At 31.6% G+C, this 72089-nt stretch overlaps 3 protein-coding genes across 4 annotated transcripts; 1 reads left to right on the top strand and 2 right to left on the bottom strand.

Annotated features, from left to right (window-relative positions):
• Positions 1-33662: 33662 nt before the first annotated feature.
• LOC108327948 (cyclin-dependent kinase inhibitor 4) lies at positions 33663-36783 on the top strand. Its single transcript, XM_017561686.2, has 3 exons — positions 33663-34256; positions 36070-36261; positions 36374-36783. The coding sequence occupies exons 1-3, from the start codon at positions 33880-33882 to the stop codon at positions 36441-36443; spliced, it is 639 nt and encodes a 212-aa protein (XP_017417175.1). The 5' UTR covers positions 33663-33879; the 3' UTR covers positions 36444-36783.
• A 6791-nt stretch (positions 36784-43574) lies between these two features.
• Positions 43575-46973, bottom strand: LOC108327950 (uncharacterized). Of its 2 annotated transcripts, XM_017561689.2 has the most exons (3): positions 46818-46962; positions 44937-44986; positions 43575-44312 (listed from the first exon to the last, which is right to left on the bottom strand). In XM_017561689.2, the coding sequence occupies exon 3, from the start codon at positions 44267-44269 to the stop codon at positions 43874-43876; it is 396 nt and encodes a 131-aa protein (XP_017417178.1). In that variant the 5' UTR covers positions 44270-44312; positions 44937-44986; positions 46818-46962; the 3' UTR covers positions 43575-43873. The 2 variants fall into 2 exon arrangements, with proteins under 2 accessions (XP_017417178.1, XP_017417177.1); XM_017561688.2 differs by lacking the exon at positions 44937-44986 and having other exon boundaries at positions 46818-46973.
• Positions 46974-65786: 18813 nt separating this feature from the next.
• On the bottom strand, positions 65787-67830 carry LOC108328486 (cytochrome b5). Its single transcript, XM_017562358.1, has 3 exons — positions 67577-67830; positions 66450-66516; positions 65787-66350 (listed from the first exon to the last, which is right to left on the bottom strand). The coding sequence occupies exons 1-3, from the start codon at positions 67661-67663 to the stop codon at positions 66094-66096; spliced, it is 411 nt and encodes a 136-aa protein (XP_017417847.1). The 5' UTR covers positions 67664-67830; the 3' UTR covers positions 65787-66093.
• Between the last annotated feature and the right edge of the window lie 4259 nt (positions 67831-72089).

The following is a 72089-nucleotide window of genomic DNA, read 5'->3' as shown; positions in this document are numbered from 1 at the left end:
CTGTCCCCAAGCCCAGTTTCCACACTGGCCCCAAAGCCCAGTTTCCACACTGGCCCCCAAAGCCCAGTTTTTACACTAGCCCCCAAGCCCAGTTTCCACACTGGCCCCCAAAGCCCAGTTTTCACACTGGCCCCCAAGCCCAGTTTCACACTGGCCCACAAAGCCCAGTTTCTACACTGGCCCCCAAAGCTCAGTTCCCATACTGGCCCCCAAGCCCAGTTTCGCCTGGCACCCTAAACTCAAGTTTTTTCTTTTTCTTACGGCCCTCTGCTTGGCAATGGGCGAATTTAAGTTTTCTTCTGCGATATTGGCCCTCTACAAGGCAATGGTCAAATCCAGGTTGTTCTTCTGCAATATTGGCCCTCTACAAGGCAATGGTCAAATCCAGGTTGTTGTTCTGCGATATTGGCCCTCTGCAAGGCAATGGTCAAGTCCATATTTTAGTTTTTCTAACGACCCTCTGCTCGGCAATGGTCGAATTCAGCTTGTTATTCTATGTGTTGACCCTCTGCTAGGCCATGGTCAAATCCAAATTTTCGTTTTATAATGTTGACCCTCTGCTCGGCAATGGTCGAATTCAGCTTGTTATTCTGTGTTGGTCCCCTGTTAAGCAATGGTCAATTCCAATTTGTTGTTCTACGATATCGACCCTCTGCTAGGCAATGGTCGAATCCAAATTTTAGTTTTGTGTTGTTGACCCTCTGCTAGGCAATGGTCGAACCCAGTTTTCTTCTATGTTTTGACCCTCTGCTAGGCAATGGTCGAATCCAGTTTTCGTTTTTCGTTACTAACCCTCTGCTCGGCAATGGTCAAATTCAGCTTGCTGTTCTGTGCAACCGACCCTCTGCTAGGCATTGGTCGAATCCAGTTTTCGCTGTTGTATTATCAGCCCTCTGCTAAGCAATGGTCGAGTCTAGATTTTCGTTTTGTGCTACCGGTCCTCTGCTAGGCAATGACCAAATTTCAGTTTGTTGTTCTGCGATATCGGCCCTCTGCTAGACAATGGTCGAATCCAGGTTTTCGTTTTATGTTGTTGGCCCTCTGCTCGACAATGGTCAAATCCAGGTTCCTTTTGGTAAATCGACCCTCTACTACGCAATGGTCGAACCCTCTGTGTTGCATCAAGACACTTTTCTTTGAATTCAATTATCGTATCTGCTTGGATAAGTTTTTTTATTCTTCCATCTTTCTCTTTTGGAAATCCAGACGAAATTAGTGTTTCTTTCTTTACTTAGCTTCTACTCCGATAATACGAAAATATCAACTTTTCATATTATCCAGTAATATCCAATTCCCTTCACCACATTATCCATCACCATCCTTTTCCATCCCATTCTCAAATAAGCCAAACCAAAATTTTGTTTTTGAAGCCATATCACCATTGAGATGGTATCTGGAATGGTATTTGTTTCGTTGCATTTGGCTGTGTTCTGTAACTTCGTATGGATGCTCTCCCTCGCCACTCATTCATCCCCAACTCCAACACCATAAACATGCCTTTGATGTATCCCTTCACCTGAAAAGCGGAGAATCAACATCCACATTCACACTCATACGCACACAAACACGTTCCAATCCTATACAATGAAGTTGTGAAAATCCATTCTCGGTTTCTCCTCTTCGAAGACATGGAGCAGCGCGAGCCTTCTGATTTTCCATAGCCTTCAACGTTTGACACCACCATTCGTCGGAGCGGGGAGAAGATCATCAACCGAGTAGAAGGTGGTGGCGCGGGGTCGGTTTGAAGAAGTTGTGGTGCACGTGCAGCGGAGGCAGAACCCTCCTCGGGGTTGCCCCTCTCGAACGCGGAGAAGAGGGAAAGGGATTGCCCCCTTTGCAAACGAAGAAGAGAAGGAGGGAGGTAGAGGAGCGAGGGCTTGGCGCGGAAACTGGCAGGATCTGTGGCGGCCATCGGCGCACTGGCGGCGGCCGGTCTTGGCAGAGGTAGTGGCGCATGTGTAGAGGAAGCAAACCCCTCCCTGGGTCATCGTCTCCGAAGCGAGAAGAGAGGGAGGGCGAAGGCGTTGCGGCCAACAATGGCAACGGTGGGGCGAGGTCTCGCCGACGGCGTCGAGACGAGGTGTCGCCAGTGTCGCGGTGGTCGGTTCCGGCTGAAGAGGTGGTGAGCCTGCGGAGAGAGTAAGAGACCTTGGGTCTCTGGAGAGTGTGTGAGCTGAGGGAGTGAGCTTACGGGAGAGTGTTGGATCTGATTTGGTGAGGAATGAAAGGGGAATGTTGAACCCCTAGGGGATTCTAGGTCAGAAAAGCCACCCCGGGCCAGTGCTGGGTCAAGCCCAAGAAGAAAAACTCCTTTCTCCTTCGCGCAGCCCCCGTTTTTCACCCGCACACCCCCATACGTTCTCTTGGCCTGGGCTCAGGCCCATCCTGTTCTTAAAAAATACTGATAAAAAAATAAAATTCCTTTTCTTGCCTGTACCCTCTATTCTCACTTCCTCACCCCCTATTCTCATTTCCTCACCCCCTTTTTCTCACTTCCTCACCCCCTTTCAGTTTGTGTTTAGGCCCAATCTGTTTATAAAGGGAAAAATAATTTAGACACCCCATTTTCTCATTTGGGCACCCCTACTATTTGTTTTATTTTTATTACTTATTTATTTATTTTCTTTTCTTTATTTATTTTATTTTGTTCCCTTATTTACAAAAATATTTTAAAGGTTTAGGCACATGTGTGATCGCACGCATCGTCCTTGTGCTAAAACCTTTTCTTCTTCTTTTCTAAAAAAATAAAAATAAAATATAATAAAATATTTTAAAGGTTTAGGCACATGTGTGATCGCACGCATCGTCCTTGTGCTAAAACCTTTTCTTCTTCTCTTCTAAAAAAATAATAAAAATGTTTTTAAGGTTTAAGCACATGTGTGATCGCACGCATCGTCCTTGTGTTAAAAACCTTTTATCTTTCTTTTATAAAAAAAAATACCAAAAAATATTTTAAAGGTTAAGCACATGTGTGATCGCTCGCATCGTCCTTGTGCTAAAAACCTTTTCGCTTTCTTTTATAAAAATATACCAAAAATAAAAACCTTCAAAAACTAAAAACGTCCATTTTGAATAAACAATCTTTCAGCCATAAAAACATCTACATTTTCAAACAACAAAGAATTTCTCTTCCAGAACTACGTGATTCTTGATTCTCCATCAAGAGTGGAGATACGTAGGAGCAAGGCTAGTCTTTGTCAGGTTCACTTCCCAAAAATCCAAAATCATTTCAAAACAAATTTTCAAACAATTTCCAAACAAACTTTCTCAAACAGCTCCAAAAGAACTACGTAACCCTGATTTCTCATTCTGAATGAGAATACGTAGGAGCAAGGTCCATCCTTGTCGGGCCCAAAAAATTAAAAAATATATTTTGTTTATTTAGAGTTTTATTTTAGGGGATAGTTAAACATTTTGAAAACCACATCATATTCGCGTATTTAGTTAAAGGTACTGCCTTCGGGCAGGCGTTGTAGGGTGCTAATACCTTCCCTGCACGTAACCGACTCCCGAACCCAGAATCTGGTTTTCGTGGGCCGTGTCTTATTATTTTATGGTTTTTCCGTAGTTTTCCATAATAAACTATGGTGGCGACTCCAAATCTCTTTTTCAAACCCGTTTCTTTTTTTGGATTATCGTCCCGTCGCGATTTCCGGTTGCGACACACATGTTAGGCACAACTTTGGTAAATCAAACTTCTTTATGTACAAAACACAATCATTAGGACAAACATGTATCTTTTGGTAGTCTAGATCCATTGAACATAAAATTTCTTCACCTCAAAATTACGGATAGCTAGAGTGTTATTTTCTAGAAGCATCTCCTTCAGCAACTCCAACAACTCTATGAAACTTTTATCAGTCCATCCATTCCTTGCTTTTAAACTAAACAATTTTAAAGTTGTAGACATATGTGTAAAATTGGAGCATCTTGGATACAACTCTTGCTCTGAATCATTCTTAAGAGAATCATACAAATTAGTTCTTCCAAAATTTTATTCACCAACATCACGTATCATGTCCTCTAAATGATCACTCAATCATTCTTCCATGTAATTTGTTCCTCGTAACGTGGTAGACTTGTTTAGTACTTCTCCATGTTAAGTCCAAACTATATAAGTTCTCATTATACCAAACATGAATAAATGGTCACACATATTGTCTAAGTCTTGAAGTATTTGATTAAGACAGTGAACACAAGAGAGAAAGAAGATACAGTTTGAACTTGGCGATTGGGTGTGGGTTCACTTTAAGAAGGAAATGTTTTCTTCCAAAAGGAAATCCAAACTCCTACATAGAGGAGATGGTCCATTTAAAGTTCTTATGAAAATTAATGATAAGGTCGTTACTTTACCTAAAGATTATAGTGTGAGTTCTGGTTTCACTATCAATGACATGCCTTCAATTGATGAAGGCACGAATTTAAAGACAAATTTGCTACAAGAAAGAGGATACGACAGAGAACTATCCTTGGAACCAATACAAGAAGAATTTGAAGAGGAACTATTGTAGTTCAAAAGACCTATGACAAGATCAAGGAGCAAAAGCTTGGAAGAACAAATCTCTTCAACACTCATGATGTTTTTTATGCGGCTGAAAACTTAAAGGAGATGAAGATTGTGACTTATAATTCACTTCTATAACATTTTTAAGCAATTTAAAGGCATTTATATTTTTTGTTAAATTTTGCAAGGTTGTTAGGAAAATGTTTCATTATGAGTTATCACATTTGGCAACTATCGTTGAGCGAGTTAACTCGTTGTGTGACGAGTTGTTGGGCGAGCTCCACTCGTTGGGTGATGAGTTCAAATCTCTTTTTCTATTTTTGAATTTGAAGTTATTTTATAGCCCGATGTATTTGGTCTTTTCTTTAGAGCTCTTAGATTGTTTTAGTTTATTTGTACTTTTCCCAAAGACAGATTTGTAAACACTTTGGTTGGTCATTATATGAAATTAGTTTTCATTTAACAGAGAATTCTCTTGATTCTTGTTATAAAACATTGGTTCTTATTAAAGATTGACTTCTTTGTGATGAATCTTCCTTGACTTATCAATCTGCTAGATTATGGCGTCATTCATATCTATCTTATTTCGCATTCTTCTTATATAACTTTTTGGTATTCTTTGTGTTGAGATTGTTGATAGGGGGAGCACTGGTTTAGCTGAACCTACAATCTCAGAGTTTCTGGTTTTTTATGATGACAACACATAATTAATAACACATGTGTTTATGTGTTACATGTTCATTAGTTTCATGATTATGAATATATGAGAACATGTTTGTGTTGTGTTGATCTTTGCAATTCACTATGTTATATGTGAGATCTTATCTGTGAATGCACGACATATGTTTTAGAAAAGGAAAACCACAAGCATTTTTGTTGAACTTATAATATGTGGAAAAACAGTAGTTTTAAGTCGACTTCATAATGAAGTAAGTCGATTAAAACTCGTGGCTTGGCACAAACTTTTTCAAAGTGTGCTGTAAGAATTTTTGAAGAGAATGTTTTTCAAAACTTTGTTTAACTGTGTTGTATAGTTGATTACATGCAACCTGCATTCGACTAAGTTTGTTACGGTTTTGAAATTCTGTTAATGTTTTAATTAAATGTTACAACGGCTATATTTTTAAATTTGTTGACCAAGCATTTATTGTGATTCGACTGCATTAATGTACATTCAATTAACTGCATTGATTGTTGGTAACTGCTTTGACTGAAGTGTTGTATTCGATTGCATTAGTAGCTAAGTCGACTTGAGAGCGTCAGAATTGTGAAAAACTATAAATAGACACGAAATTGAGTTCTGTAAGAACGGGTGTGAATTCTAAAATTTTCATATTCATTACAGATTAGTGCTATCTTACAGAACATGGAAAAGCTCCAAGAATCAAAGAAGAAGACCGTGGTGATCATCTCTTGTGATTTCTTGAAGAGCAAGATTGTTGTGCTTTGAAATAGCCGATCAAATCTCCACAAAGAGGTGTCTACTAAAAGATCAGAGTTGACAATCTACTTAAGATTGGGTTATTTCCCTGCTGCGATTACAGGAAGAAGAGCGTGTGGCGTTCTTGACTTGGAGGAGTTTCTCAAAGGGTGTAGACAGCAGAAGAGGGGATTCTTGCTGCTGGTCTTTTTGTGGTATGCCTATATTTTGATTTAGATGGTTAGAGAGGTGTTTAATATTTTTGACGTAGAGGTCTCTATAAAATCCTTGTGTATAGTGCATTTGCTTCCTGTGGTAGAAGGACACTAGATGTAGGCTTGGCCAAACCAGTATAGAAACTCAGCGTTTGATCTTGCTATCCCTACTCTGTTACATTCAGTCGACTTTATTTTTCACGAATTCGATTATATTCCGCTGCACTACAAAGTCCTTTTCCTTGCGTTTCAAGAAAGCTTTTAAAGGCATCTACTTTGCGAAAAAGATTTAAAGAAAACATTATTTTTGTGTTTCACCAATTCACCCCCCCCCCCCCCCCCCCCTCTTGGTGTTGAAAACTAAGCCATTTTATTTTAACACTTTGATTTATTTTATCTATTTTATAGAAGCAATCCAAATCCATAAATAATCACAATCTTTCATGGATAAGGTCATATCACTTCTTGCTCCAACAAATCCAATACTCACAACTAGCAACATCTTTATTACACAACCAACATTGAACCTTCATGCATTCACCGAAAAACATTAAAACATGATGATTGCAACGAAAACCTAAATCGCGCACCATGCAAGCCTAGATGCACTAGCTATACCATACGAACATCGAAGCATATCTCCAAATTATAGAGAACAATATTATGTGAAAATTTGCATAATACATAGAAAACTCTCCCATGTCATTTAACCTTAAGTACATTTGCACTCTCCAAAGCAAGAATTTAACCTAAATCTCACAACAATCTAATATAAAAGTATAAAAAGTCAAATAAAAAGTTGAGTCCATCATATAGTGATTACACTAGTGCAGTCAAGGGAAACGACAGCGGTTATTTTCGCTCATAGCAGCGGTTTCGCAACCGAGGTATATACTGGCGAGGTAAAAAGTCTACCCCTTTTTGCCTCGGTTCTGAACCGAGTAAAAAAGGTGTATGCTTTTGCTTCGATTGAAATACAACCGAGGTAGTAGAGGGGTCTTATGTCTCGGTTTGTAGTTGAACCGACGTAGTAGAAGGGTTTATTTTTTTTTCCTCAACCTTTCTACAACAGAGGCTGCAATAGAGGCGGTTTAATTTTTTTTTCCTCAATCAACAGAAATTTAGGCAAAGCTCCAAAGCATTGAAAACAAAAATTGTAAACAAGAGATGATGAGCTACTTTTGAAGTATACCAATTTCATTCACAAAATATACAAGTGTGAAGTGATGTGAATATCATCATCAAACAGAATGATGACGCTGAGAGCATCACCTATTGAGGAGTCTGAGCAGTGCATCTGCTTTTCTTCTAGCTCTCAAAGATCCATCAGAAGCCAAGCTTTCAAGAGAAGGAATACTTCTTGGATTTTCCTAGAGTCTTCTTGCTACCACTTCTCCCTCTTCTTTACACAATCCAAGCAAAAGGGTTATTGAATTTTCCTTCCCTTTCACTGAACCAAATCTCAAAAGATCAATAAGAAGTGGCACCAATGCTCTACTATTTCTTATCTCTTCCAATCCCTCAGAGCACCAATGCATCCACTGTTATGCCAGCCTTGTCATCCATCAGCAATTATACCAGTACAACAACTACATCAGCCTTAATCACACTAACTTTGTTAGGATTGTAAACTGCAAAGACTTATGTAACATAGAATCAAAGTACCTTTTTAGTTTGGTGTCATAAGTAGCTCCAGGCTTCCAATTAGAAGGGATAGGGATTTTTGGTGTAATCCAATTAACGCCAACTTGAAACCTCAGTAGGATTGAACCTCTCGGTGGATTGGCAAAGTCAAACACTGCACCATACACTCCTTCCCTTCATGAGCATTCCATCGAACAGGTTCTGTGCGGGGGTGCCCATCCCACTGGGGGAGAACAGGATGAGTAGAAAGGGCAGCAGAGGGCGGTAGAGGAGGCTGTCGCGGAAGTGGGTGGCGTCATCGGTGCCGCCGGGGGCCTTGACGCAGACGTCCCAGAAGATCTTCTTGTGATCGGAGACTACCTGGAGGAATAGAGAGGGGTAGCCGTAGCGGCAGCGGTAGGGGTTGACGTTAGGGTTGCTGTTAGGGGTGGAGCGGAGGTGGGTGTCAATGGCGCCGCACATGTTGGGGAGGGATGTGAGTTCCTCGAAGACCTGGGTGGTGAAGAAAAGGAGGGGGCCGATGGAGGAGGAGTGGAGGAGGGACGAGGGGTTGGCAATGATTGATGAGAGTGAGTCGAAGAGGAGGGAGGTGGTTGGGTCGAGGGAGTTGTGGAGGTGAAAAGCTAATATCATATTCACCCTCTCTCATCTCCTCTACTGCCTCGGTTGGTCAAATAATCGAGGTAGAAGCTCTATATCAGAAATGTTGTCAGGTGAAAAGTCCTTTTTGCAAGTGGAAGCAGAGTTTTCTCAGTTTAGTATCCGCTTTTAAAAATGCCTTATTACATCCTCATGTTGTATAATTTGCATCAATCAAATTCCTTCCGTTAAATTGGCATAAACGGAGTTAACTCCGTGGTGACGTGGCTATGAAATCTGATTTTTTTTTCTCTCTCCTCTGCTCTTCTCCCTGTAACGATCAACTTGACATGACATGGGATCCATTTTTGACTTCCTCCTTGACATTGGCCTCTACTCCCGATTTTATCATCACCGTTTACTTTCTCTTCTTGTTCTTCATTCTTTACTTTTATCCCCAAATTTCCTTCGTTCCCTCCTCTCAATGGTAACCTTAATTTCTTATCCTCGAAGTTCCTCTCCTTGCTTAGCTCCCTTTCTTTGCGCTTGTGAGATTGCGAGGAGTGTCCCAGCTCCACCAAATCTTCCCTCTCCTCATCACGTTTCACCTTCGACCTACTCTCTCTTTCTTGAACACTATTCCTATCCCTATCTCTGTCCTTGCTTCCTTCTCTTTCATAAGCCCTATCCTTATCTCTATCCCTGGATTTAGGGTCACGCTTGTGATGCTTGTCTGATCGATGATGGCGGTGGTCGTCAGAGTCGCGAGGGCGGTGGTCATCGGAGTCGCGATGGCGTTCGGAGTGACGATCTCTACTTCTCTTTTCAGATTTGTCTTTGTCGTCCATTTCAGGGTTTGGATTGGAAGATGCTTCTTCTCTACTATTGTAAATGGGACTCCCATAAATTATCCAAAACCCTTCTTCCCAAATACTTCAAGCATAGCAATTTCTCCAGCTTTGTTCGCCAGCTCAACACCTATGTCAATTTTTCTGCATTCTCACCTTTTCTTTTGTGTCTCCTTAATTTTCTCTCACCTTACCCTTCTATTGTACCTCTCTGGCCTCTTCTTTCTCAAAACTACTGCTCACACTATGATACATCAAAATTCTTTTTTTTTTAATAATGTTATGAATTAGGATCAAATATTCAAATCTATAAAATAACCTTTGATTTATATCAACTAACACCATTTATTCTTCCTAATTAATCTATGGAATGAAAGATTTGTAATTTGTATAAATTGAATATTTGATTAATAAATTATGATTTCATAATTTTACTATAACCATGTTGATAAATTTCTTCCACATTTAATAATAGTTTAGCTTTTAGTCTGATTGCATATAAGGTTTTGTGTGAAGTAATTGGATTCATCTATTTTTATATATAATATCATTATTGTGATGTAAACGAGGATTTATGGTGTAACGGATTCAAGCTTCAAGAAGGTTGATTTAGACCATTGGAAGTTTGCAAGGAGGGAAGAGGCATTTGCTAAAGAACATAAGGAGGAGGGGTAAGTATAACAGACTGCATCAGGGAGATTTCAATATGATGAAGCCAGGCGTGGAGGCTGGAGTGGAGAAACTAAAGAAGGACCAGAACATTTTGAAGGTGGAAATTCTGAAACTGAGGCAGCAGCAAGAGAATTCGCATGTTCAGCTCACTAATGCTCGGTAGAGAGTTCGGTGTGCAGAGATTGGTAAATTTAAAACCCTTAAAACGAGACATTGATAGAAGAGAGAGAAGAAGCTGGTCGTTATAGGAAGAGCATAGGAGAGAGAAAAAAAAAGACGATATTTCATAGCCACGTCACAACGGAGTTAACTCCGTTTATGTCAATTTAACATAGGGGACTTGATTGGTGCAAATTATACAATATGAGGACGCAATAAAGACATTTTTAAAAGCGGGTACTAAACTAATAAAACCCTTTAAATGTAGGGACCAATTAAGCAATTAAGCATATATATTATTTCTATCTAACTCAACACTTCCCGTAAAAAAGTTAATAAATTAGCATGAAATATTTATCCAAAAGAAATTTGTATTTAATTAGGATTTATTTTCTCACAAATTTTTAATCAATCCCCCACTCTATCTATATATTTTTATTCTCTATATATTTTTATTTGTGAAGAATGTCTAAAGAATATGTGAAAGAATAATCCAAACTGATTTGAAAATTTCTTGTACCTCGTTGACCTTTTATGTCGGTTTATAATCAACAAACAAATTGTATACTTTTTAATTGTCTTATACAACGTTGATTCTAAATTTGATGTCATATACTTTCTAAAACTGACCTTGTTGGATATGTTTATGTAAATATATTTTTTTATTAAGAAATTAATGATAATATCCATGCATTTGTGATTTTGGGAACTACCACCTTTTTTGGGTTGAATGAGCTGTTTGCAGTAATTAGCATAAATGTAAAGGATATTGAATTTATGGCATTCAGATATGATCAGTTGAAGTATCTCCCATCTTGAAAGATGTTGTTACTAAATTGTGTGCAGCATCATAAATGCATCCTTCAAACGTTTAGACATATGATTGAATGAGAAGCTTCATCTTGTCTATGGAGAAATACCAGACAACTTCCAGCACATTAATTTTCTATAATTAGATATGTGCAACTTCATCAACTCAGTGTGGCAAACTATATTACATTTTAAATAGCGATTACACGTATTTTTGTCCAGAGATAATCCTATTAATTGAGTGGATAATATATATATGGGTTTGTTAACGCGCGTAAGCCTGTTTTCTAGTTAGTACATTTTAGCAATGCGTATCAAGTTTTAGTAGACAAAAATACCCTTATATATCATGGATTCTAAGTTTTAAGGTTAAGGATATTTTAATAATTTCATTCTCAAAACTAAAAAAAAAACAAGAAACCCCCAAATCCTTACTTATCTCCCTCGTTGCTTTCAACCATTTCTCTTTGATCTCTCTCACTCTAACATTTTCTTAGTCCCAAGTGAAAAAATCAGAAACATCTTAAACAATTTTCCTTTGTAAAGAGTTGAGTCATTGCCATATTCGCTTTTAGGCAAATGTTCATTCAAGATCTCTTCAATTTCATCATCTTCACTAACCTCTCTAATTTCATCATCTGCAGATGTTGAATCATCATTTCTAAAAAAATCCCCAATTACCAATTCTTTCATATGTCATTATGCTTGTGAAAATTAGATAAGAAAAAAAATTATAAAATGAAAACTCATTATAAAATCATTTATTTAAGAAATTGTTTAACTGCGAGTATTTCTGATTTTTTTCAAGCCAATTGCCAATTTCTTTGGATGTCATTATACTTGTGAAAATTAGATAAGACAAAAATTATACAATGAAAACTCATTATAAAATATTTTTTGTAAAAAATTGTTTAAGAGCGAGTGTTTCTGATTTTTTCCAGGACAATTACCAATTCCTTCATATGTCATTTATGTTTGTGAAAATTATATAAAATTAGATAAGACAAAAATTAAAAAATAAAAACTCATTATAAAATCATTTTTTCTAAGAAATTGTTTAATAGCGAGTGTTCTGATTTTTTTTTCAGTTGGGGCTACGACAGAGAAAATGTTGGAAGGATGAGAGAGATGAAAGAGAAATGGTTGAGAGGAATGAGAGAGGTGAGTAAGGGTTTGGGTTTTTTTTTTTTTTTAGTTTTAAGAATGAAAATTAGTAAAATACCCTTAACCTTAAAACTTAGAATCCATGATATATAAGGGTATTTTTGTTTACTAAAACCTGGTACATTGCGTTAGCAAACCCCGTATATATGTAATTCTTTTTAAAGTAATTGCATAGCACTCACTTTTTTTTTAAGTTTTCGTAGTATCAATTTTATTGATTACAATTTTTATTAGAGAATGTAACTAATTCTTATGATAAAATATCTTCTTCCAATAATCAATATTAATGCAAAGACTTAAACTTAAACCTTACTGTATCCAGTCTTCTCAAAAGATAACCCAAATCAAGGTAGAAAAATAAAATGCATTTGAATGGAGAATATTTCATGATAAAATATTTTGTTTGAGTAAATTTTTTTTGGAGGAAATTAAAATTTTAAATTTTATGTAAGCAATTTAATTACTTAAATTAGGAAACTTTAACTTTTTTAGTTTTTCTTTTCTTACACATCAATATCTTTCTTCTTCATAGCCCTTAACTGTCTCCATTAATACATCATTAGTTTAGTTTTGTCAGTTCATCTTAAAGTTGAAAAATCACTGTCTCGATTAATAAGACGTTGGTCCTTGACTCGACAACATTCTTTAACTTGTTTTAACAAAATTTCTTTTATAATAAAGTCAAATCATTATATATTAAGTTAATCAAATTCTGTTTTAAAGTTTAACTGTAATATTTAAACGAAATAACGTTTATAAAAGAAACCGTCTAAAATAAAAATGTTAAACATAATATATTAAATCTTAAACGTTAAACGTTACTCAAATAGATTAAGTCTAAACGGTTATACACGAACAATGTCTAAATGTTTAGGATCATCTAATGTTTTAATGAATATACATATTAATATTATTTTGTCTGTTGTGATATGCTCTATTTTTCTATGCAAATCAATTCAATACAAAGTTTTATACAATTGTCTGCATCAAATCGAAAAAACGTTAAGAAATAGAAAGATATTTTAGAAATATATTTTTCATGCCTTATGTATGTCTCTTCCGTACAAGCAGCATTTGCCTCTACAAGACACAACATAGCATTTGACCTCATATTAAAAGGCTATATCCCTACGATAAAGTCAATGCTCAGAATAACATATCCTTTTTAAAAAAGTTTATATAAAGAAGACTACATAAAGAGAAGAAAACAACATGAATCTTTTTTGCTTATGTTCATGTTGTTGTTTTCTTTCTCAGATCACATAGTCTAAGACTCTTTCTTTGAAAAGAAAGACTTTCTTTATAAGTTTTCAGAACTTCATTGTATTGATTTCATTGTATTGATTTCATATCCTCTTACAAGAATAATCTTTTGTACTTGTTCAAAAACACTTTATTGCTTTTAGATTTAGAAATGATTTAAAATACTTGTAAGTTTAACTCAATGGAGTTAAAGGTTCTAGTCAGTTGGACTAGTGTTGTACCAGAAGTGGTGAAACTCGTCTAATCAGTTGAGTTAGTTATAAAATCAGGAGTGGTTAAACTCGTTGCAATCTTTAAAAGATTAGTGAAACCCCTTATTGCTTTTTGTTTTAAAAAATTTCCTAAACGCTTCTATTTGTAGATTAATCATAATAAATTTAACTAAAGTACATTTTCAATTAAATATTACTATGCCTAATCATGTTTATTCTTTTATCTCTTATATCAAGTAAAAATATAATTAACCAAAGTACATTCTTAATTAATTCTTCTTGTTAAAGTTTTCACTTTTAATCAAAGTACATTCTCAATTATTGGTAAAAACCCATTCAATTATGTGAAAATTTCTAACTTTAATCAAAGTAAATTCTCAATTAAAAATAAAAATCCTTGGACTCATATGATTGATATGTAATGTAGATTTAATATGATGCTAACTTGCTATAATGTAAATATTATTACTTTTACTTGATTAAGAAGCAAAGACGTAGATAAAAATAAATCACAACAATAATAAAAAAGAACAAACAAATTAAGAAATTACATCAGAATCAATCTTAGAGGCTTACCACTCCATGGAGTGTAGAAATAACATGAAAACAGAAGAAGAGATGGTGAAGAACATGAGAAAAGAGAAAGAGGAAGAAATTTGAACCCGTAAAGGGTTTCTAAGCTCCTCTAATGTGTTTTTCTAAGTCTCTTTATATAGAAATTGGTTTGAGCTTTTTTTCAAATTTTCTTGTTATTGTAATCCTCTTTATGATAATGTAATCTCCTCCAATTATCTTCTAAATAATCCAATATCTTCAAAATATATTTGATTATTGTGGAGATCTAAAAATATTTGAGAAGATATTTGCTCGATTAAAAACGATTTGGTAAATATTATCTTTTGATATTTATTGATATAGTTAAATGCGGTAATTATTTAACAATATCAAATAAAATATCTTAAGATATATTTTTCCAAAGTTTAATCATAAACATTGTCAATTATCAAAGCCCTTTAAGTAGAAAAAAATAGAGAAAACCACAAGATCCACTTTTTGTTTCCTATTCCCTCTTCTTGGCTTAGCCAAATTTCTTCACTTTTTCATGTTATGCTTAGATTGAGTTCTTGTGGTCTTGATTATTTTCTATTATTGGATTTATCTTTAAGATATCATGAAACTTTAACTAATTTATTTTCACACCTCAATGAGCTCAACTTAGCTGCAATTCCACTAACCAAAAAACATTTATGTAACTAAACAGTTATTTTTAACATGATTTTGTATCTCATGCTAAATAAATCCAATACTAACAAATTCTAATTAAAATATTCTATTAACACTAGTGGAAAATATACTTTTTATAGCTAATTTTTATACCTGTTAAAATTCATTAGCTATAGAAAGCGATGTGGTGGCAATTTTGTAAATATGTGAAACTTTTTTACACCGGTTATAATGAAATCAGGTATAAAAACTGATACGGTGGCAAAATTGTAAAAAATACAAATAGCTTTATACCGGTTGCAATGATAATAGATATAAAAAATCCTTTATTTTATACCTCTTAACCTTAAAATAGATATAAATTATTGATCTACACCGCTTGAAAATTATAGCAGGTATGGATTATTTACATATTCAATTTCTTTTCCCTCCCGCAACTCTTCTTCCTTAGTGCAATTTCTTTTTCGTTCTGTCTCCTGTTCTCCCTCCTTTATTCTCCCTCCTTTCTTCCCCATCCTTCGTTCTCCCTCCTTCCTTCTCCTCCATTCTTCTTCATTCTCCTGCCATTGTTATCGTTCGTTATTATTATTGAAGTTGTCGAGGTGGTTGGGTGAAGTTATTGGTCCACGTTTGAAGTTGTTCGTCCGCGTTTCAAGCTGTGTGGGTGAAACCCTTGCCGTGGTGTGCCGTCGTCAGGTGGTCTGCTGTGGGTGGTACATTTTTATGAATTAGGGTTTATACTGATAATTCTTCTCCAAATTTTCTGTTAAGGCAATCAATTTCGCTTGTATCATTGTGTGCAAAATATTTATGATGTTGCAGACATCTGTTTCGTTGTTTTATATGTTGTTTGGCTGAGGAAGTGTGCAACTGCATACATATTCTTTTAGATCTAAGCTAGGGTATCCCTCGGTGACTGCTCCATTATAAGAAACTAAAAACCTTATCCTAAAAGTAGTAGAGTAGAGAGGTTGGTGGCTAATACGGTGTTCAAGGTATTGAACTTAGGGTGCTACGACTGTTTTCTTTACTATTGTGAAGGCTATTCTTCATACCCAAAACCAACCACAGATTCATCAAACAGCTAGAGTTGCTTTTCGTGTTGCTCATAGAAATCAGCACATTTGAGTTTTTTTGTATTCTTAGAAAGCCATTAACTATTCATGTCGTCTAATTAAGCTAGTATCATGGGTAATCTGAATAGCAGAATAGATCTAGCTAGTTAGCTTTAATTCTAATTTTACTTGTGTTGTTTATTTTGTACATCTTAGTTGATCAGGGATGAAACTTTTGATTAACTTTGTAAGATACTTTAGCTCACAAAGGAATAACAGAGGCAATTATTGTGGTATTATGTTGCAGACTTGTCATTTGAAATGCCTCTTATCGGATGATACTTTTACACCACAAAACACAAAATTTAATTTATTTAACACTACAAAATAATAATGTTTTGATTATATTTATATTATTAAAGAGGTGTTGAGTTTAAGAACATCCTCAAACAAATTTTTTTCACTCTTATTTACTTTACACAATAATACCATGAATTCCAAATAAATTTATACAATCACTTACATTCGTTGTTTTGTTCATTTTATTTTTAATTATAAAAATATGTTTTTGATAATTACATTATTCTTGAAAATAAGTTATCAAATAAATATATAATTATAAAATATTAATTTTCAATGATAAAACATTCTTCAAGGTATCCAAATCACATGTGCAGTTCTTTTTTCAGCTTTGCCTTTTCCTAGTTTGATCAACTCACACAGCTTAAATTCGTTTCTGACCATTATACTAAGTAAGAAGCATTTAAACAAGCTAGTTCTGCAATTTGGAATGTGAAGGAAAGGTTTGCAATGACTCTAGAACAGATTGACAAGAATTTTAGCAATGAACTAATGTTAAACAAGATTAAAAACCAGAAAATGACTCACGTGGTATTAAGGAGTGATATTTATTCTCTTGAATCACATTTTGCTACTATAAAGTTATATATAATAGGAACTAATCATCAAGGACAATTATGGAAGTTATGTGTAGAATATAATTGTCAGTAGTTATGTATAAAGAGTATATATCTGATAGTAGGTTGTTTAAACAGGCGTGAAGTTTTTTGCTGTTTAACACTCAATATGTTGTTCACTCTAACTGTCAATGATACTTTGGTTAATCTTGGCTTATCTTTAGTAAATTTAAACGTATCAACTTGTGTACTTTAAATTTGTTTAAGATCCAAATTTCAGATTTCTTCCTTTGATGGATAGATCTTTGTTTAGTTGATATAAGGTAGAATTGCTACTCTCTTATATAACACTTTGAATCTAGTTTGGAATCTGAATTATGTGATGAAAACCTCTTGAAATTAGTCTTGGAAATGTGATTGGATCTTAGTTATGTTTAGACGTGAACCTTTGAGTTCATAAGTTCCTCCTTGTTTATGTTGGTTTGTTTGTTTGTTTGTTGAAGAAGTTAGTAAAAGTGAAGAAAGTTGAGAATACAAAATTTCAAGTGTTTGTTTGTTTGTGCTTTTCATATTTTTTCTTACTGGTTTTGGTTTTTTTGGGTTGTGTTGTGTGACTAATATGTAGTGTTATCTGTGTTGATGAGTGAGCAGAGAAATGAATTGTGGTATGGTCCAGACAGAGTGAAATACTTGGGACCCTTTTCGGCTCAGACTCCCTCTTATTTAACTGGAGAATTCCCAAGGGACTATGGATGGGACACTGCTGGATTGTCTGCTGATCCTGAAGCATTTGCCAAGAACAGGGCTCTTGAGGTCAGTCATTTTGCTTACACTGTTATGAAAACATTTCAGTTCTTCATATATAGGATTAAATTTCATAAGGTTTCATGTCAGCATAAACAAAACCATTCATCAAGTTTCTTTAACATGAAAAATATTTGCTTTTCCTGACACAACATTGTTGGCTCTAACTGGTTTTTCATCTAATCAAAGAAGCAATATCAGTAATGTTCCTTCATAAACATCTAGTTCTAGTATCCCTCCACACCATAAATTGCTCTCTGCAATAAAAGTCATCTTTCTTAAATGGCTTTTCTAATTTGCTTTAGATATAAATTCTAGTTGGAAAATGAATAAAATGCTCATTTCTCGTAAGTTTACAAGATTTTCTGGCTGAGATTTCATAATGTTAGAATTATTAATCAACCTTTTGGGATTAGTCAACCTTTGGTTCCAGCTAATCAAAGTTTAGTTCCCAAAAAATAATCAACTTAGCTAGAACTAAGAAGAACTGAGACAGGAAATCAGGAATTTTCTACCTTAAGTGGACCAGCTGAAAGATTTTATTCTAAATTAATATTTAAGATTAGTGAAAAGATTATATCCTGAATTGAGAGTAAAAATATTTCACTCTTCTTTCCAAGAACAGATTCTTGTATCTCAAATAATAAATCAAAGAAACTGGAAAAAATGGTCCATGAACTTTATCAATTGCATCCCCTGCTAAGATATGTATAATTTTTCATCTATTTTTATTCCGTCATTCAAGTAGGTATAATTTTTCATGCCAATTATTAGAATAAGAACCACAAAAGGGTTAATTTGTATTTTCTAATTTTTTTTCTTCTTTTTTAAGACATTTTTAAACTGTAAGGATTCTTGACACGAAGAAGCATTCTTTGCCCAAGCTATCAGGTATGGTTTGTTTTACTCTGTGGCATGTTTCCTTTTGCTTGGATGGTGTGTTTAGTTGTGCAGGGGCTGTTTTTGGAAGTGCAGATTTGTAATATCTGGTTGCGCCAATCTCTTCCTTTGTAGGATTGCTGTTTTGGTACTTCCAATCATGAAATGATTGACTGGTTTGGAAGCCTGTTGAAAAGTGATTCCAATTTCACTGAAGCCTGTTGAAACGTGAACAAAGGTACTATTACTCTCAATTATCACTAATTGCAGATAATGATAATATTACTTGAATTAGGGTCAACTCACACACATATATGTTCTCAGCCAATAATATAACTTTTTTATCAACAAAAAAATATACAAAATAACCAAAAACATACGTGGAAAACAATGGGACAGGTTGTCTATAGCTTATAATCTGTCCATTAATACGAGTATTTTGTTCATTGATACGAGTATTTTGTTGATTTATCATTAACTCAGTTTATTTTCAGAAAAGGCTTTCGTTAATTCTCTCTCATTAACAATTTTAGTTAATTGAAATTTAATTTTCGTTATTACTTTTATTTTATATATATTTGCTATCAAAGTTTGTACTTAAAAATTTTTAAGAAAGAAATTTATAAAATTTATTATTTCTAATAGATTAATTCAATGGAAATAACGTTACTAAAGCCATACATCCAGTATTTTTACATCCTAAAGTGTTTAAAAGTAATGTTATATTTTTATTAGATCAGAATCTTATATAAACTAAATTTACATATCTTTTATTTGCAACATGACATCTAATATTTTATATTTGATTAATTTATTAATAAAAATATTATAGATATGATTTTAGTTATCACCTATCTCCAAAACTGTAAATTAAAATGTAAAAATAATTATTTCATCTCAAATAATATGAATTAAAGTAGTTATCTAAGAAAACAAAATTCAGCACTGTATGTGTAACGCTTGAAGAATTATGGAAAAACTGTTAGTTCATATCAAAAATGTTTGACGCAAAACAACCTTTGAAGAAATTATTTATAAACTAGAAAATATCACAAAATCTACTTTTAACTTATTCTTTATCCATTTAATTTAGCATTAGCTAACAATTAAAAAAAAATCATACCCATTATATTTTCAATTATTTTTATTTTTTCTTTATTTTCTATTGTATTTTCTGTTCAGTTTATGTTTATCGTATTCCTAAGTTTTCAACAATTAAAGATTTGGTGAACAAGTCAGGTTAGTAAAACTCTAAAAAAACACATGATAGATAATAACCTACATAATATAAGATCACATCAAAACTCTACGATAAAGATATTATAAATAATATTGGTGAAGTTATGCATTCATAATTACATTTTTTGTGATTTTTTCATAAATATTTGACTTTGGTGTTAAAGTGTATTAACAAATATATTTTAGATCTATAAATACTTCGACTTAAATAAAACATATCAGCCTTCAAAGTAGGAGGATTTGATACAACTAGAAAATCATAACGAATGAGTATATTATGTGTTTAAATATAGCAAAAACATAATACTACTTGTATTTTATTTTACAAGGATATTAAGGTAGATATGAAAAAGTAAAAGTTGTAGAATTTTTTGTTGCTAACATAGATTTTAAAAAGTATATCATAGTATTTAAGTTAACAAATATATCATAGTTAATAATATGATGACTAATATGCTAAGCAAATTAACTTAACAATAAAAAATATCGCATGATTAAATATAACTAAATTAATATGAAATGTAAATTCATTTTATCTTAATTTTATCAACATATTCTTACACTATGTACTTTGTTTACAAAGGATTAAGACAGTAGCTGACAATCTAGTTGTAACAAATGTGACTCTCCTTTTAGATGTAGTTGATTTTTTTTTCATAAATTTCTAATGAAATTTTACTATTTTATTAGATTACCTGTTCATTATTATGATGTGGTGATAAAGGAAATTGGTAAAAGTTAATTAGTTTGAACTCTTCTGTGATGGGAAGAGAAAATAACACAAGAATAGTAATACCACCAGCCACCATACCACCTGGAAAGTTTCAAAGAAAAAATCATTTGGGATAACTCATCCCAATAAAAAAATCTCATTTCTCTTGCTCTTGTTGTAAAAGTCATATTTATACTTTTGACTATTATAAAGGTGATTGCTTTCACAGATAACAATGGATCGGAGTTGGATAAATTTGATACGTACAACAAATGAATATGAGAGTGGAGTAGAACAATTTATTGAATTTGCAAATGGAACGTCTCCAATGGAACAACATGTCATAAAGGATGTTCGGGAGCAATGGGCTGCATTTCTTTTAACCATTTGTAAATGATTGGATGTTTCAATATTACATTTTGAGTTTAGGAACTATTTTATGTGTAATATGTTAAGTAACTATGTTAGGTAAATATAGTTACGAACTTTGTTAGGTAGATATTACATTTTGATGTGTTGATGAAAATAATATTGATTATTTTACTTGTTATGCAGGTCTGAATATGGATATTAATACATACAAATAAAATATTTTCAAAAAAAACGTCACTTTTTACACCTATTATAGCACCAGTAGGTATAAAAAGAAAATTTTCTCTAAGGAGGACTTTTTATACCTGCTCCCATAGTATTAGGTGTAAATATAAGACTTTTATACCTATTATGAATAACACAGGTATAAAAATGAAAACTTTCTACACCGATTTAAAAATAGGTATAAAAGATCGTGAACTTTCTATACCCCTTGTTTCTATACCTACTAAAAGATAGGTATAAAAAGCCTTTTTTAAGAGGTATAAAAAACCATTTTTGTATTAGTGTAAAGTACAAAAACCAATTAAGATCTAATATTAATGACTAAATGAGGACATAAATATGCCTTTAGTAACACACAAAAATTATACTATAACATGCAATATAATTCCTAGACATACTATTGGATCAAGTTGAAAGGAAACTAAGGGTGAAACTAAAAAAATAATTCTAAACTAACAATCAAAGGTTGCTAAGGTTAAAACAATAAAAGACGACCTACACATGTGTAGTTCAGTTTTCATATTTTTCATATTGTAAAACTTTTAGCACTACTCATACTCAAGTAAATCATGCAAAGATCAACACAAGAAATGAAAGAATAAAATACCTAGTCTACCACTAACACAAAAAAACTTTTAATGTCTGTTATTTTAGGTTTATGACATCGGTTAAAAGTCTAACTTTATAGTGAGAGACATCAAATTAGTGTTTCTTGTCCTTGAATAAACGTCAATTAACGTCTGTTGCATTCATAATAGATGTTAATTATTGTACGTTGTAGAGACAGTAGATGTTAATTTATGGGGTTATTTTTTTAAAACTTTTCGTCAATATTTTCTTCCACTGAAACCATTGAAAATCAATACATAATATAATAATACACAACAAAATAAAGTAGTATGGACATCTTAAATAAATGTATAAGGTATAAAAAAATGGGTGAAAATAGTAAGGAAATAAAAAAAAAGCATACCATAAGAGATGGAATTTTTTAAATTCAAGAGCTCCAACTCCTTCTATTATTGTCCAATGCCTTTGTCACCTCATATACAACATTTTTCATTTTTGAAGCATCTCCACTCGAAGTTCGTAGCAAAAGTTATGACCATTTGAAGTTTTTAACCACTAAATCTTGACAACTCTAAATATGTGATCAATATCTCTTAATTGAACACTTTACATTTGGATACAACCTAATAAAAGTTACCATAACAAATTTGGGTCAAAAATAATTTTCTAGCTATTTTTAGTGAATTTTACAAACTCGAGATTAAGCTAAATTGACAAAAACACAACCTTTAGGGCACACAACAATGGCTAGTGAATGAAGAAATCAACCTTAATGCGAAATACAATCAAGGAGAGCGAAAGCTTCAGCCCAAACAAGCACCACAATGGCAAGATGGAGTGAAATAGGTTGAAGAACTTACTTCTACGAGTTTGGCACTATCGTTTCACTTTGGTGGGAGGTTTTATGCAAATGTGATAGAGAAATGTGGGGACGATGACACTGTTTTTGATATTTTAAATGGAAAATTGATGTCTGTTGTGGCTAGCTCTAACATCGATTTGGACGAAATATTTGTAAAACTGTCACAACTCATTTTCAATGTCGAATTTATCTATTTAGAAAAAAACATGGTGACGTTATAAGCTCTCTTTTTTTGCATTAGTGTACATATTTCAAATATAATACCAATCAAGTTACCTCTTTTTAATCTTCCTTTCAACTATATTAGTAATAACGTGAAACTCTACTTATATTAGTAATAACGTGAAACTCTACTTAGTGAATCTGATCTCACACTTAGAAAATTTCAAACCAAACAACAATAATATTAATGAAGATTGCAATTAGTCAATTATCATAAATATAAAAAACACGATACATAAAAAGGTATTATTGGACAAACTACAGGATCCAAAACTTTGTTACATGCCTATGAGAAAGATTGAAAACCATAAATTCAAGAAAAATTTAGGCTAAGCAAATACAACCATAAGAAAGGGTAGACTACAATGCAAAACACAAAGCTTGTCTGAATTCTCGTTTGGAATGCATTTTAGATGAACTAACTCATAAATCACAATGCTAAACTCTAAGAGGAAACCCAATATGAAAATGAACAACATAGTCATCCCTAAACCCTAAATGAAGAAAAAAATAAGAACATCCTTATACCTTAGACCAAAATGTTGTCGACGAGGCACCCTAAACCAGGATAACCTTGACAAAATTTTCTCCCTATGATGACACTCCAACAAATGACAAGGGTGGTGAGAATTGATCAATCGATTAGGAACACTCGAAAAGCTCCAAAGACCCAACTTGGAGACATTATTGCCAACACTTGAAGACACCCCAATCCTCACTCAAAGAGGGGTTTTGAAGGCAATATTGAGTGAGGAGCTAAGCTTCAAGTAATTGAAATAGTGGGAAGAAAGAATTTAAGACGAATTTTAAGGGAATTGAAGATTTTTTGGAAAAGGAGAATAACGATTAAGAGCGGGAAGAAAGAATTTAAGACGAATTTTAGGGGAATTGAAGATTTTTTGGAAAAGGAGAATGACGATTAAGAGCGTGTGCTACCTAATAATAAGGAAAATGTCTCTCTAAATCTAAAATTCATTTTAATCCCACTCAATTATTAATAATTGAACAAAGCTATGACAATCTATCGACGAAATTTATTAACAAATAATTGAACTACAATAACTTAACTTGCTTATCGACAGAAACTTCGATCTATAAATAAAATATCAAAATCTATCAAATCATTTCTTTGACATTTGCATATTCTTGATGGATTTTATCATTCGATAATTTTTCGTTAGTAAATTAAGTATTTCTAGTAGTGATCAACCAAATAACATCATTTTGACTTTTTTAAATTATTAACTCAATTTAGTATTAAAATAAACTTTTGTATTTTATGGTAATTAAAATATTTTATCTATACAATAAAAGTAAAATTTAATAAATTTGAATTATTTATTAAAAAAAATTAAAAAAAATCAAAGTAAAAGCATTTGAAATTAAATATATTTGAGTTTTTTGTGAAAATTGTAAAACCACTACGTATCCAAGCACAAAAGATTGGATAAAGATTACTTACCATGTAATTATTTTCTTTAGAGAATTTAAAATATTTAATAACTAAATATGCTATTTGCTTACAAATTGTAAAAATTAATTAAAATTTTAAAAATTTATGAAATCAATTTGATTAATTAGAGTTACAAATTTTCATATTTCACATACGAAATAAGAATTTAAAGTAATATACACTTCCCCTCTTTGTACTCTCTTGTAAAATTAGTTTTTTTATTATCAACTGGATAGTAGTTGAAGTATGATAATGAAATAACTTTTTTCCAATGAAGATTAGGTTTTTTTTCATAATATATTATTAGTTTTTAAATGAAATTATTTTAATTATTTTTTATGTAAATATAGTTAGAATATTTTTTAATTAACGTTACTTAAGAATTTTATAATATTGGTTGTTGTTTTTTTTTGTTAAAATTAATTAGAGATTTGAGTTCAACAATGATGATATTATCTTTTTAATTGAAAATTGGATGTATTTTTCAATTGCCATTACGATTATTTTTTGTCAAAATTTAACTAAGTTCTTTCTAACATCATTCAATCTTTTGAAAAGAAAATTCTTACTAATATTAATAAAAAAGTTGAAAAAACTTGATTTAAAAATATTACCAGCCAACACTAAGTGAAATAATGAAAAGAAAACTCTTGACAAAACTTGGTTTACAAGTAATCTCTATCAACATTAAGAAAAAAAAACTTAGAAGTAGGATTTTTAAATGTTAAATATTATGTAATATCAGAAAAGTTATATTAAACAATAATTAAAACATTTTATTGAAATTTAATAAATTTAAATTAAATATCTTAATAATTTTCGTGAAATTGTTTCAATTTCCTATAACTAAAGTTTATAACTTCCATTTAGTTTAAGTTTTGATTAAGAGAACTATAACGGTGGTTCATGGCATCTCATTCTATGAAGTTGATTTGGACCACCTTGGTGTCTTAGTCTCACCCTCTTTCAATTCCACCAAGTTTTCCATGGATAGTGCTTCAATGAAGCTCTGTATGGTGCAGGGAGAAAGATGGATTAATTGTGGTGTGGGGACATGCATGTTATGAGGAGAGGAATCCATCATTGTTCCAACAGTTGGATGACAAAGATGAATTTAATCACCTTAATTAGGTTGTTTGCTTGCTTTTGGAACTTTGACCCACATACATACTTTAACATGTCAACACCCATCCCAAAATTTCAAGTGAATCTATATAAATTAAATGTCAAAACAAAAATATCCTCCTTGTTTTTTTTCTTTCAAAATTATTTTATTTATATTAGAATTGTATACTACAGATATAAAAATTCATAAAAAGTTAGAATATTAATAATACAAAAGTAGTTTAATTCAAGTTTTTTTTTAAACTTGGGTAGGATTTCTTAATATTACAAGATTGTTAAAAAAAGTTCACATCAATTTAACTATTATTCAATAAATTAAAAATATTTTTTTGTGATGCGCAGTTCTGTGCTTATATTTGCTAAGTTACCGTTGGAGGGTTTTATAGGGTTTAGGGTTTTTGTTTTCTTATTACTTCTCCCTCACCAGTTACTCTTCACCATTCTTCTTTAAAGTCTCATTCAGAATAATCTAAGATAATATATATATATATATATATATATATATATATATATATATATATATATATAAATGTAAAATGCATTTAATAGTACTAATTGAGTGAACTAAATTTTTAGTCTCTCTAAATTAATTAAATTTTTAATCTCTCTAAATTAATTAAATTTTTAATTAGCTATAACAAACCAAGAACAAAGAAAGCTATGCCAAAGTTTTCTTAAAATACAACTTAAAAATTAATATATTTCATTAAAAATCACTCATTGATCCTTAATATCATTAATACATTCTAAATATGAATTCTGACAAATAAAAAAAAAAACTATTAATTGGAATGTCTTAATTCTTGAAGACAGAAACCCTAAAAACATAGACTACTATAGATATAGTATTTAAAACATCTAAAGATGCTCTGTTGTAAGGGCTGACACAGCTCAAAGCTAAATTCACAGTGCGGTTATAGGTCGTGTTTGGATGTTCTGGTCCCAAAACCAATATTGGTGGAAGAAACGGTGAATGAAGAAGCGTTGTTCATCGTAAGAAATAAAAAGAGAGAGTTTATAGTTATTGACGAGTATATGGGAAGTTCTAATTCCGAATCCAATCATGATCCTTCTGAGAACCAGAATATAACAGCATTGACACCATTTCTCAGCATCTCTGCTTTTTCTTCACGAAAATCCAAGTGTTACGATAAGCTTCCCTTTCATACGAGACCATTTTAATGCAGATAAACGCTTTTTCTCATCGGATTCCATCTTTCTATCTGTGCATTCATCTCATTGGATCTATGTATGTGTGCCCAGTTGCTTGGTTGGTGACTTATACCAGTATCATGCTTTTTCCTGTGAGCCTTTTCCGAAAAAATCATGCAACAAGAACAATGCTTTAGTGTCTTCTCTAATTAAGATTGTCAACACTAATTTAAATTTCTCAACGGCTAGAAAATTTACTTTTAATGCTGTATTTTTTATTGAATAAAATTGTGTTAATAACTCTTTCCGGTATAAACCCTAACCCTAAACTTATTTCAGCCGTGTTTGAAAATTTTGATTTCATTTTGGACATTTTTAGAATCAGAAACCTCATGTCAATTTAAAAATGCATTGAAATTAAAATCTTTATTTATATTCCTCATAGACTCTCTTAGGGAAAGTAGAATAAAGCTACATTGAATTAATTTGATAGATAAATTAAATTTTCTTAAATGGATAAAAATGAATATAGGTGAGCAGAACTTGTTTAATTAATTGTTTATACATAGTCTGTCTTTTCATAGTGCAACTAGAATCATGTTATAATTTGAAAATAAGAAATATTAATGTACAAGGTTATAATTTTTTTTCTATAACAATTTATGCATCTTTACAACAATATATAACAATAAAAGTAGTAAAATTTTATTATTGTTACGTGATATTTAAAATAAAGAAAAATCTCAACATCTTTAAAGCAAGATATTATCTTAAAACAAGATACTTTGCAACAACAAAAATGAAATAAAATAAACAAAAAATAGATTTTTTAATTTATTTGTATATTTGAAAACATATTGAGGATGACATGTTTAATGTAACAAGATTAAATTTGACTCATTTATATTTCTTAATATTAGAAGTGATTTAGTGGTTACATGAATAGTTAGAAAAATTGTTTTTCTTTAATTTAAATTTAAATAATATTTAATGGTCTATACTTACTTGTACTGATCATATAAAAAAAAATGTCCGAGTTGGTATATCTATCGGAATATAAATTTTGTTGAAACATCCCTTATTCTTTTGAAAAACTCTAAATAATATTTAGGGTTTATGAAATTGTTTGATGATACCTTTCTAAAGCAACCCAAAATTCATATTATCTGAATTTAGTTTATAGGGTAAACTTAAAAAGTTATAATAAAGTAAATATTTTAAGAAAGTCTTAAATTTAAGTTTCAAGTTTAATAAATAAATAAAATTCTTATTAAAGTAAACACTAGTGCAGAAAGGGGCATAGACGTCCGTTCTTTAGGCCTTTTAACGTCCGACCTCCAACGGACGTCTATGCGGGTGACGTCTATGTAGACGTCCGTTGTGTCAGCCCGGACGTCTATATAGACGTCCGCTGTGTCAGGCCGGACGTCTATATGGACGTCCGCTGTGTCCGACCGGACGTCTATATGGACGTCTGCTGTGTCAGGCCGGATGTCTATATAGACGTCCGCTGTGACCTCTCGGACGTCTATATACTACTGCAGAAAGGGCTTTATTAGACGGCTTATTTAGGGTTATTTAGGATTACGGGTTAGGGTTATTTAGGATTACGGGTTTGAACGTTTGTTTGTGCACTGCAACACGTCTGAAAAACAGATTCAGAACGAAAATGGAAGAAGATGGAGGAGTAAACGACCTAAAAATGTAGGCCAAAAAACGCCGCCCAAGAACACGCAACAAACTGCACCAAAATGCACCGAAACCAATTTTTAATCGGTCCAAATGAAAGATATGTCATCACTGAACAATTTAATCGGAACAAAAGTAAGATTAAATGACCCAAAACACATAAAAACCAACCTGGAAATGCAAGGCGCAGAGGGAAAGGTTCGCATAACTCATCGCGGGTTCGCGTTTTGGAGTGTGTATCTTTATTTTAAACGTCTTTTGAACGTCAGTTGTGGCGGGGGCCGGACGTCTATAATATAGTAGACGTCCGGCCCCCTCTAGAACGGACGTTCAAGGGCTGACAGCCAACTACCCTGTCAGCCTCCTGAACGTCCGTCCTGAAGGGGGACGGACGTCCATATATAATAGACGACCGTCCCCCTCCAGGACGGACGTTCAAGAGACTGACAGCGTAGTACAACCCGTCAGTCTCTTGAACGTCCGTCCTGGAGGGGGACGGTCGTCTATTATATATGGACGTCCGTCCCCCTCCAGGACGGACGTTCAAGAGACTGACGGGTTGTACTACGCTGTCAGTCTCTTGAACGTCCGTCCTGGAGGGGGACGGACGTCCATATATAATAGACGACCGTCCCCCTCCAGGACGGACGTTCAAGAGACTGACAGCGTAGTACAACCCGTCAGTCTCTTGAACGTCCGTCCTGGAGGGGGACGGTCGTCTATTATATATGGACGTCCGTCCCCCTCCAGTCCCCCTCCAGGACGGACGTTCAAGAGACTGACGAGTTGTACTACGCTGTCAGTCTCTTGAACGTCCGTCCTGGAGGGGGACGGACGTCCATATATAATAGACGACCGTCCCCCTCCAGGACGGACGTTCAAGAGGCTGATGGGTTCAACTACCCTGTTAGCCTCTTGAACGTCCGTCCTGGAGGGGGACGGACGTCCATATATAATAGACGACCGTCCCCCTCCAGGACGGACGTTCAAGAGGCTGACAGGGTAGTGAACCCATCAGCCTCTTGAACGTCCGTCCTGGAGGGGGACGGACGTCCATATATAGTAGACGTCCGTCCCCCTCCAGGACAGACGTTCAAGAGGCTGAATCTTCAACTCTCATATCAGGCTTTTGAACGTCCGTTAGAGGGGTCTGTCGTCTACTATATTATAGACGTCCGGCTCCCTCTAGGACGGACGTCTTCTTACTCAATTATTTACGTTTATGCCACCGGTCAATTATTTACGTTGGAGTTTTCGTGAACGGACGTCTATGGGGTGACGTTAAAGACCAATTCTGCACTAGTGAAAGTTGCGTTACATGATGACATGCTTAAAGTAAAGATAGAATTTTATATAAAACTATATTAATAGAATAGAATTTTTTTAGGTCATGAGTTCGTAAAGTTTTATAAATATAAATAAAAAATTATAAAAATTAGATTCCTATAAAATTTTGTCATTGACTATGAGATGTTTGTATTAGGTTTCTAGCAGAAACATTCTGTCCAAACTCACAATGAATGAAACCTTAAGAATAACAAATAAGAAATCTGTCACATGAAAATTATTTCAACTTTCATCAGAACATCAACAATAGCAACTCAATGAGTTTGATGCACCCGACATAACAAATTAAAGAGACCGAATTGTACCAAAATACAAATAGTGACTAATCTATTGGTGAGAACCTGAACGTTACAGGGCCAATACTTCATATCATAAAGGATTCTTGTCTCCTCTAACCCTTGTCTTCTTGTTGAGGGTCCAACAAAAAATAAGTTATTTTTTAAAAACTAAAATTAATGTGTCTGAGTAAAAATATAATGAGATTTTTTTTTCATATTAATTTATATATAAATTAAGCTTAGTTTATGAATAAACTTCCTCTAATTAATCTTAATTCATTCTTCTGTGTGTATGGTTTATTTTATTTTATTTATCAGCGTGAGTGTTTGGTTTATGAAAATGATCACTATAGCGCGTGGAAACCTGTTCATGAAATTCTTCAACTAGATAGATATTTTTTTCTATGGAGCTTTAGTAAAGAGAGACTTTTTTTTTTCTACAAGATGGAACAATATAAGTTGAAGATTAGTCTTTTAATTTACAAATAAATTATCAATTATAAAAACATAACCTATCACATATCTTCTTGTATGCAAGTCTTTAGCAAAGCTATAATTATAAAATACTACGGTTTTTATTCTCCCCAAAAAAAATCCATAAACAACTTATTTATTTTCAATTTCATTACATTTTATATTTTGGTTCCTTAATTTTGTATACATCTCAACACTGAAAAAAAAAATTTTTGATGTTTGTTATTTTCGACATTGAACGTCCAATCCAAATCTGACACCTTATTAGAAAATGTCAAATTAACGTTGAATTCCAAACAGGATGTCAAAAGATGTCGGCTGCCACATGGACACACGTCATTCTAACACATATTCACCAACACATATTTAATATTACATATTAATTTTTTTTTACAATATTACCAAACCTAAAATACAAAATATCATTCTAACAGATTCAATAATTAATAATCAATCACCAATAATCAATAACCAAAAAACTAACCTCTTGGAGGGACTAAAAATATTTATCAACGTAAGAGTGGAGGAGGGAAGTCATCCAAGCAATGAAGATCGGACACTCAATGTCGTCGTTGAGGTTCGTCAATTCGCGCATAAAACTGCACCATAAGCCAAAATTAAACGGTGCAAACAAAATTTAATTAGTGCAAACGAAATTTAATCAGTACAAACTAAAGTTAGTCGGTGCAATCTAAATAAATTGGAAGAAAATCAATCAAACCTATCTTGCAATAACAATGGTGAACAAGAACGAAGCGAAAACCCAAACGAAAACTCGAAAGAAAGTGAGGCTCGCGTTTTGAACTTTTGGGGTTTAACAAGGCATTTGACGTCAGCCCCCCCTCCCAAACCAACGTTTAGTTGGTAAAAAAAAATCAACATTAGCCCCCCTTCCCAACCAAAGTCTAATTGCTAAAAAAAGTGACATTTCAGTTCTAATTTGGTAGGTTTTGGTAGAGGGTTTGACATTGGGGGCCAACGTCTTAATGCATAGCGATGTCATCCCTTGCTATGTCTGACGTCTCATTGCTAAAAAAAGTGACCTTTCAATTTTGATTTGGCAGGTTCTGGCAAAGGGTTAGACGTCTGGTATGAGGGAGTGACATCTTAGTGCATAGCATTGGGAGAGCTACTAACCGACATCTATAAGGCTATTTTATTTATAAAACTGTCACCGGTCATTTTTTATGTTGATTATTCTTTTATGAGACGTTGTGCGCGTGATGTTATACAATTTTTATACTAGTGTCTATAAAATAAAGTTTTGAAACTCTCAAAATTTGTATAAAGATGTATCTCAAACCAAACAGATCCAAAGTATAAATGACATATATATAAGTGAGTCCTACTAAAAGTACATGTGTGAGTCTAAATGAGTCTTGTGAAGAGTATAAGTCTAAGTACAAGTCTCACATTAAATAGAAAAGGATAAGGTTAAAATAAGAAATTATATTTATAAATTTATTGTTTTAAAGTTTTATGTTGAAAGTAATATCATTCCTTTATATTAAATGTATTTATATTTTATTGAAATTATGTTTTTAGAGTAATCATCTCTCATTACATCATAAAATCCAATTAATTATATGCTATAACATATGTATATGTCAAATATTTTTTTCATTTTACTCATTTATGTTTATTATATACCAACAAATTATGTCAAATATAATATTTGTTCATCACAACATATAAAAAAAACTCTTGCATTAACATAAGTAACACAAAAACATATATTTCTTCTTGATAAAACAAGTAATTTAGAGATATACATGGTGACAATAAAAGAAGTACACATAGATTTAACATTCCAAATTGATTCATCATCTTCTAATCTTCTAATCTTCTAAATGTATTTATAATGATACAAGAAAAGATTAGTTTAGGTGTGATTATTTCGACCTTCATACTCCAAATTTTTTGTAACTCATTATTTATCTCAAATTAAATTGGTGCCAAATAACAACTTTAGTTATTGAATTTTTGACTACAGATGCAACGAATGTACGTTATCCGCACAAAAGTAGATAGATTTATGAAATCATCTTTTACCTTTCTATAATAGACACATGGATATATTATCTTCTCATTATATTCATTGATACACTAACTAAATTTATTAAATCAAAATTCTTCTATTATATTATTGGATGATTGTTTCATGAGGGAGTCTTTTAGAACTTAGAAAATGTCTTGTTTGACCTTGCATATGTTAAAACCTTTTGTATATATAATACTTCAATACCAGTAAAAGAAAATAATATTTTTTAGATGGTTATATACGTGCTTTCTAGGGATAATATAGTTTTGATCTCTTATTAAAAGTTTAATTAAACACATAAAAAGTTTTAACGTTCCTCATATAAAAAGCAGAGTAATTTATCTTACTTTATATTAAAAACTACAGTCTTCAAAATATGCATTTGTCAGTTTGTTTTTTTTTTTTTGTGAAATTTCTTTATTTGTGTTATAACATCTTATCTCAAACATATATTCCATATTATAACTTACTCGATGAAAAATATTCCTAAACTATTGTGAATTTTTCATTCTAGAAGTTCAGCTCCTTTCAATTTAAACACACATAAAAGATAATTTTAAAGTAAACTTTTACAAAAACACTAAAGTATGAATTGGAAATAAAATGAAAATAGTATTTTTGTAGTATTCCAATTAGGTATTTTTGTGTAATCAACAATAAATGTACATGCAAAAAGTTTTTTGTCTAGAACTAGCACGAGCTTCACTAAAGATAAAAGAGCTTAAGAAAAGAATTATTAAAAGTTGAAAAAGGCAATACTTATTGAACTCATAAAAAGAATGGGATACACTTTTTGTTTGTAAGTGAAGGAAAAGAGATTTCAAAAGTGTCACCCAAAATACAAAATTTTAAGGTCCAAATAAAGCATCATCATATAAAAATGCATTCAAAATTAATCAACTTTTGGGACCAAAAAATAACCTCAACTTTACATATTATTTCAGGAAGAGAATGTGAAAAGAAATATTAAGAACTTACTTAGTTCAAATATATTTTTAATATTAATTCAGATATATTTTAATTAACATATTATCTTTCCATTATTACAATAATATGTTTTCAAGTAACTTAAATCACTTTTCCTCAATGTTAACGCATAATAACTAACAATTATGTTAATTAATTCACTCACTTTATTAACCGTTTACTTCTAACCAAGCAATAAATATACATATATGTATATAGAATAAACTTTTAATATCATAAACCAAAATAGAAAAAACAGCTTAAATTCATGAATGAAAGTGAAAAAAAAAAAATTAATACAAGAATATAAATAATGAAGATTCGAGACAAAAGATCTAAAATTAATCAAAATTGAGATTGAAATGAAAAACAAAAAAGGGGCTGTTATTAATTTTGAACAAACCTCTTTTATTAAGAGAAATAAAATTCAATTATTGTTTTCCTATCTTGCATAACTCATAATTTTAGCCTAATATTTTATAATAGAAATATTGAATTGTTTTATTATGAAATATTATTTTTTAAAGAAAAAATACATAAATAATAAATTGAAGAAATAAATGCATTAGACATAAGAGAGAGAAAGAGAAAGAATGTGCCCCTAAAACCCCAAACTAAGCCCCCAACCCTAAAATAAAAGCTCTTCAATCCTTCCCTTCCCTCTCACACACACTTACAAATTTCCCTCTTCACTTTCTCTCTCTTCTTTCTCTCTCTTAGCCCATGCCACTTTCTGTTTTACTCTGAATTTTCTCTTCCTTCACCATTTTCCCTCTCAATCAAATGGGAAAGTACATGAAGAAATCTAAAATCGCCGGTGACGTCGCCGCCCTAATCATGGAGTCACCGCCGCCGCACTCGCACCTTGGCGTCCGTACGCGCGCCAAAACCCTCGCGCTCCAGAACTCGCCCCAAACTCCCGACTCCGCCGCCTACCTCCAGCTCCGCAGCCGCCGCCTCCTCAAGATACCCCCTTCCATCCCGGAAAAGCCCCGTCGCTGTGCCGCCGCCGATTCTGCCTCCAATTCCCGCCTCTCCCAAGCTGCGCTCTCCAAAACGCCGTCGTCCCGCTCCGCTGAAAAGTTCGCGCCTTTAGATGACGACAACGCTGAATGCTCCTTCGGCCAAAATTTCCTAGATGTCGAAGGCAGAGACGAAAGGTATATTATTCCCTTTCTTCAATTTCCCCCCTTTTTTTTTCTTCCTCTGTTTTATCCCTTGAGTTTTTTGAATTGTTTTCTTCGTGTGTTTTGCTAAAATTTCATCCTTTTTCTTTGCAACGTGATTCTGATACTTTTATTTGAGTTTTTTTTTTTTAAATATTTTATGGGCATGTTTTTCTTTTAGGTTTTTGCTTCAGAATCTTACTGGTTTTTTCTTCATGCATTTGTTGATTTTTTTGGGGGCTAAAGTGCGTGTTTGTAATAAAAAAGAGTATTTCAAAGTTCGATTTTTGTAAAATTTAGAGATTTTAAAGATGGGTTTACTCATGAAATTTGAGAGGAAAAACATAAGAACTTTTTCTGTAAGCATTATTTAAAACTAACATCTTAAAATGATTTCAAGGACTATTTATCCTTTTTCATCTGTTGCATGCAACTGTTACCTTGATTTTTGTGACTTTTCACTAGTGTGTTTATATTTTCTTTTCATTTTTTTGTAATTATTTAATCTTCTATTTTCTCCCTATTGTGTTTTTAGTTTTTGAATTTTAGTTTGCTGAATTCTGGTGATGCTAAAATTGTTGCATTCTAAGTGGAGCGGGAACCGTGTGAGTTGGTGGAAGGATATTATTGAGTAAAAAAATGATATTCTGTATTGAAATTTACCATTCTTTTGATTCTCTTGTGTTTTTAGTGTTGTTTTCATTATTAACCTTCGTTCTTGAATCTCTTGAGGTCTTGGTCCCTTAATTTTGGGTTATTTATGTCTGTGATTTGACTCTGTCAAGTCTAGGCACTGAGATAAAGCTCTTGTTTGTACAACGAGTTGCTTAGATTTGAGACTTGTATGTGACTTGTGATAGGTTCTGCGGCATGCATGTCCTCAGGATAGTTACTGCAACTTATATTTATCTGCAGTATTAATGTGTGTATGTCATTCTTTAATTTCTACAACTATCCTGCGTATTGAATCCTTCGAACCAAAAATGTTGTGCATTGATAAATTTTCATTTTTTTTTCCAGGTAAATAGAACCCACTAAGTGGAAAATAAGTTTCATAAATTGATTATAAAAGGAAGAACATCTCCAAAATCCAAATTGAGTGCAATTTGATGTTACATTAATTGCCTCTGCAGATCCAGTTGACAAATTGTGATTTGATAATTTGCATGCAATTATGATTCGACTCTCTTTGTTGTTTCTACTCCATTTTTCTCAACATTTTGATGAACTTAAGAGCTTAATAATTAGATATGTTTCAGCAGTGACTCCAAAATGCATTCAGGCTTGATTGTCCTTGTTTTACTTTTGATCTGCAAGAACCTGCATGACCCTGAAGCTTAGCCCTGTGTAAATGGTCAAGTTGGAAAAAATTGGATTTTAGTAATAGGAGCAGCCGTAACTCTTATGACTCGTGTTAGCAATGATGTGTCATTTACATGGGGCCAAGCAGCAGATTGATGTTTTTTTGGATTCCTATTTGGGTTTGCGGTGAAATGAGAAAGATTTGGCCGTCTCTTTCTTTGTATTTTTTTAGTGCATGAGCCCACCGAGTCAGAACTTGTCCCAATAAATGCCAGTTACTTTTTCATAGTAGAAAATTTTGTCTCTAGTTCCATACTGAGCTGTAGGAGATTGTTGGAGAAAAAATGATCTGTTTTTTCTCTCACTTATTTTTCCTGTCAGCGGTTAGCATGCAATTTCTGGTGTAGAAACTTTTGATTCCAAGTCAGCATTTGTATTAATATATGGCTGCTATTTTATTTTTCTATAAACTTATCTTTATTAACATTTTATTATGTTTAAACAGAAGCACTAGGGAAAGCACACCCTGTAGTTTAATAAGGGACCCAAATGTCATCCATACCCCCGGTTCAACTACAAGGCAAAGGACGCTCCAAATAAAGCATGATCACATACAAAGGAACATTCCACCGGCTCATGAGTTGGAGGAGTTCTTTGCTTATGCAGAGAAGCAGCAACAGAAAATGTTTATGGAAAAGTATGTATTCTTATCCCACAAGTCCTTTTTTATGTTTTTTACTTGTGGTTTTATTTTGATCTCTTAATTGATTTATCAATGTAATTATGTCTAAATTTTCTGTATTTTGCAGGTACAATTTCGACATTGTCAATGATGTACCACTGCCTGGACGGTACGAATGGGTCCCAGTACTCCACTAAGATGATAAGCTTCAGTGTCATATGGTGATAATATGGATTTCAAGGATATCTGACATGTATTTTAACAACTAGAAGCTGTCACTAACCATTTACTTTGCTTGAGGTTCTTGTTCAAGAAGCTACTAGGGAAAGGATATGTTTAGGAATTTATTATATCTGAGTAGTTTAGAGTTTTTATGTCTTTCTGATTTGTAGGGGGTAGGGGGTATATGGTATATCTAGTTGCAGCTCTTCTTTAATGTAATTTCATTTTCTTGTGTTTATAGTTCAGTGGGGATCAGATCAGACATCATGTTACTTTAAAGTGTTTCTCATCAATTTAAGTTCCTCAAGTTTGAAATTTGGAATACTGTTAAATTTTAATCCTGGGGACCATCTACTTGTTCCATGGTCCCACAGCTTCAACCAGTAAAAAGTTCTACATAGCCTACACTGGTGCATAAATTAATATAACTTTTTATTTTGGAACATTGATATAATAAATAGCTTTACCAGCAAGCACAAGAGAGAACACTAAGGTAAATATATTTTTTGGTAGTAATATAATAATAAACTGTTTTTTGTCCTTAATAACATGAATTAATATTTTTATCTTCACTATGCAGTGGTTGTTTAGTAATGTGTTCTGTGGTCAAATTCAGAAATGGGTAAGATTAAAAGGGACAATCAAAGGGTATAAGCATTTATGGAGATTGGGAACTGCTTGTTTTGTTTCTTCCGATGTATCCTTTGCTTTAACATTTATTTTAAGAATTTCTACAAATTTAATTGATAGACAGATATTTTTTAAAGGAAGAGAAAGATACAAACTAAAATTCATTACTTTTATTCTTAATTTATACATAAATTAATTTTAGTTAGAAAGTTTGATTATTATTGCTTTATTTATAGAAAATTCTCTCTAAATATGATTATATTCTTTAAATGCTTACGGTGTTATTTACCGAGAGTTGAACTAAACTTAAATAAAACTATATTTTTTATTCAATAGTTTGAAGTAGAACTGATTTTCAAAATCCAAAATAATCTCACTTTTTCTTTTATTTGTATTAATGATTAAGAGTAATAATTTAAAAGAAAAAAATTATTTTAGTCTTTAAACTATAAAAACTTACAAAATAGATTATTAGAGTTGGTAGATGTATAAAAATAATGAGACCGATTATTTTATTATAAAAAAAATTTCTAAAGCTTCGGTTCATTATCTAAAATACTTCTATCTTTCTAAAACATTATTATCTTCTTATTATCTCACTTCTGTTTACAATTTCTTACTCCTCAATCATATGTTCAACGATCAGAAAGTGTTTAGGCGATCCCTACGTCAAGGGCTATCAATCTGACCGATCAATTGGTTGAATCGAGCAGGTAAGTGGTAAACCCTTTTTTTCTTAATGTTTAGGGTTCTTGATCATGTAAAGTGGTTCTGTTTTGCATGGGTCAAGAATCTCTCCCTCTTGATTCTTAGTCTGTTTGTGGTTCTAAGGTTGGTCTCCAATCACCAATCGGTGATTTGTAAGTTTTCTAGAAGTTCCTTATGTCGTAAGAAATCTGTGGAGCGTTTAGAGATTTTGGAATTGTTGAGTCAATGTAAGGGAAGCTATGTAATTGCTTTTAATTGAAGTGTGTAGTATAAGTTTAATGGTATGTGAGTACTAAATTGTTTGGATGAAAAATGTTATTGTGTGTTAGTGATAATTTAACTAATTGGGTAATATTGATGATTTGAGTGTCAATGAATGTTGTATAACATGTTGAATTTGTTGTATGTATGTTTGTGAGATTGGATTTGATGTTGATGAAGTGAATTGTGTTGATTGAACTGTTAGAGGAAAAGGAGTAGTCTTGGTTGTAATTTTGTTGGGTTTAAGTGGAGGTTTAAGGTAGTGAAATGGTGAGAAATGGTTGGTGAACTGAATTGTTGAAGTTGGGGTGTTTAGGAACTAGTTTGGGTTATGTTCAACACTTTAATTGGGCCAGATTTCAATTTGGGATGAGTGGTGGTAATTGTGTAGAGTTCAACTTGGTTTAGAACTCAAATGGAGGAAGTGAAATAGTGAAAACTTGGTTTTGGGGTTCTGTGTGCAAATGGTCATTTTGGAGAGCTTTGGTAAGTTGTTTGAGACTTGTTTGAGTGCCTAAGTTGCTTGAAATTGTGTCACAAGTGGTAAAATTCAATTTGAGTCTCTAAGTTGAGTTTTTGGTTGAGATCTTGTAGCCATTTGTTAAAAATAGGTTTAGATAGACTTATTTAAGTATAATTGGGTATATAACATGATCTAGGAGGATTAGAAGTTGGGAAAAATATGTTCATTTGGTCAAGAGTGGTTTGCAGTTTTCGTGCTGCAGAATTATGCAGACTCGCTGAGCGACTCCATTCGCTCAAGGAGTCTGGGTCACTGTCTCAGGTTTTTCACTCAGCAAGTTAGGTCGCTGAGTGAGTGAGTTGGGGGTCTGAACCACTGTCTCTGCTTTTGCATAATGAGAGGGGTCATTGAGCGAGAGGTTGAAGTCTGGGAGCACTGGAAATTTTATTCGCTCAGCAAACTGTATCGCTGAGCGAGTGGGGTCGCTGAGCGAGACGACTCTATGGTCGCTCAACGCGCTTAGTCGTTGAGCGACTAGTCCAGGGGGTGTTTTATTCTTTCTATTCTTGTTTTCTTATGGAGTGGAGTTACATTTCTATTCATTGTGAATGATGTATAAATATGTATGAGATTATATGATCAAATAGGTGATGTGATGATGATGTTCAAGTAATGTGTGAGGTGTGGATTTCAAGTACCATGTGAGAAAGGAATTCCAAGGAGGAATATTCTAAGTTGGTTGTGTTGTGCTATGTATTTATGTAGGGGCTCATGGATTGGGGAATGATCATGACACTCTCAATAATCTCATTTCATGTAGAGATGGGTGGTTATGTCGTGGAGAGTAGCAGGAGGTCTTAGTCTATGATCACTAGTTAAGGTCATAGATGTTTGACGGATTAATCTTGGTGTATGGTTTTATTGGATGGTGGTTGAGCATATGGTTATTATTATTATTTCTGAGCTAGGTTGCTCCATCATACACGGGTGTAGATTCCCCATGAGTTTGATATCAATGCATCTATCAGGATAGTAAAAAGTGTTTCAAGTGGATTGGACAAGTTGTTGTGTTGTTTGATTCATCATATGCATGTATATTATTATTGCTTTAAATAGTATGTAAAATCTTTTGATACTCTAGATTATCCTTATTTTTCTGTGGTTTGTCTTTGTATGTTGTTTCTCTTTCGCAATGATCACTTTAATGGTGTGAGCTTAGGGATGCAGTCCTTTCAGTTGGCACAGCTGAAGGTGGGGAGTGGAGCTTATATTATAGATAAGTTACTTTTGTTCTTTAGATGAAAATTTTTATTCACCTAATATGTAGTTCTTATTCTATCATTATATATGTAATGTTCATTTTAATAATTTTATATTATTAAAATTGGGATGTTACAACATCAAAAATTAGATTCTTTTTTATACTTTGATATATTTTAAGACATTTATTAAACGTGTCAAATGTAAACAACTTAATCAATATTTAACACTTCAACGATATCTAACATAATTAAATTAAGAAAATATATTCTCACTTTTAAAATTTAAAAATTAAAATATATTAAAATTAGAGATAGAAAGAACTTCTAATTTCGATTAGAAAGATATTTAATTTATTTTAAAATATAACCAAAGAGGTTAACTTTTTGTTGTGTACTGTCATATATATCTTTTTTCTCCAAAATATACCGACTAAACGGTGAGTAACACTAATGATTAAGTATGTGTTCTTTGAATTCTTTTCATAGAATCACATTTTTTAAATAATAATAGAATATTTATATAGTTTTCATGTGTTTGTTTTAGCATTTTAAAATGATTAAATTTATGTTAAGCAATTTCCCATAAAATCATGTTTCTTGTAAAAAAAAGATTGTCTTTTATGATAGTAAAAAGAAAAAGCGTAAAATTTGTTCTTTTCTAGCTGGTTTCAGTCTTTTAAAAAGAAGGCTGATACAGAAAGCTTAATGATCTCAAATATAAATTCAAAAATATTTTTAAATTATCATTGATATAAATTTTAAATAATAATTATAAAAGGTTTGTTTTCCCTCTATGCCTACTGGGAGGAGATTCAATAAGAGTTAAACTTCCACAAACACAAAAAGCATTACATGATTAATCAAATATAAATGGTAGCTATTTTTAAAATAAAAAGAGTATTATATATAAAAATTGAAATTATTAATGAGACCCTAACAGAAAACAGACAAGAGTGACAGTTAAAGGACCCATTTCAAAGCATTTATTTATCTATTTTTCTGATATCTGAGTTTTGACTATGATTTCTCAGTATACTTATCATCAGATATGTTCCATTCTTTTAAATATTTAAGCTTATAATATAAAACATTTATGATTAGAGCCGCAAAAAGAAAACAATTGAAAAGAAAGAGAAAGAAAAAAGAGAAAATTGGAATTGGAAATGATGTGGCATATGGGTTTATTTTAAGAATATCCATAGGATGTGTCTATTGGAATTAGATATGGTCACATGTCACATGTGGTTTTTTGTAGCAAACATCATTCTCAGATACCAAACAATTATTAACACCACAATCACAATCTATGTCACTGTCTTTGTCTTTGTAAGTGTTTGATATATGACAAGGACCATTATTAGAGTCACCCAAATCATTTTGTAGATTTGGATGAGATTGCATCCAATAATAATAATAATAATAATAATAATAATAATAATAATAATAATAATAATAATAATAATAATAATAATAATAATAATAATAATAATAATAAAGTAGTGTAGACAAATATATCAAAGAATATATTATCAACATTCTTTCATTGTTGAATACTTTAGTAACCATTATGTCATTCTCTATCAAACTCCTTTCTTTCTTTCTCAGTAAGAAAAATATATTAATAAGGACTTTATAATATGGTGTATACTAATTTGTTTTCTTGCATTATAATTGTTAGAAAACAGATTTTCAATGAATTAAATATCAATATTGAGATTCATATTTGATAGTGAGAGATCTTAAAAGGGATGAAGAGTTTCAACTTCCTAATAGATTCATCATTTTTCGCTTTCTTTTTAAAACGAAAATATTAACAAAAATCAATATTGTTAGTGATTAAAAAGGTATAATCATTTTATATTCTTTATTAACGTATAAGGTAAAAGTAATAAACTCGTTCAATAATCTTATGACGTGTGAAAAATAGATTCTGATGACTTTACAGTTAAAATTACGTACCTTTAGTTTTAGTAAGTTATTTTAGCCCTCTAAAATTATTTATCATGATCCAGTAAAATTTAATAATTTTATCATTTTATATGATAGATTATAATTAGATAAGAGTGTAATTTATTATATTGAATGCATTATATAAAATAAAACTCAGATTCTTTAAATGGAATTAACCAATACTAAAGTTGAATTCAGTGAAGAAATTCTTCAGCATAATACCAGTTTAGGTCTTTCAAGATTTCCAATCTCCCATTATTTTTCTCTAAAGTATTTTTCTATTTATTTTCTTTCAATTCCTTTGTAATATGTTTCTTATCTAGCTTGCCAATTTAATTTGTTATTTGCTACAAACTTCAGAAGAAGTAGCACTTTTGTGTCCTGTAAGCCTTTTCCTTCGATATGCACATACCAAAAATTTGGATTTAATTTGGTTAAATACACAAATAATACTTATGAAGAAATTTCAACTAACTCAGTTGAAATCTTGAAACCTATTTAAAAAGGTGTTTTTGTCATTGCTCATCTCCTCAATGGGCTAAGAAGACTTCATGGGGTTGAAATTTCAGGCTTCAACGCAAATGCATCTTATTGGACAGTTGTTTTTTCACCCCTATTATTTATTTGTTAATGTGTCATGGAAGTGTTTGGAAAAGTCTATAATGCTCGTATATTAGTTTTTTAGATAAATTCTATAATTCAGAATGTATTTTCAAATTATACAATCCAAAACTATATTTTAAATTGAATAATTTAAAATCTAATTTTCAAATGAAACAATTTTAAAAAGCATCATAAACTATAAATTCTGGAATGCATTTCTAAATTCCACACTAAATAATACAATAAACAATACGTTTCCAAATTGTATAATATAAATATAGAATATATCCAAAAATGTATTTGAAACTATACAATCTATAATACATTTTTAGATTCTATAATCCATAATACAGTTTTCAATTCTAAATTATTTAATTTATAATAAATTTTCAGATTAAACAATACAAAATACTATGCATGAAGAAGGTAGGAAGGTGCTAAAAGAAATTCACCCTTCGTGACTGATCGGTTTTAAACAAAACATAGGTATCATTCCTTATGTGCTGACAGTTCTTTAATTCGTATCTTTATCATACATTGTCAAAGAAAATCTGTAGTTTCACTGATAATTAATAACTAAACATACCAGCCTTGGCTGCTAGGAAAATTGTTTAATGAAGTCATAAATGTATTGGGGAAGTACTGAAGCATTTTGCTTTTTAGCAGAATCTCTAATGTTATATTCCAGTCATTGTTTCTGTGTCGTGATCATATATATATATATATATATATATATATATATATATATATATATATATATATATATATATATTCAAGAGCTGCCAGAAAATTACCTTTTTATAAAATTTTAGACAAAATCTGGGAGGTGACCATGACACCAGTGGACCACACTGTTCCCTCTGCTGCTGACAGTTAGCTTAAACACAGTCCATCCACAGATTTGTTTACACTAGCAGTGAATTTCCAAAGCTTCATATTCACCATAACGGTCAAAAATATCATATACACCAATTAACAGCACAGACAGAGAATATTGGTATTTTTATTTTTATTTGGCTGTGTATAATCTGAGCCTACTAAATTGTGAGGGATGCAAAGAACATACTAAAGCACTGATAGTAAAGTAATGTAGACAATATAATCCATACAATTATGTGAAAACTGAGCAAGAGAGAAAATAGCAATTTTTAATTGATCAACACGGGGATTCTGAAATGGAGTTCAAATGTATTTGCAATATACAAGTTACCACCATTGTAAATACTATATAAGAATAACAAAAAATGCATTGGTCCCTTCTGTAATCAATATAGAAACTGAAGGTCTGTGAACCGTGTACACTGCAATGATATTTGTCCCAACTTTAGGAAGAAAGATATCAGATATAGTTTTTAACAATTTGTTAAAGATATAATTGAGTATTTTCCTCTAATGAATGAGTTGATCTGATCAGGGGAGCAAAACAAAATCATTTCATATCCCAGGCAACTACAATGGTAAGCTTCAGTGATATTGATAGAAGTAAACTAGACAACTTGACCATGATAAGGATTCTTCTTATTGTAAACTATTTGGAAGATTTATCAGCAGAACCCTTTTCAATCACTTTGGTAGAGCTGGAAGATTTATCAGCAAAACCCTTTTCAATCACTTTGGTAGAGCTGGAAGATTCTTCAGCTTCAACAAGCTTCCGAAGTTTTTCATGCAGAGTTCTTACTCTGTCCTCGGTTTTGCGAAGCTTTCTCCATCTATAGGCAGTCCAAAGACCAAGGCCACCATATACGACAATATAGGAAGCCCAAACATAAGGGTATGTTTCTGCATGCTCTTTGACTTTTAGATATTGATTTTGCAATGACTCTTTCAAGCCCATTGCAGTACTGGCTGCTTGATCTTCCTCATTTTTCTGGATGGAAGGAGCGGAGCTTGTTGATTGTTGGTTTTGTTTTGGTTGATTTTCCATGTCTTCTACTTGTATAGTTCCAGAAATGGATTATTTAGAGAAACTGCGAAAACATTGACATTTTTTAAGTATCACCTATTTTGAAAATGAAATCTCATTTAGAAAAACTAAGCAATGGTTCCTAATGCATGCATAATTCTTCAAACCCATTGCTTCCCCAAAACTGAATTACTTGTCTCAAATATTTATTAGCGAAAAATTCCTAATCCAAGAAATCCAAATACATAAGCAGTAAAATGGTCGTATTTCTAAAGTTTTAATACACAGCTTTCTCCCACTGAGATGTCTTCAAGTGTTCCTCTATTTTAGAACACAAAAAGCCAAAAGTCTCAAATGGTGACATTTTCCTCTATGAAGAGCCAAGGAAGCATGTGGAAAAAGTGAGAATAAGCACGCTAATTTGAACACTTAACATTACGAAACATGTCAAGACACAACAAAATACATCTCAGCCCAACATACGACGTACCAATAAACCAAAAGGATGAGGAAGGATAAACTCACATAAACGATGGTAATGTGGAATATTGCAAATATTTATTTGAAAAGATATGAAACACCAGGCCAAAATACATCCCAAGCAGACATAACACATTTGGTTTCCCAAGATTTTTTAGCAAAAATGTTCTCAGATAAAAGGCAACCAATGACAACGAAGCTAGTAAACCTGATCAATTGTTCAAATGTTCGGAAAAGGTCACCAGGAATACAAAGCCCCTGAGTCAACCAAAAAAGGAAGTTTTATATAAGCAGAGTGAAAAATCTCATGCACAATACACATAAGGAATAGGAGAAGGGTGAAGGAGATACTAAAAAGAGATTTAATAGTTCTGTCCGTAGTTCCAGATAGTATAAGACTGTAATAAACATTCAAACAATATCACCAAGCATTGTATTTCCCGTACTTGCTCAGCCATTGATCATACAATTCATTGCCATAAAAAATTAACATAAAATGGAGTCATAAAGTATGATTTTTCTGGTTGCTAATCTTAGCATTCCCATAATTTACATGTTAACAACTATGTGATCTACAAATATACTTCCACTATCCCGGCTGAAAAGACAGAGCAGAAGATAAAAAATCTAAAAATATAAACAAAACCACAGAAATTGGCAAAAGCATTCAACCCTGATGTCAGTGTTGAAGGACAAGCTCTACAGCAAGTGCAGGGCTTCATTTAACTAGCTTTCACTAAAATAGAAATTGATCCATAGTCCAGACATGACTCATACAGAAGAGTTTAAAGATAATCTTGCCCGCACACAACATACCAACATACTGCCTTTGTTGTAAGTGTAGAAATAAAATTAATAACTCTCATAATGAGAAGCTTCTTTGATCATGAAAGGCCCTAAATAGATGTATTATAAGTTACAAATTCTAAACATGTGAACTTGGGAAACATTTAAAAGAATGCAACCTTATGTGCACCATACCAATCATCTTCCAATGTAAACTTTACACTGACATTTATCCCTTCAAAGTTACTTACTACAATGCACAGATACAATACATATATCGATATGACACGTATCTGATACACCAATAGGTTTATTTTAAAAATAATAAGATACTATATGTGATATATACATATTGAAAGTATACAAAAAATTCTTAAAAACATGATAAATATATGATTGTTATTATGTGAATCCAAATTAAAATCATATGTATTAAACGCTGTTAAAATAAAAAATTATAAATTATTGTCAACATAAAAGTACTATTGGTAAAGTATCCACAAAGTATCGGACACAAAAACATGTCAGACACTAATCATGACCCAAATTGAAATATTGGTGCATCATAGGTTACTAAACTAACATACTGTCTTTATGCCACAAAATTATGCCTAATAGCATATATCTATTGTGCACAATGGTATCATACATTATGCAAATCAACAAAAATACAACTTTAATGTAAACTCAGCATATAAAGATGATACTAGTCATGTAACAGGGGTATTTCGAGGTTCCAAATCACCATTTTTAAGACAAAAGTCATCATTCCAAACTCCTTGTTTTTTTCTCTCACAAATATTTCAAACCAAAATTGTTTTCCTACCAGAATTTTTATCAATAATTACAAAAGGTAGAGCTTCCACATTATACCTATCCTATAGCATAACTTGCAGAAATGCTGTATATCCATATTGACCATCAAGTAAAATTTCATTGCGGTTTAACAGTACTTAAAAAGAAAACTCAAATCCATCAAACAACCTAGGTTATGATTAATAACAACTCAATTTCACTTTAACAACTTACGAGTCTATTTGGATCAAAATCTCAAACGCACAGAGAAAAAATAAATTAAGAGAAAAATGAAAAATATTTAAAATACATTAAAATTAGCTCTTAAGCAAGCTAATTTATAGAAGCTTTTACATATCAGTTTAATCTTGTTTTGAAGTCAGCAAGTTTCAGTTAAGGGTTAGAAAAAGACATGTTCGAGGCGAAAATTTTCACTGTAACATTGAAAATATTTGCTCCGAACCACAGAGAGATAAAGAATCCATGAGAGACAACAAAAGAGAGGTACCTGACGGTAAGGCCACGGTGGCGAGAGGCGGAGCTAGCTTGGTTGTGGCTATTGCAGTGCGGCGAGGAAGCTAGGGGTTTTGGTTTTGGGCACCGGGTAAGGCCTAGGTTCAATTTCCATAATTAATTGGAAAATTGTTATTATTAAAATTGTTTTTATTGGTTACAAAAGAACCTTTTACAATTCAGACTTTATTGTGTATACACTGTATTATTATTTTTATTGAAGAAATTGTTTACAATTTTTATTTGAATGAATTATTTGGTAACTTTTTAAGCGTTATAATATCACTTTTATATCACTAAAATTTATAATTGTTTTAAATAAAAGCAAAGACTGCAAATATTTTATTGAAATTTATCTTACTATTGTAATAACATTGTACTGTAATCGATTTTTAATTCAAATTAAGTATGTTTTGTAAAACTCTAGAAAATAATATTTTTAGAAGTGGTGATAGTCTAAAAAAATGGAGACTCGATTATTTTAATATTAAAAGGTTTTATTATAAATAGTTTGATTATAAACCACTTTTCTAGAGTTCTTTATCTTTTTTCTAAGAGTTCTAACTCTTGAGTCATCTATTTCATGATCAGTAAGTACCTAATCAACCACGGTAACGAGATCTACATTTCTACTCGATCAGTTTCTTCAATAGAGCAAGTAAGTTTCGATTCCTTTTTTTCCTTTCGTTCCTAAAAATTTGTTTTAGAGGAATATTGTATTGTTGCATGTGTAATCATGCATCTCCTACATGTTCTTGATTCATCTAGAGTTCTAAAAACTCTGTCCGTTTCCAATTTGGTGTTTCGTAGGTTCGTCTAGGTATTCCTTGCGGTTCAAATAATTGGTGGAGCGTTTCGCGAAGTTTGGCAGTTGGTTTAGAGGTAAGGGAAGTTAGATAATTGCTTTTAATTGAAATTGTGTCACAAGTGGTATAATTCAATTTGAGTCTCTAAGTTGAGTTTTTGTGAGTTTTTGGTTGAGATCTTGTAGCCATTTGTTAAAAATTAGTTTAGAAAGGTTTAAACACACTTGGTTGAGTGTAATTGATGGTATAATACAATCTAGGAGTGTTAAAAGGTGGGAAAAGTGAATAAAAGTGGTCAGGAGTTGTTGAAATGCGCAAATTTTGCAGTTTTTGTGCTGCAAAATTATGCAGTCTCGTTGAGCGAACAAACTTGGTGCGCTGAGCGAATGGGCTTTAGCTGAGCGAACATATTTGGTGCGTTGAGCGAGAGGTGAGTGAGCAGAACTCATTGTTTCTGTTTTCGCACAGGGAGTTGGGTCGTTGAGCGAAAGTTTGGGGTCTGGAACCACTGTGAGTTTTATTCGCACATCGAATTGGGTAACTAAGCGAGTGGTTTGGGGTCTGGAGGTACTGTCTATGTATTGCACAGCGAGCTAGGTCACTGAGCGACTAGTTCAGGTTTTGGTTTACTCTTTCTTTCTTTATTCTGGATTGATTTGTGTGATGTTTTAGATTCATTTGGGAATGATGCATGATTATGTATGAGTTTATATGTGTATCAAAGTCATATGTTGAGATTCAAAGTGAAAGTATGGTGGTTTCAAAGGTTGTAAGTATATGAATATGGGAAGCTCATTCTTGGAGTTCATCTTAACATTTTAATGGTCACCTATCTTCAAGTAGAGGAGGGTGAGGCATGTCGTGAGAATAACAGGAGGTCCTAGCCTAGGGACTTTCCCTTGGTCTAAGGTGAGTGATAACGGACTAACCTTGTGTGGTAGCTTAGGGTGGGCTAGTTGTTTCACCACAACAAGTGCACAAACTGCCACAGCTACATATTCATACTAAATCTGGATAGTCAATCTAGGTCTTTGTATGTTAAGATGTTTGGATTGATGTATGTGATATAAATTATTCATGTATGCTATGTTATAAACGTGATATGATTTCTTTGGTATCTAGTTTACCCTTATTTTTCTGTTGTCTGAATTTGTATGTTGTTTCTCTTTTGTGATGATCACCTAATGGTGTGAGCTTAGGGATTCACCTTTTTAGTTGTTCCAGGTAGAGGTGAAATAGAAGTAGATGAGTTGTTAGATCGATTTACAGAAGTAGATATCTTCTTTGAAGGAGGTTTGTTTTACCTAGTTGTTCTTTTAGCATCTATGTAACATTTCATTTTGGTAGTTTATACTATTAAAATGGGATGTTACATATTTTCCCCCATAAAACACATTTGAATAATTTGTAAATTCAAAATTATAAATTTAATATTAAAAAATATTTTATTAAGATTTTATTTAAAAAAGTTGCTATAGTATATAATAGAATAGTATATTATAAAAAATATATTATAGTACAATATACATATATATTATATATTATACTATACTAAAGGTGTATTTGTGATTTTCTTTAAAAAAATATACTATACTATTAAAAGTTTTTATAGATATTAAATGTATTATATAATGTTAAGTGTGCGAATGGATTAATAAAACAATAGTCTAAAAAAGTCATATATTAAAGTTTTAAATCGTATTTCATTTATTAAAATTAATATAAGGGTAAATTTTAAATTTTATAAAAAAATAATTAATAAATATTTTTAAAATAATTGAAATGTGTAAATTAATAATATTTTTATGTGCTATATAAAGCATAAGACTTAATTAAGTTTTAAATATTTGATAAATTTGAAAACTTTAAATTAAGATTTTATTAAATTTTTGTGGTATTGAGTTTTAAAAAATCTAAATTTTTTCCATTGAGTCCTTGATGTCATATGTTTTTTAGTACGTGAGTAATGGGACTATTAAATAGGTGATTTGTTGTTATCTTGTCTCCTCATTTTACTTAGTTTTCATAATAGGAAATTTTATAATCTTATATTTTTACAATTTTATAATGTTATTATTTTGTAATATTGGAATTTTATAATCTTATAATTTTGTTAAGTAAGTGTCTTTTTTAGCTTAACAAATGTAAGTGTCTTATTTAACCTAATAAAGACAAGTACTGTAGTTGAACACACAAAAACTCTACTTATACATGTTTGATAAAATTTTGTACGGATAGACAATGACATACTTTGTCTAACAAAAAGCTTGGAATATTCACTATACATATCAAAAAAACTTATAGATGTTTATTATTTGTGTGCAATTAATGGTTGTCTTTTCATTTATCCCAAGAATATCTTATTTTGATGTGTTAATATTAAGATCTCTTTAAAAACGTGCTTAACTTATCCACACAAACAAATTTTTATAAGGGCTAAATGTTAGTTGTCGAGTCAATAACTTGTGTCAGGTCCTATGCTTTATGCTGCAATGGAAGGAATCCATCTACTTTAGGCCTGATGTATGAGAGTAGTTGCTTAAAGAAACAACATGCATTTAATGTTGCATGATGAACATTTAATGTATCAATGTTCTTGAACATGGTCAAATGATAATTGAACAAGATGAAAGGCTTGTAGATTTCACAAAGGCTCGAAAAAGGATTTAAAGACTGTTAAATAACACAATGCCTCCAAAAGAATTTGTAATGGTTGTTTTCTTTTCAGTTCTATACATTCTCTTCGAAGAAAAAAGGTTGATGAGGATGCTTATGAAATACTTCTTAATGCTTTCAAGTAATCCTTAGCCTTGTGTTTGTGAGGAAGAATGTTATTTACATTCATAACAATATAAAATAGTATTTATCATCTTGCATTTGTTTTAGGATGTTTATCTCTTTTAGTGAAAAAAATCTTGTAATATTTTAGATCACTATCTTAGTTTATCAAAATATTCTAGATTCAAATAAATCCAATACTTAGCTAGAAGTGTGTATGTCCAATGAATGTGTGGCTTAACCAGAAATGATTATGTTTAAAGAATACTTGTAGCTTATCCAGAAGTGTTTGCGTCCAAACAATACTTCCAGTTTAATCAGAAATGGTGGGTCCAAAAAATTGTTGCATTTTGCAATGTTATTCTACATTAGTGGAAATTTGATTGGGTTGATAAAATAATTGGACAGTTTTCTAACAATGTATTTATCTTGTTAACATTATTTTTGAAAACTCTTTATTTGCTAACACATACATGAAACCAAGCAATGCAAAAAGTTTTTGGAAAATTTTAAATATGAAAAACATACGAAAACACTAGGGGAAGGGATGAATAGTATTTTTTAAACTTTTCGCAAATGATGTCTGATAGGTTTTCAAAAGATTAATCAACAAAGATATCTTCAGATGATGTGTTTTAAAGAGACTTTATGAAAACGTTTGAAGAAGGAAAGCAATAGAGCACATATTTTATACAGGTTCACTCAACCTGAGCTACGTCTAGTTCTTCCTTAAGAACTCTTAAAGGGGTTCCGTTAATCTTTTAAAAAGATTACATGAGTTTTACCTCTCCAAGTTTACACAAGTATTCTTACTACTCCTAGTTCTCTTAGTCAAAACGACTAGTCTGAGTTTAACCACTTTTTGTTTACAAGTATTCTAACCACTTTTGGTCTCAAGTATTCTAATCACTTCTGGTCTTAACCCTAGACAACACGCCTAGACAAATATTTTAATTCTGTTCAAAATTTACAACATAAACAGTATTATAAGAAAATGTACAAAATTGAAATACACAAAAAAACACTAGAGGGGTAAATAATGTTTTCTAAAACTTTTCGCAAAGGGTCTCTAAAGAGTTTTCAAGAGATTACAAAATAAAGATATTCTTCAGACGATGACACACTAGTAAAAAAATAGCGTACAACATCGAATATTTTGGGCCTTTCACGTCGAATTCGAGGCTGGCGTCATATCGAAGACGTTAAGTTAACGTCAAATTTAAAAAATTCGACGTTAAATTAACGTTGAATTTTGTAACTATACGATGTTAAATTAACGTTGAATTTTGTCAATATACGACGTTAATCAATTTTTTTTGTTTTTTTTAATTAATTGTGATCCTTTTTTACAATTCTACTAGACTTGAAAAGCAGAAAAATAACAAATTTCAGTTTTTGATATTTTATAAAGCATGAACTATGAACATGTAGTGTAGTATCAACAACAAACAACAATAACCAACAACAAACAAGTTCAATCAAACAATAACAACAAACAAGTTCAACCAAACAACAACAACAAACTAGTTCAACAAAAAAACAACAAACAAGTTCAACAAATAAGTTCTTCAAAACGAAAACGAAAACTAACCTTTAAAAGGTGGGTTTGTTGGAATAAAGTGTCGTCACCAGTGAGAGAGAAAGCAGAATGCGCCTGTGAACACTAGTGCAAAAACAACGTATAATATCACGCATTCGACGTCCAACAACTGCATAGCCAACGTTAAAAATGACCGGTGGCATTTTTGTAAATAAATGCAATTGTAGAACGTTGAACCCTCATTCAATTTGACGTTCTATGATGGTAATTATTTAAACCAGCGCGTCATTCTCTTTCTTCTTTCTTTTAAACCACCACTAGTATGTCGAATCCTGTAGGGGTTCGACGTAATATTTGTCCGTCAAAAGCCAAAGAGTCACCTTTTTTAATTCTTTTTTCTTTCTTTTAAACAACAAATAATATGTCAAATTCTGTAAGGGCTTCGACGTATTATTTGTCAGCCAGAACCCAAAAAGTAACCCCTTTTTAATTCTTTTTTTCTTTTAAACCATATATAAACGTCGAATTTTGTAGAAGCTTCGACATATTATTTGTCAGCCAAAAGTTTTCACTTTTTAAGCGGGAGATTGAAAATTCATTCACTTTATCTTAGTGCGCGAGACCCTCTTCTCTTCTCAAACTTTTTCCGAACAAAGTTTGACGACCATCACATGTAATCTTTCTTTCATTTGATACAAATGCATGTTAATTAACTACTTTATGTATAATATTCGTTTGTTTTGACCAATTATTTTCGTGTTTTTGTCCTTCATAGGTGCATTCTGATTTCTCTCTCACTAGTGGAAACACTTTATTCCGACGAACTCACCTTTTGAAGGTTAGTTTTCGTTTTCGTTTTTGTTTTCGTTTTGAAGAACTTATTTGTTGAACTTGTTTGTTGTTGTTTTTTGTTGAACTTGTTTGTTGTTGTTATTTGGTTGAACTTGTTTATTGTTGTTGGTGTTGTTTGATTGAACTTGTTTGTTGTTTCTTACTGTTGTTTGTTGTTTATACTATACGTTCATAGTTCATGCTTTATAAAATATCAAAAACTGAAATTTATTGTTTTTCCGCTTTTTAGGTTTCGTAGAATTGTAAAAAAGGATTACAATTAATTAAAAAAAACAAAAAAAATTGCTTAACGTCGAATATTAACAAAATTCGATGTCAATTTGATTAACGTCGAATTTTTTAAATTCGACGTCAATTTAACGTCTCCCGATAGAACATTGACTTCGAATTCGACATGAAAGGCCAAAAAACAATGACGTTATACGATATTTTTGCACTAGTGGAAGGACAAGAACACGAAAATAATCGGTCAAAACAAACGAAAATCATACATAAAGTAGTTAATTAACATGCATTTGTATCAAATGAAAGAAAGATTACATGTGATGGTCGTCAAACTTCGTTCGAAAAAAGTTTGAGAAGAGAAGAGGGTATTGGTGAATGAATTTTCAATCTTCCGCTCAAACTTTTATTGAACTCACTAACCTTTTGACGTCTAACGCTGGAGCATTCGACGTTCAAAAATCATTTTGTAATAGATCACTAAGGATTATGATAACAACACTCAATTAATGCATCCAATCACTCTAATGCCCATCATGTCAAAGCCTCATGCAGATTAGACGTTTTATTGATGGTTTAAAAGAAAAAAGAATTAAAAAGGGTAACTCTTTGGCTTTTGGCTGAAAAATAGTATGTCGAAACCCTTACAAAATTCAACGTATTATATGTGGTTTAAAAGAAAAATGAAAAAAAAGAATTAAAAAGGGGTTACTTTTTGGCTTTTGGCTGACAAATAATATGTCGAAGCCCCTACAGAATTCGACGTATTATTTGTTGTTTAAAAGAAAAAAGAAAAAAGAAAAAAGAATTAAAAATGGGTAACTCTTTGGCTTTTGGCTGAAAAATAATACGTCGAAGCCCCTTCAGAATTTGACGTACTATTGGTGGTTTAAAAAAAAAGAAAAAAGAATTAAAAATGGGTGACTCTTTAGCTTCTGGCTGACAAATATTACATCGAAGCCCTATAGAATTCGACGTACTATTGGTGGTTTAAAAGAAAGAAGAGAAAGAATGTCGCGCTGGTTTAAATAATTACCATCACAGAACGTCGAATTGTATGGGGCTTTGACATTTTACAATTCTAAACGATATCTAATAATTGCATTTATTTACAAAAATGTCACCGGTAATTTTTAACGTTGAATATTCAGTGATTGGACGTTGAACGCGTGACGTTATACGCTATTTTTGCACTAGTGATATAGAAAACTAAATAAAAGCTTTTAAGAAAGGAAAACAATACATCACAATTTTTACACTGGTTCACTCGATCTGAGCTATGTCAAGTTCTTCCTTAAGAACTTTTGAGGGGTTCAACTAATCTTTTCAAGATTACACGATTTTAACCCACTTCTGGTTGTAAGTATTATTACCACTCTTAATTCCCCTAATCAATCCTAACTAATCCGAGTTTACCCACTCCTAGTTCCAAGTATTATCACTATTCATGGTTTCCTAGCAAATCCTGACTAGTTCGAGTTTAACCACTCCTATATCTAACCCTAGACAAACACGTCTAGACCGAGTTTACCCACTCTTGGTTTCAAGTATTATCACCACTCCTGGTTTCAAGTATTATCACAATCAAAGAAAGGATATAAGTAATACAAAAGAATGTTGTGATTTGCTAAATTTTTCTCTCAAAAGAATTATATCTTCAGGCGATATACAAGCATAGTAGACTTGAGTTCACTATTTTATTTAACTTATCTTATCTTTTTTGTTATCATTCTTGTCTTCTCTTCAAGCTTTCATCTATATATAACTTTTTTTGAAAGATGATCATTAGACAAAGAAGTTGACTTCAGGAGAGTAGGTAGACTTTAGATGCGAAGTCAGACTTTAGTCTACTTTGTAGGGGTCAGAGCTTTATCATAGTCTTTAGCAAAACTAAGCTTATACGACGTGATAGAGCCGAAGACTTCAAGGGAAACATTCCTAGAATGTTCTCCATCTCTCACAACGTCTTTTTCTTGGATGTAGTGGATTTGATAATATCTTTCTTCTTTAGTGATTTGCACAAATATCAAGAGAACAAAATGTACAAGCATCAAAACACTTTATCGTACATGCATTAAATGTTTTGAACGTTGATAAGTGTTAGACTGTATTGTGTGTTAAAACATTTTATCATTTGTCATGTCATTCATCAATGCATCATTTGGTAAAACAAACATGTATAATCATTAGATGATACAAACATTATATGCTTCTTCAAAGGCTATAGTGTTTAGTGGTTATACATTAGACAATGTATTCTTAAGACGTTTTGCTTAAGATAACACTTGTATTGAATAAAAATTTCTTTTAACTTTTAATGTTATAAAAGAGATAGACTTTTTCTTTCATAAGACGCTAGCTTGTTACTCATACAGTCTATTGGATGATTTCAAAGAGAGACACTTTCTTTTCTTAAACGTTATTCATAACTTTTGCTCATTAGACAATTTAGTCTAGAAAGCATTGTTCATAAGCTTGATTTCATTTAAAATAGATGTTACAAAATATTTCTTTCTTAGATGTTATTTCTTTTGAAACAACTTTTCATACACAACAATATTTCTTCTAATGTTTTTTGTTAAACTTTAAAAGATGAGTTGTTTAAACGGTCTATTCTTTAGACGATCATGTGTTAACAAAATACACTATTCAAACCTAGGGATGACAATGTAGGCTGGCATGCTCCATCCTCCTGCATTTAACCGACAAAAAGTGAGTTAGGCTGGTCTGCCCCGCATAAGAAAAGGAGGTTATTTCTCTTGCCCGCTTGCATAACATTTGGTTTGGCTTGCATAATAAATTTAATAGTTTTTTTTTTTAATTTTCTTAAACTAGTAGAAATAATAATTTATATAGACTCATTTCTTAAATAAGTAATATTCATAATTTTAAAAATTTATAATTTTTAAGTAGAAGCCTTTTGTAAATAAAAGTGACTGTGAAGTAATTGAAATAAGGAAAGAAATGTGAACGAGGAATCTACTTTTGGATTGACTGAATGAAAATTAGCGAGCTACTTTGGAAGAATGGGAGAAGAAAGCGAATGAGCAAGTTACTTACAAGAAACACACACAACATGTTGTGGTAGAGCGATTAGATTTTAAAAATTTAAGTAATACGAGTTGTGCTGGTTGAATGCAAGCCAACTCATTATTGGCCCGTATAGACTAGTGGTACGAGACTAAGTAAGCTAAAAAAGCTAATCTATCTCACACTTTTTCTTTCAGGCCTGCAAATCACTCCACATTGCCATCTCTTTCAAACCTTCCTTTCTACCTATTTTACCTGTTTTTACACATTAACAAAGAATAAAGCATAACAGGAAAATCTGATTAATTTAAGACTACATTAAGTTTCAATTATGTCATAAATTTGAGTATATTTTCAATTGAATTTCTATTAAAACTTTTATTAATTTTAGACTTTCCAAAATTATTATATATTCTCTATCATCTTAATTACTTGTCTTCACATGTTAAAAAAATGTCAAGTTTCATTATTAATATAAACTGACATGAATTTTATTTCTTTGATGAAAACATGTTAGAAAACAAGAGGTTATCTTTGTTACCTACATAATGATGGTGACAATGTTCTTATCAAACACATTTTTATGATTTTTTTATGACTATTTTTATGACTATTTTACTGTTATAAATGAGTGTAAAAATGTATTATGATATTATTTCTCTTTTACAAAACACAAAGAATCTCAAAAGATAATAAAAGAAGCATGTACATGTTACCGGCCAGAAAAATAAGCATCCCTTCATCGTTTTCTGAGTTGTACGTTGAATGATACCTTGAGTTTAAGGTTCTTACGCATGCTATTGGGTGTTCTTAAACAAGATTTCAACCCAGTAGTAACGTGTTCACTTGATACAAACTCTAAGTTAACCCCATTCTTGAGGTCTAGCATTTCAGCCTCTTCATAATATTTCAAGGCTTTGTAATAAGGCCTAAACTCAAAAGGTGATACATCATTAATAGACCTAATCTCAACATGGGATTGGTTTTCTGATCTTTCACCATATCTGCGAACATGTTCCATGTCCTGAGACAATACTGGTTCGTGAGAAAGGAAGGGAAGGAAGAGATTGTGCATTTGGGGTGAGAAACCGATTCCATCACAAGCTTCTGGTTTGAGTTGTTGGTTGTGCATTTGTGTTTGAACTTGTGATTGGATGCTGATGGTTTGTGTTGTGCTGGCCTTTAACAGGTCATAGATTGTGTGATCTGGAACAATGAGGAACACGCTACCAGGAAGCAAAACTGACTCAGGTTTTACCACAATCCATGGGAACTTGAACACATCTGGCCTAGTTATGCAGTGTCTAGGGTTCTTTCTCAGAACCTCTTCTGCTCTCACTGGCTTTCTGTGAACCTCAACATGTTTACCAGGATGTACTAGTTTCAACACCCTTTTCTCTCTTTTGATGCTTCCCATTTCAAAAACTATACAGAATTTTTTGACAGAGGATGTCTAGAAAGAAAGTATATACACTGTTTGTAACACGTATCATATGATGACACAGCAAGTGAAAACTCCTAGGTAATGATCTTTGGAGAAGAGAAATCTTGTTCTAAGCATTGGTCTCATTGGATGATTCACTTTCTTTGTTAATTTCCCTTTTTGTATTTTGTTTCTTTCCGTTTCCTCTCCAAGAATCTTCAATTGGAAAAGACATTTTATAAGGAAACAAATCTTTCCCAAATCTCTTTCATGTTTTTGATATTATTAACGTTAAGATCCTAGTAACAAAACTAAGCTTATAAGATGCAATATATATTCAATTTTTGTGTCACGTGCTTAATCAGTTTAACATATTGTTCTCAGATAACTATTTCTTCGGAAGCTCGTGGAAAGTTACAAACAGATAGTAAATAATTTCAATATATTGTTTAGCCTTTTACAATTTATAATGGAAGTAACTCTTCATTTTTTCATAGCATTTTCTTTTTCAAAATAGTTACTCGTTTTTCTACATTCTATATATATACTAAATTAATTTCTTGACACTATTTTTTTTTGTATGAAAAACTAACAATATAAATGAAAATAATATACAATCACATCTCAATAGTTTAATCCATGAAATTTATATCCGCACATAAAATTACTGCAGATTATGTAATTTTGGTAACTTAAAACTAATAGAATTTACTCTTTTATATAACATTCTGCGTTTACATTTTTATGAAAGCTATTGCATTGATTTCTGTATAATTCTAGGTTTTGTATGATATTTTCACCTTTTCGTAATTATGTGTGGAACAGATAGAAGAGACATATAAAAAAATGGAGAAAAAAATGGAATTGTAAAAAATATTAGAAAATGTATTATATGAATACTATAAATTTATATAATAATGAATATTTTTCTCACCATTAATAACAAGAAATGTTGATGCATAGAGTTGGCATAAGGGTGAAAGTAAAAAAAAAAACAAATATTATTTGCAAGGAGATAGAATTGTTCGGATTTAACAACCAACAATGCAGTTTGAAATTCAAAACTGATTAACACAATGTTCACAGACACGGTGTTAGCAATGAATCTACTGCAAAGAAAAGAAATTAATATACTTGTACATGATCTACCCAAATAATAGTAATATTTCTATATAACGCTGGTTTAAGTTTTTTTTATTAAAATTAAGGAAAAAATAGTTTTTTATTTTATTTTAATACAAATCTAAATAAGTTATCTATAACATATTTTTATTTTTCTCATTTAATTTAATTCTCAAATATTTTTTTAATGCATGACAAAAATAAAAATAAGGGTATTATTGAAAAAGATTAAATCATCTTAAAATTCAAAAAAAAAATTCTTTTTATTAAAAGAACAGAGTAAGTAATTTATATGAGATTCCAACAAATTTGTGATATAATTAAAAAGATCGATCTTCCAAAATCCATATAAATCTAGCTTTCATAATAAATTGGATAATATGTTTTTTTTTCGTTTGTTTCATTGCACAGCTTTCTTATACGTTTATTTTTTTCTACATTCATACTACGAAATCTATGTAGGAAACTGAGTAGTTATAATTCAAAATATAATTACTCTACAAACCTAGTCGAAGTAACAAAGATTTCTTTAGACAGTTATGCCTACAAAAGAAGTCATGACAAAACACGTAAGATATCTTTAATGTTAAAAGATAGAGAATGATTTGTTGTTATTGTTGCTATAAATTATGAGATAAAATCTTTATTATTACTAACTAGTTTTTAATATGCATATATTTTTGTTATTTCTTACAGTATTACATTTTTTTTAGTGGACGCATATTACTAAATCATAGTTTAGTTAAAAGAAAAAGAAAGTACAATAGAAATATGAGTCAAATTACATGAGCCAAAAGGAATTATGCATGGAGATAGAGAAATGTTCTCAAACATGGTAAAAGAATACAAAAATATTCTTCTTTTTAAGTGTGGAAATAATTCTCGATTATCTGTAGAGTTGGAAAAGGTAGTATAAGATTGATGATTAATGGTGCTACTTTTCTTATTCTATTAGTATATTATGTGCCTAAACTTCAAAAGAACTTGTTGATTATGGGGTAATTGTAGGAAAAAGGTCTTTCTATTTTCATAAAAAGTAAATATAGAATAGTTTGCACATATGAAAATGAGTATTAATCTTATCACTAAAAAAATAATATAAATTTTGATAATTATTTTTATATAATGTGATGATTTTAACCGCCACAATTTATAATTATGAAAACTGTCATAGTTCGAGTCATTACAAAATATAATATAACGATTCCAAGTGAATTGATGCAACAACTGTCAAATGATTTTTTTTCCTGAAATAAATTAATACAATTAAAATCACTGTAATTTTTAAATAAAAATAAAATATATGAATAACAATAATATTTAAAAACATCACAATTCACATATAACTTTGTTATTATCAAATATCATAATTCAAATATTTTATTATTTATTATCATCTACGTATATTTATAATTAACATCATAATTTAATAAAAAATTATTTTTAATAATGATAATTTAAACTATATAAAATAATTATGACACTAAAAAAAATTAACAAATATTTTGCTTTGACCAAAATCATTACATCAAATATCAAAATGTTGAAGTATAAAAAAGGAATAGACACTTCTATATTGGAAATTGTTATGTAATCCTAAATTGTTTTGTTTCCATCATTTTAATCCCCTTATATTATTAATGACACACTACTTCCAACTAGTACCTGCAATGAAAAAAATATAAATAATTGAAGTTCAATGTTTATTCAAATAAATTAAAATAATATAATATTTATCAATCAAAATGTCCTATAATTGAAATTGTCTTTGAAACAAGCACAAGTACAAAAATTGATTATTTTATATGGAATATGCAATTCATTATGAAATTCATATTATTTAGTTTAGTTCCAGTAAAGCTAGTCATAATAGATTAAATTACATTTTATTAAATAGATTCATTTGGATCAGATTTTTACTTAATTTTTTAATGAACTAACTAATGGATTTATTTGATCTGATTCGTTATAATTCAAAATAAAATTCAATAAAATTATTTCAATTTTTTATATAATTTGATTTGAAGTTTTAAATCTAACATTATTTATTACAGGATTATCACCGTTTTCATTTTCTAGTATTAGGAAAATTTATTGTCAATGTCAGAAAATGTAAGATGACTTCAAGGTCAATTCCATAAAGAATAAAATGCATATAAAGAAACCAAAGAAAAATAGTATAATGGAGATGGACATTTTAGATGTTTGTCTCCAAAAACATAAGAAAAAGAAATCCTTTTTAAATAATTGAATCCTTGAATAAAAAGAAATCCTTTTTAAATAATTTTTGCAGCTTCTGTATTTATAAATTAATGGTTTATATTTATGTACGAGTGAATACTAACTAATTACATGAAGTTTGAATTTGTGTCTTAACTTTGGAGTTCAAGAAAATAGAGACTTGGTGAAATTTACCATCACAGAAAGAGGTGAAGAATAGATAACGATATTCTAGCGAGCTCCCACAACTTTTAGAATCCATAAAGCAACTAAGAACATTATGCAGTATTAACCAATAACATAAGGTTATGAACTTGAACAATGAAACATCTTCAAAATACAACACATAAAAAGGTTCCATTAAATTTGTTGGAAGTCTAGCCAATTTAGAGTATATAAGTTCGTGCAAACCTTATTTTACAAACTGATTTGTGGGATTGAGTTAGACTTAAAATCCACTTCTTAACATGTGTGTTGAAACACTTACATCGATTAGAGTGAAGGAATTTAGAATATATAAGTAGGTGCAAACCTAACTTTACAAGCCGATTTTGTGGGATTGAGTTAAGCTTAAAGTTCATTTCTTAACATGGTATCAAAGTCATGGATTAAAGTCTATTCTAACGAGATTTTTGTTTGTTAGGCATCATTCCAACCGCTATCAGGCCACTATCGGACTACCCATTAATGTTTAGTTTCACGCACAAGATGCATATACCTCGGCGTGAGGGGTGTGTTGGAAGTTCCACATTTTAGAGATAAGGTCATTTTAGAATATGTGTGTGTGTGGATGTAGACCTCACCATACAAGTTAGTTTTGTGAGGTTGAGTTAGATTTAGAGTCCACTTCTTAACAACAAAGGTTGCATAACACATGTGGAAAGTGATATATCTTATGTTTTTTATGATTATAGTTCTAAGGGTTAAGTCTATTTGTTTTTTTGTAAAATCATAAGCCTGAGAGTGTTTTAAGATTCATAAGAAATTAGTGCAAAAGGAAAAATAAGAATATATAAAATATTTGTGGATGAACAAAGGATTATAGTTTAAATATCTCAATGTCAAATAGTTTTGAGAAAAAGAATAAAGATTATGGTAGCAAAACGCAAAAATACAACAATGATGATTATGATGCACTACTAATAGTGCAAAAACAACGTATAACGTCACGCGTTCAACGTCCAACCACTGAATAGCCGATGTTAAAAATGATCAGTGTCATTTTTATAAATAAATGCAATTATTAAACGTCATTTAGAATTGTAATTCAGCGTAAAAAGATATAAAACATCGAATGCCCCAACATTAGACGTCAAAAGGTTAGTGAATTCAATAAATATTTGAGCGGGAGATTGAAAATTCATTCACTTTATCTTAGCGCGTGAGATCGTATTCTCTTTTCAAACTTTTCTCGAACGAAGTTTGACGACCATCACATGTAATTTTTCTTTCATTTGATACAAATGCGTGTTAATTAACTATTTATGTATGATTTTCGTTTGTTTTGACCGATTATTTTCGTGTTCTTGTCATTCATAGGCGCATTCTGCTTTCTCTCTCACTGGTGACGACACTTTATTCCGACGAACCTACCTTTTGAAGGTTAATTTTCATTTTCGTTTTGAAGAACTTATTTGTTGAACTTATTTCTTGTTTTTTGTTGAACTTGTTTGTTGTTGTTGTTTGGTTGAACTTGTTTGTTGTTGTTTGATTGAATTTGTTTGTTGTTGGTTATTGTTGTTTGTTGTTTATACTACACTACACGTTCATAGTTCATGCTTTATAAAATACCAAAAATTGAAATTTGTTGTTTTTCTGCTTTTCAGGTCTCGTAGAGTTGTAACAAAGGATCACAATTAATTAAAAAAAAATTATTAACGTCGTATGTTGACAAAATTCAACGTTAATTTAATGTCGAATTTTTTAAATTCGACGTCAATTTAACGTCTCCTGATATGACGTCGTTCGCGAATTCGCCGTTAAAAGCCCAAAATATTCAACTTTGTACGCTGTTTTTGCACTATTGTACATGCTTTATGCTGGAAAAGTTCATGTGTCCTTTTAGGTTAAAGTTGTAAATTTGACCTTCTATTGTTGAATCATTGTCCAAAACTTGTTGTGAAGAAAATCACTCCTCATGAATCTTGAAGCAAAGGTAAACATTAGTAGAGCGCCTTCAAGTGCGGGTTGCATAACACATGTATACATACAAGAGACAAAACAAGGTAAACTTGATAAAAGCTTTCCTTGTATCATGTTGCGTGTAATAAGTCAAAGGGTTATAATTGTTTTGACCCTTAAGCAAAGAAGATTGTTGTTATTAAGAATGTAATGTCACTAGTGCAAAAATAGGATTTGACATCCCCTAATATGCACCACATTTAAGATCGAAGCTTGTAATGACACAAACATTTTTTAAAATATTTGCACAATTATAGACAGTGATTCAAGAATAACCGAAACTTATACCTTAATCGCATAAGTATAATGACAATGTGACATTTTTGAAAATATTTGCATAACTATAGGTTTCGGTTATTTAAAGAATTGAAGCCTATAGTTGTGCAATTTCAAGAAATGTCACTGTCAAAAGGTTTTACCTGGATATCAAATCTTAGGCTTCAGTTTAACGTAGAATTGAAGTATACCCATTTGCATAGGATAAATTTGTGAATTTTTACAACCTATGAAAGGTCTTGTTGCATAACATCTTTACATTCTTCTCCACCGTCAATGTAATTTTGTGTTTTACTTCATTATATCTTTTGTTAAGGTTCATTTTTGTCTTCATTATTGTTTATCTTCCTTCTTGTTTCTCATTTATCTCTTCCTTTCTATCTTATTTTTCTCTTCCTTTTTCTAACGTTGTTTTTCTTCTTGTTTCGGTGTTGTTGCTGTATTTTGGTGACCATTGTCATCTTTTGACTTTGAGGAGTCACAACATTGCAAGTTTGTATTTGTCTTGGTTTGTTGTGTTTGTGATGCCTCAACATTATTGTTATCTTAATTGTTGGTTCAAGTTTGAGTAGGTAGTCTTGATCTCTCACTCTTACTGTTACTCTTGCTCTTGCTTTCAATGTCGATGTCATTATGTTCTTATGGTTGACTAAAGTCTGTTGCTCTAATTTATTTATTTTAATCATTTTATTCTTTGGTTGTCTTACCAATCGAAGTTTATTTATAAAAGTTTATTTATAAAGTATAATAATAAATCGAAATTTAAACTTCTTTTTTATTTTGCTTGAATATATTGTAGAATAGAAGTATATTGGCAAAAAAAATTGGTACCAAAACTTTTCGCACTAGTGTGTTAAAGAAGAAAATTTGAGATTGAGAAGACAATTATAAACAACAAATATAAGCATAAATGATAAAAAGCAAGGAATGAAAATGATACGAGGGGTAGTAATGCTAAGAATGAAGTAGAGAATTTATAAGCAAATGCAATTAAAGGAAGAAAAAGGAGGACGTCAACTTGGATGAAAGGATTTGTGAGTGGTGAGGGGTTAAGTGAAGAAGAAGCAGAGACCTACATGGTAAAAGAAATTATGAGTGAATGTTCTTCATTTCTTGAAGCTATAAAGCATGATAAATAGATGAAGGCTATGGACAATGAATTAAGCTTAATAAAAAAACCAGTCTTTGGGATCATCGACCTACCCAACTGGAAAGCATGAGCGAAATAGATTTTTAAGACAATTTAATGAGTTTGGTGAAGTAGATAAGTATAAAACATCATTAGTGACAAAGGAGTATTTCCAACAACATAAAATTGATTATTCTAATGTTTTTGTCTATTGATTGCATGGATATAACAAGGAGGATTGGGATACTTGCAGCTTGTAAAGGATGAGACATATTTCTGTTGGACATCGAATTTGTGTTCCTTCATGTAGAATCAAGTGAGTATGTGTGCATTGAGCAACCACAAGGTTTCATGTATCAAAAAATATATAATATTGACATTTTTAAGAAGGGATGTTTCACAATAAACATATAAAATTCTAATTATTTTAGGTTTTAAGATTAACGAAATCGTGGTGATGTAGTTGTGGATGACACTATAATTTAAGCAAATTATTAGAAGTTGTGTAGTTTACAACTACAAGCCTAATATAATGTTTAGTGTGAGCTTATTTAAAAGTTATATCAAATAATAAAAATTGGAAATTTATCGGACAAAGTGAATCCTAGTTATAATAAAAATTGAATTATTCCTCTTATAATTAAGAGTATATAACACTGTTAAATAGTTATAAAGAAATCGTGTTCTATAAAAAACATTGCACAGAGAATCATTAACACAGTTTTTTTTATTATTATTAAATATTGCAGGATATATTAATTTGTGTCATGTAACTATATTCGTAAATAATATTTATCCTAATTCGACATTCTAATAAGATACTTTATAGACAGTAATGGAGAAAGATCTAATCTTTGAAACACATAGTTTATAATATTTTATTACAATGATCTTTTAAGAGATGTAATTTTAATTTGAATCCACAACTATAATTATACATTTATTATATTTTAATTTTTTTACACATTTTTAAATAGTTGTAGTATTATGATATATTCAAAATAAGCAAATTCCATTTATGCATTTGATCACAAAACTGCATTTGGAAATCATAGTGGTGCCGTATGTTGATAACACTATATTTTCAAGGTATACAAAACATATCCTCTAATCCAATACAAACAAATGGTTGAAATTCGGGTGTAAGTATAAGATCGTAGAAATGAGAAAGTTAATAATATATAAAAAGAAATCAGAAATTCATTATTTAAATTTTTTTTTGTTAGAGATGATATTAGACCCTTATGTAGGTAAATCTTCTCGAAACATTTCTTCCAAGAAACCTTAACCAGTAGTCGAAGTGCACTTGTTAAAGCAGTGTGAGTGTGTAGACTTAAAAGTAGTGTTCTCTGTAGAAAATGCAGAATAATGAAAATGGAATGATGGGTCTCAAATTTACATAAGAAATTGAACGTCGAATCTGTTTTCCAAAGGTAACTTTATTAGTGTAACCAGAATCTCACACACTTCAAATTCTAAAACTACCAGAACTTTAAGGAGCAGAAAACTGTTCTAGTAGCTTATCAATGTGAGGGTAAGACAACCACAAATTCAACAACAAATGACAGTAACAAGGAAAAACAAGTTGGTATATCCTATTCATCCCATATAGTCTTAGTTCCATAGAACAGAACAAGCTATATTTGATAGTAACGCTTGAACAAGATTAAAGTGTTCGTGCAGTTTCAGTGGCTATGTTGATTTGTTGTTGAAGAAACGAATACCAACTGCTAAACCCAAGACAATCAGAGGAACTAGAAACTGCAGCATCTTGGTGATGAAACTTGATGATGTGTTGTTCTGATTATTTTGGAGTTGTTTTGGAGGAGTTTGCTGAACCTTGGCAGGCATGGTTGCTGGATCAATGTCTCCAACATATAGATCACTCAACATAGCTCTAGCACTCTTACTGTGACCAACATCCTCAAAGTCATCAGTAGCATCTTTCCCTGCAACAAATGACATTTTGGGCTGTCAAAAAGACATTATTTGGAAACATGTTAACTCAAGTGAGTGACGCCAAAATGGTATGTAAATCAGATATACACCTGTGGAAGACAACAAGACATCATCACCACCAGGATGGTCATCTAAGAACTTTGTGACATTATAAACCTGTTCCAGAAAGAACAGACATTTAAGTAATACTAAATTTTTTTACTGAATAGTGGTTGCTAACACAACTTGAAAGCTCGTTAAAATTTTAAGCTGATGAGAAAGAGAGAAATGAAATCCATACTTCATTAACTTCTATATGTTTGTGTGTATGTAGTGGATACAGTGGCATTCAGATATCACATTCTTTTGAGAAGCTTCATATGCTTTGAAAAACTCTTAGATGCAAAACACGCTAACACAATACAAAAACAATGTTATAAAATTGTTTAAAGCTTCCCCATGCTACAGTTAATATTTAACCAGATAACATAATTCATTCCTTTCCTAATCAAATTTTATGACATCTGCAGTAATATAGACATCAAACTTCAGAACATCTCTTAAGTTGATTATAAAAACAAAGAGAATGGATATAACAATGTTTAGCAGAAACCAGATGTTAGTCCACACCATAAGAGAGAAGGATACAGAAGAGGGATAGTAATAATGTGAGATTATGAACATATCATTTGTATCAATCAGGTTTAGGAGTTGTGAACAAACAATGTGCTGCATTAAGCACACCGATGAATCACAACACAGCCAATCTAATCTTGATTTGCGTAATTGAAATTCTTATTGAATATGCAGAAAAATAATTGAATTTCAGAGATAGTTCAATACCAAAAGAATCAATTTTATGGTGATTCATGTGATCCACAAATAACCACTTCTCACATTGCAAGCAGAAATATGAATACCAACACCCATTTGCAAACCAGACTTAATTGTGATAACCAAAATTAACCCGTCACACAAATATCCAAAACGTTCACCATGTGTTTGTGAAAAAAACGCATGCTTCATCAGTCACTATCATATAATGTTATTCAGACCAGACAAAAATATACATACAAAGGGAATCTCAAGATCAGATCCAATATTCGTTGCTATGCATGATTCCATTTCATGTGAGCTTTTTTAATAAATAATCAAATCAAAGGCACAAAACCCAGATGTAGAAGCAGAAAAATATTTGCATCGGTGCATGCATGTATCGGTAATATCACAGACACACCTTTCCATCAATGATAAGCCAGCAATCTTTGGAGTTGTTGTGTTCAGAAACTTGGGCCAAAGTGTAAACCATGCGCTCCCCACCCATTTATCTTAGGAGAGCAATGATACAATGTTGTCTTCTCGAAGAAATTGATGATTATGCTAAGGTATTTGGAATTAAGATGTTAAAAGAATTTCAAAGCGTGGAACATGGAGATCAGTGAGAATGGTTAGTTGGTTATATGAAATTATTCAGGGGAATAGATCCTTACCTTTGGGCCCAAATAGTATTTTGGTGTTCACACTGCACAACTTTTATATTTAAAATTATTCATTTTGTTCGTACAAACTCTTTAATTCTTCAAAATTTGTAGGGACTAGATACATGTACAAGAAAGTAATGAATAATTTTTATACACAAGAACTAAAATAAAAATGTTTAAAATAACACAATAAAAGGAGTAATCAAATCTAAATTTGTTAGTACTTGGAAATTGCATGCAGCCAGTAAGTTTAATTTCTGAAATTATAAAACTATTATTTTAGTGTTTTAAATTATCAAATAGTGCATATTAAAATATCTGAAAGATTAACAACTATTTTAGTGTGTAAAATTGTAATAGGTGCACGATTTATATTGAGAAATTTAATTTGAAAATAATGCATCGTTAAGGCTAATTTAATGATTAATTTATGGAAAATGATACTTTAACAACACCATTTGAAAACATTTTGACACGGGCCATGTGTCATAACGTGATTGGTCCACATGAAAAACAAAATTAAAAAAATTAGAATGACGTGGAAATATAATTGGGGCAGGGTTTGAATTGGAGGGGTTCATTTTCTCGTTTCAAAATTAATCTTAAGCAAAGCTTAGAGAGAGAACCGGAAATGTAGAGAGAGTATCGCTTCCTCCCACCTACCAAACTTGCGAGAGAAGGAGTTCCCTCCCACCCACCCATTGCTGCCGGAGTGCCGCTGTTTACGTCTCTACCCACCCACCGTTCCATTTTCGTGCCTCTTTCCTGGAGCGTCACGGTCCGTTGTCCACCGGAGTGCTGCCGTGGACGTCTACCCACCCACCGATATTCCTCCCTCCCAGCCACGGAGAAGCGTTGGTGTTGGTCGAACTGTCACCGTTGTAGGCACCAAACTTTAGGCGTTTTGGAAACAACGTACTTGGATACCGTCATTCGAGGTGCTTTGTGAAGGTTGCCTATGTTGTTTTGGGTAATTCATATTTTTGTGTTTGGTTGGTTTAGTTTGTTTAAATTTGTTTGGGCATTTATGGGTTGTTGTGTTATTTGGGTGTTTTTGGTGGTATGGTTTAGTGTAACATGAAGTTGTTTAGAACATATAGTGGTTGATGTGGTTTTTGTGAGGAAAGTATGAATTTTTTTGGTTTGTAAGAGTTATATCATCTTATTATGATAAAGAGTTAATGGATAAGATCCATAGACTCCAATAGAAAAACATGAGTGTGGAAGAATATATACAAAAAAGGGAGTTACTCATGTTAAGAGTAAGAATAAGAGAGGAACCAAGGATAACAATTTCTAGGTTTCAAAGTGGCTTGAACTATGATATTAGGGACATGGTAGAACTCTTTGTTTATAATGACCTAAATGATTTAGTTCAATTATGTGTGAGGGTAGAACAACAATTAAAGAGAAAGTCTACCACTATAAACTATTACCCCACCACATCTTACCCTAAGGAGGATTCCAAGAGGAAAGATTACCCTCCAAATCTAAATATGAAGGGTCACATGATAGAGATAAAGAAAAAGAAAAGTTTAAAGAAACTAGAACAAGATGTGTTTAGGGCTTTAAGTGTTTTGTAAAAGGGCACATTTCTTCTAAATGTCCTCACAAAAGAACAATGGTTTTGAAAGATCAGCATACTGGAATCCTAAATGGCTCTCATTCTTCACCTAGTGAAGAAGAAGTTTAGATTCTATATAGGAAATTCTTCCTTGTGAAGGAGAGTTACTATTGGTGTGTGAACTTCTTGGAAGCCAACTAATTGAATTAAAACAATCACAAAGAGAGAATATCTTCCACACAAGATGTAACATTTTTTATCACATTTGTTATGTTATTATGGATAGTGGCTCTAGTTGTAATTATTGTAGTTCAAGGTTGGTGGAAAAGTTATATTTGACTATTAAACCTCATACAAAGTCTTACAAAGTTGAATGTATTAAAGATGATGGTGGTATAATAGTCAAAGACCAAGTTAGTATACCCTCTTTTATAGGCAATTATGATGAAAATGTTTTGTGTGGCATTGTTCCTATGGAAATTGGGCATACCATACTTGGTATGCCTTGGCAATATGATCATAAATCCATCCATAATGGCTACAACAATATGATGCAAAATAATATTAAGTCCTCTCACACCTCAACAAGTGAGAAATGATGAGATAAAAATTGAAAAATAGAAAAGAAGAATTAAACAAACAACCCTCTAGAGAAGATTTTGGAAAAGAAAATATGGTATACATGCTTTTGAAATTTCATCACCAACCAACGAAAGTTTTGCTTCCTTAGATATCTTTCCGATTTGAGGACATGTCGTCTTCAAGAGGGAGGGTATGATGGAAACCAATCCAGGAAGCTTCAACATTAGTCATGGATAGGAGAATGGAATAAGAAGAAAGACTTCAAAGAACTCTTCCTTTGTGGAATATAATGTATTAGGTTGTCTTTCATTTCTCTTAGCAGTGTAAATATGTAAACACGTTTTTTCTTTAGACCTTGTATTTGGGCCAAGCTTACATTACATGTGGGCTTGTATTTTGGCCAATTTTTTTTATCAACCTCTGATGTAATCGATTATGTAAATTCCATAATAAATTAAAACTGACAACATCCTGAAAAAACACGCAGTTTTCTGATTTACATATTCCATAAATGTACATTTTTTATGTCAATTAACGTTTGAAGATGGCTAAACTCAAACTAGATGTGTTGTCTAGGAGTGCTAAGAGTGACTAGAATACTCAACCAGGAGTGGATTATACTTGGAATCAGGAGTAGTGCAAGAATACTTGGACTAGTCGTGTTGACTGGGGGACCATGAGTGGTGTATGAATACTCAACGAGGAGGTTATACTCGTGTAATCTTGATAAGATTAATGGAACTCCTTAAGAATTCTTAAGTGAGAACTGGACGTAACTCAAGTTTGAGTGAACTAGTATAAATATTGTGTCTTATTAATTTTTTCTTTTAAAACTATTGTTAAATTTTCCATGTCATCGTTTGAAAGAATATTTATTCACTTACCTTACTCACCCAATGCCTAGACATAATTTACTTCTGAAAATTCTTCTACGAAACCATTAGATGCTGCATTGCAAAAATATTTTGAAAACACTATTCACCCCACCCCCTCTCCCCTCTAATGTTTTCCTGTGTATTTCAATATAAACAACTAACTACGACTAACTAGGAAAATACTTCATTATTATAACATAATAATCATATCAATAATTCTTCCTAACTTTGAATCAAGATGTACCCTAATCCTCACTCTTTTACCCACTTCTAACATCTTTTACATATTTTGCGGATTGAGTTTGTTTTTCCACTACTAGATCTATATGTAATAACTTTACCTCAACATTTTAGGTGAAAAAACTCTCTCAATTTTCCAAACCTTATCATTTTCTTGTTATTTTTTGATTGAGTAGTATAGTTATCGAATGACATCAAATATTTTACTAGTGAGTCATAAAAACTAATGTTTTTAACGTTTTTCAGAGTCTTCTTAATAAAATGGTGTATGATAAATGTATTAATGACCAAATATGAGATATATGTATTAAAAAATATATTACTTCTAATCTTGCACTTGAAGTTAATGAATCTTATAAATATTATCTTTGGGTGAAAAGTGAAAGAATGGTAAAAATATTTGTAAATTTATTTTACCTTTTGTAATATCATCACCTTAATTTCTACCACAAATTATCTGATTTTCAAATCTTACCTTCTAAAATTTGAAAAAAATTAATGTTTGTTAATAAAAAAATGAAAGACAAGAATAATCTAATTAGAAATATAATTCAATTGGTAATAGTTAAATATGAGAAACATTAAAGATTAATATAGTGGTGTGTTTTCATTTTAAACGATTTTAAACTCAAAGAAAGATAAAATTGAAAACATTCAATTTTTGTTGTGAAAATATTGATCCAAAAAGTGAGTCAAAGCTGAAAAAAGTATCAAAGAACTCGTGTTTAATATTTCAGAAACTTTTTTACCACAAAATGTTTAAAAAGCAAAGCCATAAAGAATCTTTACTTCTTCTCTATGTCCAGATGATGATTTTTTTTATGTTTGCTTACTTACTTGATGTAATTAATCGACATTTTTAATTATTTATAATATCATTGTACTAATTGAAAGTATTACCATATAAATAGATTTAAATTTTAAAAAATTAATGAACTTAAAACCCAACATATTCATAAATTTAACTGAGAAGCATACAAACAAAAAAAATCTAATAATATATACGTA

The sequence above is a fragment of the Vigna angularis genome, chromosome 2 (assembly GCF_016808095.1).
Source record: "Vigna angularis cultivar LongXiaoDou No.4 chromosome 2, ASM1680809v1, whole genome shotgun sequence".
Classification (NCBI taxonomy): Eukaryota; Viridiplantae; Streptophyta; class Magnoliopsida; order Fabales; family Fabaceae; genus Vigna; species Vigna angularis.
This window is presented reverse-complemented; position numbering and strand designations above follow the sequence as displayed.

What these genes read in the sequence shown, in the direction of transcription:
- LOC108327948 (XM_017561686.2), top strand. Translation starts at nt 33,880, where the DNA reads ATGGGAAAGTACATGAAGAAATCTAAAATCGCCGGTGACGTCGCCGCC. An exon ending in GTCGAAGGCAGAGACGAAAG is followed by an intron (nt 34,257 to 36,069) that starts GTATATTATTCC and finishes ATGTTTAAACAG; the next exon opens with AAGCACTAGGGAAAGCACAC. An exon ending in CAGAAAATGTTTATGGAAAA is followed by an intron (nt 36,262 to 36,373) that starts GTATGTATTCTT and finishes TGTATTTTGCAG; the next exon opens with GTACAATTTCGACATTGTCA.
- LOC108328486 (XM_017562358.1), bottom strand. Translation starts at nt 67,663, where the DNA reads ATGGGTGGGGAGCGCATGGTTTACACTTTGGCCCAAGTTTCTGAACAC. An exon ending in GGCTTATCATTGATGGAAAG is followed by an intron (nt 66,517 to 67,576) that starts GTGTGTCTGTGA and finishes TTTCTGGAACAG; the next exon opens with GTTTATAATGTCACAAAGTT. An exon ending in TGTCTTGTTGTCTTCCACAG is followed by an intron (nt 66,351 to 66,449) that starts GTGTATATCTGA and finishes CATTTGTTGCAG; the next exon opens with GGAAAGATGCTACTGATGAC.
- LOC108327950 (XM_017561688.2), bottom strand. Translation starts at nt 44,269, where the DNA reads ATGGAAAATCAACCAAAACAAAACCAACAATCAACAAGCTCCGCTCCT.